At 39.4% G+C, this 60,948-nt stretch overlaps 2 protein-coding genes and 1 long non-coding RNA gene across 3 annotated transcripts; all 3 read right to left on the bottom strand.

Moving 5' to 3' along the window:
* Window positions 1–455: 455 nt before the first annotated feature.
* On the bottom strand, window positions 456–6,112 carry LOC308685706 (keratin, type I cytoskeletal 19-like; the record flags this gene model as incomplete). Its single annotated transcript, XM_081357668.1, has 9 exons — window positions 5,699–6,112; window positions 5,385–5,467; window positions 4,832–4,988; window positions 4,541–4,705; window positions 4,254–4,379; window positions 3,723–3,943; window positions 3,586–3,602; window positions 3,474–3,488; window positions 456–757 (listed from the first exon to the last, which is right to left on the bottom strand). Exons 1-9 carry the CDS (start codon window positions 5,927–5,929, stop codon window positions 456–458), a joined length of 1,317 nt encoding a protein of 438 aa, XP_081213794.1. The 5' UTR covers window positions 5,930–6,112.
* A 14,166-nt stretch (window positions 6,113–20,278) lies between these two features.
* On the bottom strand, window positions 20,279–22,659 carry LOC308686150 (keratin, type I cytoskeletal 19-like; the record flags this gene model as incomplete). The annotated part of the gene is made up of 7 exons (XM_081358551.1): window positions 20,279–20,348; window positions 20,567–20,787; window positions 21,138–21,263; window positions 21,421–21,585; window positions 21,737–21,893; window positions 22,014–22,096; window positions 22,189–22,659. The coding sequence occupies 7 exons, from the start codon at window positions 22,657–22,659 to the stop codon at window positions 20,279–20,281; spliced, it is 1,293 nt and encodes a 430-aa protein (XP_081214677.1).
* Window positions 22,660–31,621: 8,962 nt separating this feature from the next.
* On the bottom strand, window positions 31,622–33,928 carry LOC308685609. The gene is made up of 3 exons (XR_014029480.1): window positions 33,839–33,928; window positions 33,250–33,315; window positions 31,622–31,975 (listed from the first exon to the last, which is right to left on the bottom strand). It is a non-coding gene; the product is annotated as an uncharacterized lncRNA (long non-coding RNA).
* Window positions 33,929–60,948: the final 27,020 nt, after the last annotated feature.

Raw genomic sequence — 60,948 nt, 5'->3', positions numbered from 1 at the left:
TTTGGTGAAAATCAAGGTTTTAATGTTGTTTATATGTCAATGTGGTGTCTCTAATATGCTTTAAGACAAATCATGTACAAATGCGTCAAAACAATTTCTGAGTATTTTCTCCTAAAAACTGCAGTGAACCAAAGACAGTCTCAAAAACGCGGATTGAAATTGCTGGGGTTTCTGATGTCACGAGCTAATCTTGTAACCAATCATGTCAACAAGTGGATCTCTGAGCTGGTGTGAGTGAGTGGAGGCGGGGTTAATGTGTATATTCATAGAACCATACACTAAATGAGGCAAGGGTGTAGAGTTACATTCAAGTTATTTTAAGGCATGAATAAATTTTTTTTCAAGGAAAAAACGTTTAAATATGTCATTTTGGTGATCAAAGATGAGTTTTAAGGGATACAATTATTGACTTTTAGTTCACCCTGCCTAATCGTTTCCTATTGTGTTTTCATACACTAGAGGGCGCTGTGAGCCACTAGATTCAGTATCAGCGCTGATTCTCGCAGCTCTCGCCGGGTGCAGTGGCGCGCGCCTGTAATCCAAGATACTGGGAGGCTGAGGCTGGAGGATCGCTTGAGCTCAGGGGTTCTGATCTGCAGTGGACTATGTCGATCGGGTGTCCGCACTAAGTTCGGTATCGATATGGTGCTCCTGGGGGAGCCCGGGACCACCAGGTCGTCTAAGGAGGGGTGAACCGGCCCAGGTCGGAGACGGAGCAGGTCAAAGTCGCGCCTGTGAATAGACACTGCGGTGCAGCCTGAGCGATACAGTGACACTCAGTCTTTTGTGTGCACAGTTATTCTGTGGAATCTAGTAAACTGCAGCAACAAATGAACACAAAATAAAACTCATATTGACCAAATGAAATGATCCAGTCCAGTCTTCATTTATTATAATAAAGTACTCAATTGTTCTTAATGGCTACCCTGTTAGATAAATTTACACCAATGTGTTATATTTTTCATACTGTCTCACAAATGTAATTTAGATGTCAATATTTTACAAATAGCCTATAATACATGTTTAATGATCAAACAGCTGAAAATCTATAGATGGCAAATGATTAACTGGTTAAACTAGATCATTTTATTTAAAAAAAAAAAGTTAACTAGATGTATTAAAATTAACTGGAAAAGATTAAGATAAATAGGCAACTCTTATGGTAGATGGAAAACTCAGCCTAAGGCCTATATGTGGTTAAACAGCTATACATTAATTTAGTGTATTGTGCTGAATTAATTTAGCTTTTTTTTAAAAGGTATTTTTGAAGAAAATGTACCACTTACCTTAAACAATATAGCTACCAAAGAGATTGTAATTTTGACCAATTGAGATTTTGTTCACCCTGCCCAATCGTTCCCTAGTTTTGTTTCTTCATGCACTAGATGTCGCTGTGAGCCACTAGATTCAGTATCAGCGCTGATTCTCGCAGCTCTCGCCGGGTGCAGTGGCGTGCGCCTGTAATCCAAGTTAATGGGAGGCTGAGGCTGGAGGATCGCCTGAGCTCAGGGGTTCTGGGCTGCAGTGGACTATGTCGATCGGGTGTCCGCACTAAGTTCGGTATCGATATGGTGCTTCTGGGTGAGCCCGGGACCACCAGGTCGTCTAAGGAGGGGTGAACCGGCCCAGGTCGGAGACGGAGCAGGTCAAAGTCCCCGTGCCGATCAGTAGTGGGATCGCGCCTGTGAATAGACACTGCAGTGTAGCCTGTGCGATACAGTGAGACTCAGTCTTTTGTGTGCACAGTTATTCTGTGGGAATCTAATAAACAGCAGCAACAACAAATGAACACAAAATAAAGCCCTTATTTATTTATTATAATAAAGTGTTTTTTTCTATATGGCTAATCTTGTTAGATAAATGTACACCAATGCATTATATTTTATGTACTTTATCACAAATCTAATTTAGATTTCAATATAATATTTAATATTGATGGGGTAATAATTCAGCTGCAGGCCGATATGAAATCAACCTGTTAATAACAGATCAGTAATCTTATTGTCAAAATATTTGTTTAGTCTTAAAATGTTAAACATTTGTAAACCTCAAGAATAGAAAATAAATAAGAATAAATGTAGAAATATATATTTCAATGATTGTTTATGTAAATCTTATCTATCATTTAAACATGTAAAAATATTAATAGCCTAATATAAATACAAGTAATATTTAAAGGGGGGGTGAAATGCTCATTTTCACTCAATCTCCTGTTAATCTTGAGTACCTATAGAGTAGTATTGCATCCTTCATATCTCCAAAAAGTCTTTAGTTTTATTATTTTTATCAAAGAAAGATAGGGTGTACCGAGTCTTTCCGGAAAAAAACGAGCGTCTGGAGGCGGGCCGTGTGGGCGAAGCTAAAGCTGTGCTAACGCGCCGAGCTAGTAACAACACACAGAGACAATAGAAGCAGTTTTACTCACCGAACCTTTATCATTGTGACTGCTCGATCCTTAAGCATTTGCAAATCCGTCGATCTGGGCTTTGTTTATTAAACAATCATCGTCGAAATGCAGGGAACAAACAGTCTACACCTCCGTTTATGCTCAGGAAAAACAAACTCCATCCACTGGTGCCTTAACGCCAGGTTCTTTGGGAATCTGTGCAGGGTTGTCTTGCCCTGGCAACCAAAAACACACTTCTTTGGTGATATTGACTTCCCAAAAGCCGGGCAGGGCGCTTTGATGGCGAACTGCTTTCGCTCTCTTGCTCTGGTCTGCGAGTGCGCGCGCGCCCGCGATCTTACCGGAGAAGTGCCCTTAGGACCCATATAAGGAAATTCCGTTACATCTGACGTCACACATACCCATACTCGAAAAAAACTTTCCGAAACTTGTGACAAACCGGAAGGACAATTTTTGGCACAGAAATACTCCTTCAAACGTTCAATTTAATTTTTGAAACTTTGTCCATGTTTAGCATGGGAATCCAACTCTTTAACAGTGTAAAAAACTCAGTATGCATGAAATAGCATTTCACCCCCCCTTTAATAAAGTGCCTACACTATGTTATTATAACCTCTTAACTATGAAATAAGAACACTACTTCATCTAACATAATCTCAATTGATTCATACATTCCATTGAGTGAATAATCTAAATATAGAAACTAAAATATTGGGATTTAATTTTATTAAATCTTGATGCTGATGCATAATGATGACTCTTCCCAGTCAGAATATCAATACTTGAAAAAGGCTTGTTAAAATAAAATGAGAGTTTAATGGACTCTTAAACATAGTCAAAACTATTTTTCTGTATTTCCAAGCTACAGTACCTGTTTTAATATGAAATACATCAAGACAGAAAAGAAAACTGTGTTTCTCAACTGGTCTTTAATTGTGAATTGTAAGACTGTCAATACAGAATGTTTAATACAGTTGCATTACATCCTCGTTAAGTTCTTTGTTTACATTTGATGCTGTTCATATGACTTGTTTACATTTGACTACTGTTTCGACTGGCGTTGTACACACAATCACTTCACCTGAAAGGGAGAGAAAAAGAGATTAATAAATAACATACAATCTGAAGCTGACCCAAATCATCCCCAACAGCCACAAAATAAGAGAGATTTTATTTACCCTGTCCTATTTGAGTCCTATAAGTGGGAAAAAAAGATTAGTCCATTAGTGAAGTCCTTTCAGAAGAAAACACCACGCAACACCCATTTCCCCATCCTTGTGTTGTTCAGTTGTTTGAAATAAAAAGATGAACTTACTGAACGCCCTGATTTTCCAGGAGGCACCTGTAAGTGGCGATCTCCTGCTCCAGACGGCTCTTGATGTCCAGCAGTACAGCATAGTCTCTGCCCTGCTGCTCAATGCTAGAGCGCACCTGACAAAGCTCTGCCTCCAATGAGTTGATATGCTTCTGAAAGCCTGCTAGCATAGCGCTGTACCTAGCCTCCGTTTCCAACAGTGAGCACTCCAGTGTTCCTTTCTTTGTGGGTGATGAGAACAGTCAAAAAGAAAAAAGACAAATTAATCCAAAAACAGTTAACTTGAATAGAACAAAACAAAGACAGGTTTATGTTTGATAACAGCTAGCTAAAAAATGTATCTAAAGAACAAGGCTGAAAACTTTTGGCATACATTAGGATTGTAAACAACAGCTACTGCTTCACTGTCCACTTTGCCTTAATTTAGTTTTGGAAGTCATGGATTAACACGCACATATGTGAGAAAATATTATAACTCAACATTTAACATTAGTTACGCCTTTTTCGTGCCTCAGATGATGTATTATTCACCTTGCTGATTTGAGACTGTAGCTCGATCTCCAGGGTCTGCAAAGTACGTCGCAAATCTGAGATCTTTGACCTAGAGGTTTCTAGGCACTCTGTGTTGGAGGCAGCATCTTTACACAGATCTGCCATCTTAAAGAGAGTCACAAACACACATATTAAGTGAGCTATTTAACTCGTGATTCACTGAACTATTGTTTCACTGTATTAATACCACACTGCAATTTAAAATCAAAAGTCTGCCACTATTATGGCTAATTAGTGTTCACATGTAGAGGAATTAGAAGTCTCACCTTCTCTTTGAACCAGCACTCCTGTTCTCTGCAGTGTTTGTCTATGATGGTCTCATAATGACAACGGATGTCTTCCAAAACCTTGTTCAGGTCTTGCTGAGGAGCAGCATCCACTTCCACACACACTTTTGTGTTTGTTAACTGACACAGTAGTGCTGCCACATCCTGCAAGCACACATAGTTCAAGCATTATGGCTTTAAATTGTGAATTTAAGTTATTGCTTCCATCTTCATTTAAAAACATACAACATTTTCATATGATTATTTTGCTACAGGCAAACTGCTACAAACCTCCTGGTGACTTTTCTTCAAATAAACCAGCTCCTCCTGCAGAGCGCAGGTCTGCATCTCCAAGTCGGCCTTTGCCAGGCATGTCTTATCAAGTATGCAATGCAGGTTATCAGTGTCAGCCTTCACACACTGCCGTATCAACGACTCATTCTCATATCTGATTGGTGAAAAGGTCAGAGGGGAATGAAATTATCATGTCTAAACATGACCTATGATCTATGTACAAACAAAAATCTATATAGCAACACATCTTTAACTATTGTTTATATAAAAATATTGTATCTATGACTGGATCACATCTGTTCAAATTAACATCTGTATATGTATGTTTGTACGTACATTTGCTTGTATACATTTGTGTTTATATATGTGCCAGCCAGAGGTTGCTTCACTTTGAAGGACTAATTTTCCATTCTATTCTGTTTTTATTTGTCTTAAAAAAAGTAATACACCTTACTGTTTACTTATGCGAAAAAGGAACATAAATTAGAAGTTATCATTCTGTTTTTATTTGCCTTTAGAAAGAATTTGAAAATGCCTTTAGAGAACTCACTTTATCCTGAAGTCCTCAGCAGCCAATTTAGCGTTGTCGATACGCAGGAGGATTTTGCCGTTGTTGATGGTGGCATCTTTAATCTACAATGAAGAGCATTGACAATACTACCAATGTAGCTCATTTATAACTTTGAAACAAACATTATGTATTTGTCTATTTTCTTATCAATATTATTTACATTGTGTTACTATTAACTGTTTTTATATGCAGTGATATTTCAGTTCACAGGAATCTGAGCCATATTTATTAGAATCTCAGATATCAGACACAAGATTTCCACTCTTAATTGTCTCAAAACTTCCATGTTGTACCTTTTCCTGAAGGCAATCAATGGTTTTCAAGTAGCAACTGTAGTCCCTCTGGCAGATCGGCACCTTCTTCTCATAGTACTCACGGATCTGCCTCTCCAGAGTGGCATTGGCAGCCTCCAGAAAGTGCACCTTATCTAGGTAGGACGCCAGACGGTCATTCAGGTTTTGCATGGTGGCCTTCTCGGTCTTCTGGAGGTAGTCATAATCTCTTCCATAGCACCCTCCAGCCATGATTCTTGCACCAAATCTTTCACCATCACCTCCACTGTTCAGTCCGCCATGACATCTGTATGCTCCATCAATTCTGTATGGTGGACATGGGGAGCAAGTATTCGAACGAAAAGAGCAGGAAGAGATGCGTGTCCTTCCTCCAAAACCGCAGCTATAAACACTGTAGGCTTTGGGTGCAACTGTACCACAGTGACGGGGAATGATTATGGATTTGTAACTGGTCTCAGGGCACGGTTTGGGGCAGGTGTCAGAGCAGGTCTCATAGTAAGTCTTCAGACAGGTCTCGGGGCAGGTCTTGGGGAAGGTGAAGGAGCAGGGCTTGGGGCAGATCTCAGAACAGGTCTCAGGGCAAGTCTTAAGACAGGTGTCGGAACAGGTCTTTGGGAAGGTGAAGGAGCAGGGCTTGGGGCAGGTGTCAGAGCAGGTCTCAGGGCAGGTCTTCAGACAGGTCTCGGGGAAGGTGAAGGAGCAGGGCTTGGGGCAGATCTCAGAGCTGGTCTCAGGGCAGGTCTTCAGACAGGTCTTGGGGAAGGTGAAGGAGCAGGGTTTGGGGCAGGTGTCAGAGCAGGTCTCAGGGCAAGTCTTCAGACAGGTCTCGGGGAAGGTGAAGGAGCAGGGTTTGGGGCAGGTGTCAGAGCAGGTCTCAGAGCAAGTCTTCAGACAGGTCTTGGGACAGGTCTTGGGGAAGGTGAAGGAGCAGGGCTTGGGGCAGATCTCGGAGCTGGTCTCAGGGCAGGTCTTCAGACAGGTCTCGAGGAAGGTGAAGGAGCAGGGCTTGGGGCAGATCTCGGAGCTGGTCTCAGGGCAGGTCTTCAGACAGGTATCGGGGCAGGTGAAGGAGCAGGGCTTGGGGCAGGTGTCAGAGCAGGTCTCAGGGCAGGTCTTCAGACAGGTCTCGGGGAAGGTGAAGGAGCAGGGCTTGGGGCAGATCTCGGAGCTGGTCTCAGGGCAGGTCTTCAGACAGGTCTCAGGGAAGGTGAAGGAGCAGGGTTTGGGGCAGGTGTCAGAGCAGGTCTCAGGGCAAGTCTTCAGACAGTTCTCGGGGAAGGTGAAGGAGCAGGGTTTGGGGCAGGTGTCAGAGCAGGTCTCAGAGCAAGTCTTCAGACAGGTCTCGGGGCAGGTCTCAGGGATGGTGAAGGAGCAGGGCCTGGGGCAGATCTCAAAGCAGGTCTCAGGGCAAGTCTTTAGACAGGTGTCGGAACAGGTCTTGGGGAAGGTGAAGGAGCAGGGCTTGGGGCAGGTGTCAGAGTAGGTCTCAGGGTGAGTCTTCAGACAGGTCTCGGGGCAGGTGAAGGAGCAGGGCTTGGGGTAGATCTCAGAGCTGGTCTCAGGGCAGGTCTTCAGACAGGTCTCGGGGAAGGTGAAGGAGTAGGGTTTGGGGCAGATCTTGGAGCTGGTCTCAGGGCAGGTCTTCAGACAGGTCTCGGGGAAGGTGAAGGAGCAGGGTTTGGGGCAGGTGTCTAAGCATGTCTCAGAGCAAGTCTTCAAACAGGTCTCGGGGAAGGTGAAGGAGCAAGGCTTGGAGCAGATCTCGGAGCTGGTCTCAGGGCAGGTCTTCAGACAGGTATCGGGGCAGGTGAAGGAGCAGGGCTTGGGGCAGGTGTCAGAGCAGGTCTCAGGGTGAGTCTTCAGACAGGTCTTGGGGAAGGTGAAGGAGCAGGGCTTGGAGCAGATCTCATAGCAGGTCTCAGGGCAGGTCTTCAGACAGGTGTCAGGGCAGGTGATGGAGCAGGTTTCAGAGCAGGTCTTCAGAGAAGTCTCGGTGCAGGCTTTCGAGCATGACATGGTGGATAAATGCAGAAATGGGATGAATGCAAAAGGAACACGACAAAAAAAGTCTTTAGAGTTGTCCTGAAGTATATGGTGCCTTTGAACCAAGCTCTGTCCTGTTATATAGTTAGAGCTTGAGGGCGGGTTCTACACTCTGTTGATGGGTGTGTGTGTGTGTGTGTGTGTGTGTGTGTGTGTGTGTGTGTGTGTGTGTGTGTGTGTGTGTGTGTGTCAGATCGTGCAGCCAGCACCAGCAGTACTGGTACTCAATGACCAGAGAGTTGAGTTTCCACCCTAATGAGGAAACTGCAAAGGAATGTATGTGTGTTTGTGTATTTATGTCTGAATAAAAGATGGTGCCCCAAGTGGATAAAGCAGACACTTATGAGTAAGTTTCTTACTCTATGAAGACATAACAAATAGCAGAGAGTCAGTTCGGGTGTAGTTTCATTTATACACGTGACTCAAAGGTCACTGAACAGACTAATGCATTCACAACAAAGACAGTCTTAAGAACAACAAAGCTTAATCTTCATGGTAAGGTCAGAGAGGCCTATTAAAATAATTTGATGATAAAATGAGAGTTAATTTTGAAATTACTGTTATTGTTTTTACAATGTCACTGGGGTTTCTTGGACCTAAAACATAAAATCAGTCCAAAGTCTCAACAGAAAATAAGGCTTAAGTTTGTGATTTCACCAAGGATATTCAAACCTGCTCCATCTAAAACTAAAAAGTCTTTAAATCTTTTTGAGGCTTCATTTCAATACAAGAAATCAGTTTTTTCCAAAAATTTTCCCTCAGAATGTACTTTTAATATGGAGGCTTATGTGAAACTACTCAGCAAGTTGTTTGTCAGATTCAAGACTTAAGTCAGTTAATTTTATACTCATTAAAAACATCAAGCAAGAACATATCAGGTCATTGACAAGATAAGAAACATTTTATAGTGATATCACTTGTGATTTAAATTTTCACACACACACACACACACACACACACACACACACACACACACACACACACACATATAATGTATGCGTGTGTGTTAAACATTGCATTACACAAGAATGCTTGAAAAACATGCACATCACAGAACAAGAATTATAGAGAGGCAAATTAATATGAGGAATTTTGTAGCCGTAAAAACTATAGGCAGGAAAGCAGGTAAGGATTTACCTGTATTTCTTCAGGTAACTTAGATTTTAAGAGGATAAGAACCTATAGACTTTTTGATAAAGAACCTTATTCTATTTTATATCAACGGATGAAAAGAACAAACTGAAGCTGTTTGAACAGTCTCTCCAATACACGATGAACAAAAACACCCAGAAACTTCATTCTGTTTTAAACATGTTTATGTTACTATAAGACCATCACTCTTCTTCTTTCTTTTTGTTTTTTATTCTTTCAATTTTTTTTCTGTGTCAACACCAACATCATGTTTAACAATAGAAGTGTGCTGATAGCATGCTATGCAAGTTACAAGAAATCATAGCATGCTATGCAAGTTACAAGAAATCATAAGAAACCTACAGAGAACGTTGTAGTATCAGTGTTACACAAAACTATTTGTTCATAGATTTTGTGAAACTTACTGAATGTTAGTTTACTGAATGAACTAATGGTGAACTAGTGGGTGTGTGGGTGTGTTGGTGTGTGTGTGTGGGGGGGGGGGGCTGTTTGACAAAAAGACTGCAAAGTGTTTGCATGTTCAAAATGAGGGGGCCCTGTTGGATACGAGGAAAGAACCAGACAAGAAAAATACCTTGAACATGGGTGTAAATGTACATGTGACCAGCCTGACAAATCAAGCCTCATTACACTAAATGACTAATTCAATAATTTAGCTTTAGTGAAGATTTAGTGAAGGGCACACAAGGAAATGGAATGTCTATAAGTAACTTACTGTAATAGAACCATGTGTATTTTTATGTGCAATAATTATTTTAAGACTGTGTGTGGCAGTAAAATGAGATTAGGAGCTAGACTCACCTGTTAATGGTGGTGCATGCTGTTTATGGTATGTGATCACATACCACAAAAAGACATAAGACAAAGGCAAATACATTTCTGTTGAATATGTCACTGTCTCACTGGGAAGGAAAACATTTTTATTTTCTTCTTTTATTTTGAATCTTATTTTGAATATATTGATATTTAGTAATTCTCTGGCCTATAGGTCCATATATATCATATTTATGTAGGCTATGTTCAATGTAAGACACTTTTTGTAAGCTTGTGTGGCTAACTTTTTTCTTTCTTTCAAAAGAGAAGCTTGACTGGGCTGAAATTATGTTTGTTTGAATAGCTAGTTTCAAAATAGCTTTAGCCACACTGCCATGATGAATGCTGGGATCTAGTCCTGCCTCCAGGACTGCATACATTACCTTTAGGCCTATGAGGTAAATAAAGAAAAGGGTATACAGTAGCCTACACTTCATAATATTTCAATTTCACTCATTAAATTAAATTATTTCTCAAACGATCCGGAGAATTCTGGCCTCGCATCTGATAGCACAGATTTTTTTTATACTTTTACTATGGGCATGATTCGAAAAGGTTAAATGGTCCTAAAAAATATTCACACTTGTACTCCTCCTGGGCTGCGTTCCAGTCCACTTTTAGACACGCACTTGCGAACTTCCCTAAGCACTTCCCCTCGGGGGAATCCCTGCCACCATTTTGAAGTGCACGAGGGAAGTTTATGTGGACAGACCTTCGCTCCCTCGATTTTGACTGAGGGAGCGAGTCTACTTCTTATGTACACTTAAGGCAGCTCCATATACCACACTGCAACATGATTGAGAACAATATAGCTAGGCTAATTTAATAAATAAAGAATGGACTGGACTGAATAATTTCATTTGGCCAAATTCACAGGCGCAATCCCACTACTGATCGGCACGGGGACTTTGACCTGCTCCGTCTCCGACCTGGGCCGGTTCATCCCTCCTTAGGCGACCTGGTGGTCCCGGGCTCCCCCAGGAGCACCATATCGATACCGAACTTAGTGCGGACACCCGATCGACATAGTCCACTGCAGCCCAGAACCCCTGAGCTCAAGCAATCCTCCAGCCTCAGCCTCCCAGTATCTTGGATTACAGGCGCGCGCCACTGCACCCGGCGAGAGCTGCGAGAATCAGCGCTGAAACTGAATCTAGTGGCTCACAGCGACATCTAGTGTATGAAAAACACAATAGGGAGCGATTAGGCAAGGTGAACTAAAGCATTTTACAATCTCTTTGGTAGCTACATTGTTAAAGGGAAGTGGTACCTTTCTTCAAAAATACCTTTTAAAAAAAGAATTTCTAAATGAATTCAGCACAATACACAAAATTAAACTATAGCTGTCTAACCACCATATAAGCCCCAGCCTGAGTTTTCCATCTAAATGAAGCCTATTTATCCCAATCTGTTCTTGTTAGTTTGAATACATCTGGTTAATTTTGTTTAATAGAGTGATCTTAGTTTAATCAATGAATCATTTGCTATATATTTTCAGCTGTTTGATCATGTATTATAGGCTATTTGTAAAATATTGCCAAGCGAGGCCCATCATTTCTTATTTCGGCTACAGCCTACTGACGCACTTGCCTGTCAATGTCCTCGAAGCGGCCGCTTTGATAATCCATAATGGATTAGCGCTTGCCCTCCGACTAAGGAGAGTATGCTGTCCTTTCTGCGCTATGTGATCGGCCTAAGAAAAAACATTCATATCCCCCTTAGATCAGATAATCAGGTAATGCGGATCAAACACCTGTGTTTTTTGACATGCCAGCATCTGTCACTGTACATAAAAGTTGAGAAATCAGACATAGTGAAATCTACTAAATGAGAGCTTTTATGGTTAATTTTTATCATAGCTATATGCCATAAAGTGTTTATTTCTGAATGTTATTGTTGATACATTTTACCAGTAGCCTATTTACCACACTTTAAATTCAAAAAATAAATATAAAAAATAAATGCAATATGAAAATAATTGTAAAATATAGAATTTTCTTTAAAAGACAAGATTTTGTCTTCAAAAAGCCTTTTCCCAAAGGTACATCTTGACATCTTGGTCATCTTATATTCAGGGTTGTCTTATTCGGAACAATACCGTAGCCTACACAAAGCCATGCAGCACCAAAAGTCGATTTATTATCAATAATGGAAACAGTTGTGCTGCTTAATATTTTTTGGGAACCTTTGATACTTTTTTCAGGATTCATTGATGAATAAAAAGTTAAAAAGAACAGCATTTAATTAAAATAGAAATTATTTAGATCTTTACTATCACTTTTTATCAATTTAGCACATCCTTGCTTAATAAAAGTAGGCTATTAATTTATTTTAAAAAAAGGAAAAGAAAGAAAATTACAGACACTAAACTTTTGAACAGTTGTGTAGGCTATATTGATACAAAAGATTTCTATTTTAAAAAAAATACTGTTAGTTTTTAAACTTTTTATTCATCAAATATGCTAACCCTGAAGAAAAAAGCACCAAAGGTTACAATTGTGTTAAAACAGAAAACCATTTTAATTTGTAATAGCTAATATTTCACATTACTGTTTTTTCCTGTATTTTGATCAAATAAATGCAGGCTTGATGAGCATAAGAGACTTCTTTTAAAACCATAATAAAAATTGTAATGTGTCCAAATTTTTAACCGGTAGGCCTATATATATAGCCTATATATATGGCTGTTAGACAAAAAGACTGCAAAGTGTTTGCTCGTTCAAAATGAGGGGTCCCTGTTGGATACGAGGAAAGAACCAGACAAGAAAAATACCTTGAACATGGGTGTAAATGTAGGCCTACATGTGACCAGCCTGACAAATCAAGTAGCCTCATTAGGCTACACTTAATGACTAATTCAATAATTTAGCTGATTTAGTGAATGGCACACAAGGCAATGGAATGTCTATAAGTAATATCTTGACTTACTGTAGCCTAATAGAACCATGTGTATTTTTATTTGCAATAATTATTTTAAGACTGTGTGTGGCAGTAAAATGAGATTAGGAGCTAGACTCACCTGTTAATGGTGGTGCATGCTGTTTATGGTATGTGATCACATACCACAAAAAGACATAAGACAAAGGCAAATACATTTCTGTTGAATATGTCACTGTCTCACTGGGAAGGAAAACAATTTTATTTTCTTCTTTTATTTTGAATCTTATTTTGAATCTTATTTTGAATGTATTGATATTTAGTAATTCTTTGGCCTATAGGTCTATATATATATACGGCAGCGGCGGTTTCTTCAGTAGGGCGATCGGGCGACGCACCACTAAAGTGTGAAAGGGACTTTTTCAATCACTATCTCATTCAACCTCAGAGTTACGCTAGCAGTCACTCACTGTTGTTCTGCCTCTGGATATAGTCCAATCAGCGCCGAGTCACGTTCTGTGGAGTACCGCCTCTTTTTGTGCGATTTCACTCTGGCTGAGAATCGCCCAGAGTCTTCCCATAGACTTACATTCAAAGATTTTTTTTTTCGAACTGCAGGCACTGCAATCAATGCATTCTCTATGGGTTCCGGGAGGGCTCGCACTAACGTGCTTTCGTCATCATACGTAACCTTAACTTGTGCAGCGATTGGTGGAAACAAATGTACCTCTAATAGTATTTAGCCATAATCTGAAGTGACATCCAATAATTTCCTCAGTGCATAACTTACATTTCACGGACATATTCTCCATCTGTAAATGTTAGAAAGTCCAGTTTGCTGTCATGAGTGGGCGAGCTTTCTGCAAGCTATACTTCCGTGAACGAGCGCCCCCGCGTGCATGCGCGCCGAACAGACGGAGCGCAATGAATAGGAGCGCAATTATTCTGACTAAAATATACATTAGCACTAAATTATAAATATATTTAGCTAAAACATTTGTTGTTGAATATTTGTTGTTGTTGGTGAACTTAAATGTGCTAGAGAATTTCAAACCTACATGTGTATTTTTATGATATTAGTTTTTTTTTTTTTTGTTTAGTAAATTTAACTACTTTAAAAAGCATTATTTTGTTTTTAGATTGTAATGTTGCAATGTTAGAATGTAATGTGATTCGACCCCTTTTTGGATAGACTGCAGATAGACAGCAACACTATGTTTGTTTTTATAAACTTCAATATGAACATTGTTTGTAGGACAATATCGATCAGTATATTAATTTTTTTTAAAAAATTAAATACAGGTTTTTTTTATTCAAATAGAAAAATAATAATTAAATACTCAGATTATACCATACATCGCCATTTAGCCCAAAATTCAGATTTATTTGGCAATTGGCTACCCTACCGGCTGAAGTTTTAGCTAAACTTTTGGCTAATGATAGCTACATTATTATCACTGTTAAATTGTTATTTAACAATAAGCCTACATTCAGTCCTGAATTAAAAATTCAGTTTGTTGTGCCCCCCCAAAATTTTTTAGCACCAGCCGCCACTGATATACGGTATCATATTTATGTATATTTATAGGCTATATGTCCCTGCCGCCATTTTGAAGTGCGTTCCACTTCGTGAAGTGGGCGAGGGAAGTTTATATGGACAGACCCTCGCTCCCTCGATTTTGACTGAGGGAGCGAGTCTACTTTGTATGTAGCCTACACTTCAGGCAGCTCCATATACCACAATGCAACACGATTGAGAACAATATAGCTACTTTAATACAATAAATAAAGAATGGACTGGACTGAATAATTTAATTTGGCCAATGGTTTTATTTTGTGTTTATTTTTTGTTGCTGCTGTTTATTAGATATCCACAGAATAACTGCACACAAAAGACTGAGTCTCGCTGTATCGCTCAGGCTGCACTGCAGTGTCTATTCACAGGCGCGATCCCACTACTGATCGGCACGGGGACTTTGACCTGCTCCGTCTCCGACCTGGGCCGGTTCACCCCTCCTTAGACGACCTGGTGGTCCTGCTGGGCTCCCCCAGGAGCACCATATCGATACCGAACTTAGTGCGGACACCCGATCGACATAGTCCACCGCAGCCCAGAACCCCTGAGCTCAAGCGATCCTCCAGCCTCAGCCTCCCAGTATCTTGGATTACAGGCGCGCGCCACTGCACCCGGCGAGAGCTGCAAGAATCAGCGCTGATACTGAATCTAGTGGCTCACAGCGACATCTAGTGCATGAAAACAAAATAGGGGTGAGCGGGGCACAACCTAACGCGGGGCTAGTTGTAACAGTAGGCCTACACCCTTGTTTTAAATACTGCACATGCAAGGATGACAAAACTTTGTGTATTTATAGTTGCCATATCAACACTATAGAGAAAAAATTTCGCAAAAATCACTGAACATTTATTTAACCATAGCAAAAGTACATTTATTGTGTTAATTTTTCATCTCTGTTGTTGGTGTTTATTTTAAATTAGACAAATTGGATATTATTTTTAATCCCCAGCATGTTATTTAACAGTTGATATAGTTATTTAATGCTTCGCTAACTAATAGAAGCAGGGTTTAAATCCCAGTTTTGCAGGTGGGGCATGTTCTAACACTGCGTTACAATGAGCCCCTATTAGAACTACGCTATTCTGTTCTATACGTTTATGAATTCTATTGAGAAAACAATAGAAAAAGGTGAATAAAGACTGAGAGTCAATGATCAGAAATTATTAATTATTATTATGTTTTATACTATGCTGTATAGCTGTGTTTTCAGGTGTGTTTGTTGTCAAACTCAAAAATTATTTTATTTTTAATTATTAAAAAATGCCATTATTTTATATGAAAAAGTTAATAATTGTATTTTATTGAGAAAATATTTTAGTTTGTCTTGTATATATTTTTGATTAGATCAGATAGCATTTTCAGCTGTCATATGGTCATGTTACAATGTGCTCCTCACATGTTACAATGTATGGGGCATGTTGTCACATTTCACTTCCATTCTTTTGGGGTAGGCTATATATCAAGAAAAAAGTATACACTGTGTTAATAAATCAAAACCACATAATTGTACTAGACATGTATGAAATTAATCCAGGAAAAAAATAAATACTCTGAACCCTAAGTAGATTTACACAAACTGAGACAGTCAAAAAGTGTTAGGTTGTGCCCTGCTCTCCCCTACTACAGAACAATTAGACAGGATCGGATGAACTTAAACATTTTACAATCACTTTGGTAGCTATATTGTTGAAGGTATGTGGTACATTTTCTTCAAAAATAGGCTACCTTTAAAAAAAGCTAAGCTAAATTAATTCAGCATAATACACTAAATTAATGTATAGCTGTTTAACCACATGTAGTTTTCAATCTACCATAAGAGTAGCCTATTTATCTTAATCTATTCTAGTTAATTTTATGGTTAATTCTTTTTTTTTTATGATCTAGTTTAACCAATTAATCATTTGCTATAACTATAGATTTTGAGCTGTTCAATCATTAAACATGTATTATAGGCTATTTTGTAAAATATTGACATCTAAATTTGTGATAAAAAAATATAACGCATTGGTGTAAATGTATCTAACAGGGTATAGCCATTAAGAACAATTGAGTAATTTATTATAATAAATGAAGACTGGACTGAATCATTTAATTTGGTCAATATGGGTTTTATTTTGTGTTAATTTGTTGTTGCTGCTGTTTATTAGACACCCACAGACTGTGCACACAAAAGACTGAGTCTCGCTGTATCGCTCAGGCTGCACTGCAGTGTCTATTCACAGGCGCGATCCCACTACTGATTGGCACGGGGACTTTGACCTGCTCCGTCTCCGACCTGGGCCGGTTCACCCCTCCTTAGACGACCTGTGGGTCCCGGGCTCCCCCAGGAGCACCATATCGATACCGAACTTAGTGCGGACACCCGATCGACATAGTCCACTGTAGCCCAGAACCCCTGAGCTCAAGCGATCCTCCAGCCTCAGCCTCCCAGTATCTTGGATTACAGGCGCGCGCCACTGCACCCGGCAAGAGCTACGAGAATCAGCGCTGATACTGAATCTAGTGGCTCACAGCGACATCTAGTGTATGAAAACACAATAGGGAACGATTAGGCAGGGTGAACTAAAGCATTTTACAATCTCTTTGGTAGCTACATTGTTAAAGGGAAGTGGTACCTTTCTTCAAAAATACCTTTTTAAGAAAGAATTGTTAAATGAATTCAGCACAATACACAAAATTAAACTATAGCTGTCTAATCACATATAGGCCCCAGCCTGAGTTTTCCATCTAAATGAAGCCTATTTTTCTTAATCTGTTCTAGTTAGTTTGAATACATTTGGTTAATTTTGTTTAATAGAGTGATCTTAGTTTAATCAATGAATCATTTGCTATATATTTTCAGCTGTTTGATCATGTATTATAGGCTATTTGTAAAATATTGCCGAGCGAGGCCCATCATTTCTTATTTCGGCTACAGCCTACTGACGCACTTGCCTGTCAATGTCCTCGAAGCGGCCGCTTTGATAATCCATAATGGATTAGCGCTTGCCCTCCGACTAAGGAGAGTATGCTGTCCTTTCTGCGCTATGTGATTGTCCTAAGAAAAAACATTCATATCCCCCCTAGATCAGATAATCAGGTAATGCGGATCAAACACCTGTGTTTTTTGACATGCCAGCATCTGTCACTGTACATAAAAGTTGAGAAATCAGACATAGTGAAATCTACTAAATGAGAAAAGTGTTTATTTCTGAATGTGATTGTTGATACATTTTACCAGTAGCCTATTTACCACACTTTAAATACAAATAAATATAAAAAATAAATGCAATATGAAAATAATTGTGAAATATAGAATTTTCTTTAAAAGACAAGATTTTGTCTTCAAAAAGCCTTTTCCCAAAAGGTACATCTTGACATCTTGGTCATCTTATATGGAACAATACCGTAGCCTACACAAAGCCATGCAGCATCAAAAGTCGATTTATTATCAATAATGGAAACAGTTGTGCTGCTTAATATTTTTTGGGAACCTTTGATACTTTTTTCAGGATTCATTGATGAATAAAAAAAGTAAAAAAGAACAGCATTTAATTAAAATAGAAATTATTTAAATATATCCCTGGGCTACTCTTATAGTAGATGAAAACTCGGGCAAGGGCCTACATGTGGTTAAACAGCTATGATTTAATTTTGTGTATTGTGTTGATTAATTTAACAATGAAAAAAAAAGTATATTTGAAGAAATGTACCACTTACCTTTAACAACATAGCTACCAAAGAGATTGTAAAGTGCTTTAGTTCACCCTGCCTATTCGCTCCTAGTATTGTGTTTTTCATGCACTAGATGTCGCTGTGAGCCACTAGATTCAGTATCAGCGCTGATTCTCGCAGCTCTCGCCGGGTGCAGTGGCGCGCGCCTGTAATCCAAGATACTGGGAGGCTGAGGCTGGAGGATCGCTTGAGCTCAGGGGTTCTGGGCTGCAGTGGACTATGTCGATCGGGTGTCCGCACTAAGTTCGGTAGCGATATGGTGCTTCTGGGGGAGCCTGGGACCACCAGGTCGTCTAAGGAGGGGTGAACCGGCCCAGGTCGGAGACGGAGCAGGTCAAAGTCCCCGTGCCGATCAGTAGTGGGATCGCGCCTGTGAATAGACACTGCAGTGCAGCCTGAGCGATACAGCGAGACCCAGTCTTTTTTGTGTTTATGTCTATCTAGCGTCATTTTATTACTCAAATATTGATGGGTTAAGAATTCAGATGCAGGCCGATATGAAATCAACCTACAACAGGTCAGTAGTAGCCTAATGTTATTGTCAAAAATATTAGTTTTGTTTCAAAATGTTAAACATTTGTAAACCTCAAGGATATAAATTATAGAAAATAAAAATAAATGTAGAAATATATATTTCAACGATTCTGTTTAAATATACACATGTAAATATTGTCTATTATTTAAACAAATACTATTGATAGCCTAATATGAATACATAGCCTAATTCATATTTGATAAATAAAGTGCATAAATAAAGTTTAAATGCCTACACTTTGTTATTATAACCTATCAACTATGAAAAAGGAATTCTAATTCATCTAACATAATCACAAGGTGTTTAATCATTGATTCATACATTCCATTGAAATATAGTATGACTCTCCCAGTCAGAATATCAGTTGTTGAAAAGGGCCTCTTAAAATAAAATAAGAGTTTAATGGACTCTTAACCCTAAAACAGGCAACGTGAACCACGAGTTACATTGTTTTAAGGTGCTGAAGAAGAAAATGAATTCATATGTTGTTCATGTTGTTATTTAGCACGTTTTGAAAGGCTATGTGACTCCTGAGTTACGTTGCCTGTATAAAAAAGGGATTAACCCTAATTTTGACCAGCTTTGTATTTAAAAAAAAAAAAAAAAAAATTTTTAATTTTATTACAAATTATAAAATTTACAGGTTAAACTGATAATAGTATGTCTAGGTGACTATATCTTAGTATTTTTAACTGGATATTTTCTTTCAGGGCTTCCCATAGCTCATTTTATGGTAGAAGGAAAGAGAGTAGAGAAAAGAGGATGAAAGTTACAGAGCAGATACCAGAAAACTCTTCAGATTCTGAGACAAGTGATAAAACCGACAAAATTGTTTTCGAAACTTCAATGAAAAATAAAATGGAAGGCCCTCAAAGAAAAGGAGGATAATAATCTCACCAAATGAATCCAAAGACCAGCAACATCATGGCGGGTGACATTCAGAACCCATTTAATGTTTTGTTTTTTTATTCTAAATTAATTCAAAATGTTTATTTGTGTTTATTTCTGAGAATCTATGTTTATTTGTACCCTTGGAAAATGTTAGTGACAATGTTTGACTAAGAACTGTCCATGCTTTGTTAAAAATGCAAGAAAAATGGACAAATGAACAATATTTGCTGAAAAAAAAAAAAAAACAATATTAAAAAACTGTCACCCCCCTTTTTGAGAATATACATAATATTTCACTATCCACATTTAAATGGTTGTAATTCAAGAATGCTTTGGAATATAGACATACGTTTGATCTTGTTTAAAAAAAATGAAAAAGTAACTTGAAAAAATGAAAATATGAAAAAGTTATGGAAGTTTAAATTTACTGTAAATCAGATGTACTCTACTAAATATTTCATATTAAATATATATTTTACAAAATAATTTTTACTCTAAAATTACTATCAAATCAAAGCCATACAGTATGTCTAACCAATTTGTGTTCCAAATTTTAAGTTGATAACACAAAATTTAAATTTCCATGATATTAAGGCGCTGTACCAAAAATAGCCACTTTTTTATACCCTAATCAGGCAACGTGAACTGGGAGTCACAACTCATAAAATCCAAAATATATCAAATATTTTAAAAATTCTTTTGGATATGTTTTCCTTAAGTCCAGATGATATAAAAAATGCTTATCATTTTCCACTCTTGGCTGTTTAAGGGTTAAACATAGTCAAAATGTACTTTCTGCAGATTTCCAAGCTACCTGTTTTAACAAGAAATACATCAAGACAGAAAAGAAAACTGTGCTTCTCAACTTTAATTTTGAATTGTAAGACTGCCAATACAGAATGTTTAATACAGTTGCATTTATTTATACAGCTGCATTTTATGTAACCTTGTTACATTCTTTGTTTACATTTGATGTTGTTCAAATGACTTGTTTACATTTGACTGTTTCGACTGGCGTTGCACACACAAACACCTCACCTGAAAGGGAGAGAAAAAGAGATTAATAAATAACATACAATCTGAAGCTGACCCAAATCACCCCCACAGCCACAAAATAAGAGAGATTTTATTTACCCTGTCCGTACGTCCTATAAGTGGGAAAAAAGATTAGTCCATTAGTGAAGTCCTTTCAGAAGAAAACATCACGCTACACCCATTTCCCCATCCTTGTGTTGTTCAGTTGTTTGAAATAAAAAGATGAACTTACTTAATGTCCTGATTTTCCAGGAGGCACCTGTAAGTGGCGATCTCCTGCTCCAGACGGCTCTTGATGTCCAGCAGTACAGCATAGTCTCTGCCCTGCTGCTCAATGCTAGAGCGCACCTGACAAAGCTCTGCCTCCAGTGAGTTGATATGCTTCTGAAAGCCTGCTAGTATATTGCTGTACCTAGCCTCTGTTTCCAACAGTGAGCACTCCAGTGCTCCTTTCTGTGTGTGTAAAGACAAGCAGAAGGAATAAAGGATTACTAGACAATTTCTAGATAATTCCTCCTCCTATCTCACCAAAGTCTCTTTAAGGCATGCCAGCTCACTCGGGGGCCATATTCATAACAGACCCGAAATATAACAGTCTGTGAGTGTGTGATCCTCAGTGGTTTAGTGTATGATACCCAGTTTTTCTCTTTAAACATTTACAACATTGGCAAGTTTATGATGCAGTGTTTTAAAATCTGTTCAAATTTCAACAGTCATGCATGATATTCTAGCTCAAATCACATCAACAATTATATTTTTCAGGCTAGTTGAGTTAATGCACATGTAAAACATGATTTTCTCACCATGCTGATCTGAGACTGTAGCTCAATCTCCAGACACTGCAAGGTACGCCGCAAATCTGAGACCTGTGACCTAGAGGTTTCTAGGCACTCTGTGTGGCAGGCCACATCTTTGCACAGTTGTGCCGTCTTAAAGAGAGTAAGAAACACACACAACATGAGAACTATAATGCAAACTGTCATACTGTACTGTAACTGTTTCAATATCAAATGTCTGCCACTATATATGATGGCAAATTAGGATTCACCTCCAGAGGAATCAAAGAAACAGAGGCTGAAGTCTCACCTTCTCTTTGAACCAGCACTCCTGTTCTCTGCGGTGTTTATCTATGATGGTCTCGTAATGACAACGGATCTCGTCCAAAACCTTGTTCAGGTCTTGCTGAGGAGCAGCATCCACTTCCACACACACTTTTGTGTTTGTCAACTGACACAGTAGTGCTTCCACATCCTGTAACCACACATGACTCCACATGAATCTCATTTACACATGGCTCCTAAATTTTCATTTAATTGCAAGTTCTTTCTAAGCACACCTTACATTGCTCATGACTCAAGCTGTCAAGACCACTCACAGTTTAATCTGCAACAGGCAAACTGACCTCCTTATAGTTCTTCTTCAAACACACTAGATCTTGCTGCAGAGTCTCGATCTGCATCTCCAGGTCGGCCTTTGCCAGGGTCATCTGGTCCAGCAAGCGACGCATGTTGGCGATGTCAGCCTCCACAGACTGCCGCACTGCTAACTCATGCTCATATCTAATTGGTGGAGTGGCAGGATGGGGAATAAACTCACCAATCATGTTTGGCCAATACAATCTGTTAAGATGCTGAAGCTACCAAATTGGATACAGATGAATATTATTTAAGAGAACTCACTTCATCCTGAAGTCATCAGCAGCCAGTTTAGAGTTGTCGATCTGCAGGAGGATGTTGGCATTGTAGATGGTAGCATCTTTAATCTATCAATGTAGAACATTGATATAAAAATATATTAATGTAGAGCATACTTAAGTTTTTCATAATTTCATCCCTTATGAAAGTACACGTGTACCTTTTCCTTCAGGCAATTGATGGTGTTCCAGTAGGCGCTGTAGTCCCTCTGGCAGATCGGCCCCTTCTTCTCATAACACTCGCGGATCTGCCTCTCCAGAGTGGCATTGGCAGCCTCCAGGGAGCGCACCTTCTCCAGGTAGGACGCCAGACGGTCGTTCAGGCTCTGCATGGTGGCCTTCTCATTCAGCTGGATGTAGTCACAGTTCCCAAACATGATTCCCAATCCTCCATTGTTCAGTTTGCCATAACCACCAAATCCTCCACCAATTTTGCAACGCAGATCTGGGTAGCAACCAACGCTGCGATAACAGGAGGAAGAGATGCGAGGGTTTCTTCCAAAATCATAGCCACACACACTGTAGGCTTTAGGTGCACAGGCAATTACTGTACCATAGCTAATTGGAGTAACTATGGATTTTGAGGTCATGGTCCTGGGACCGCAGGATGACGAACGGAGAGAGCACGACATGGTGGATGAATGCAGAGATGAGATGAACCCGGAAAGGAAACTGAAGGAAACCGGTAGATTGTTCTGGCGAGGATGGCACCTTTGAGCCCAGCTCTGACCTCTTATAGAGATGGAAACCCAGGGCGGGTCCTGCACTTTGTCGATGGGAGGGTGTGTGTGAAAGTGGTTTGTGCCAATTTAACGCCCTTTGTCAGTTAAGAGCTGAAAAAAGAGGTCATGCAATTTAAGGTTATGCAAGGATGGTGAATTTGTGACACAAATCTTGATCTATGAAATTCTTCCACACCTGTCTTTTTCTCACAGTTTGCTTTATACTATAAGCAAATGGTTTGTCCCGCTAAAACTATAGGGCTACTGTATTGTCAAAGTTAGAATGGAAATGTTAAAATATCTGCTTTTCACTGTCACTTAGTAAATTTGTTGGTCTGTTCATGAGTGCCACCAAGTCGTAGTTTTATGTAACAGCAGCGACTCTGGGCATGTGACCAAAATTGGTTGGCCAGTTTCTTTGTAGTGTGATATAAAAGAGATTAAAACATCTCTCAGAGAAAAACGCATTGTAATTGTAACTCAGATCATTTATGTGGTTCAGATAACATAATATTTTGAGTTTCTGTTGATCAAACCAATCTCCTTTATTGTATTAACTCAAATATTAACTTAAAATTGTAAGGAAACTTTATTTTGTTAAAGTTAAACCAACAATCATTTTTTACAGTGTATGAGGTGGAAATTTCATATGAATTTGTATCAGTGAGTCGTAGGCATAAGCAAATTGTACAAAACTTGCACATGAGATGGGAGACAAATGAGACTTGAGGTTTTACCACAAATTTGCCAAAACGTAAAATAGTTATGAAATGCCATGAGATTGAAATTTCAACTACATTCTTGGATGCCGCAATAGGTTTCACTGAGAGAATCACAGATTTTGTTAAGAAATTCTCAAATGCACTTATTTCACAGCAAATACAACTGTGAACACAACTTCAGTTCCCCATGCAGCATTCTGTAGGTTTTGTTATTGCTAACCATCCATGTTGCATTTTATCCATTCTGTAAGCCATTGCAATGGTAAATATTCATTATCAAAAAATAAGACAATATTTTCATATTTTTGGAGTGGTGTGGGTGTATCATGGGAAAAGTCCAAAACTAAAGCTTTCTTTGATGTGCTCAAGTGTGGCTGGTAGGGCTAAGCAAATAAGTGGAACTCTGCCCTAGTAGTAATCTCTTTAAAGTTATACATGTGAATTAAACATGGGACCATGCCCTTCATCATCACAGACCTATCTGAATCATATATGCTGACTGAGTGTGAAGTCATGGGATTTCACCCCACCTTACGCTCTCTGATATATGATTGAGTTGATAACACTTACTAGTACGTGAACTTTTAACATGTCTGACTTGCCTAGTCAAGCACCTGCTGTTATTCGGCTATGTAATTGGCCAGTTTCCATTAGTGACATTAGAGAAAATTATAACCTCGCCCAAGTCTGGTTTTGATTTAAGCTATAACTGAGTGTACTTTCATAATAGTTTTGAACATAAGGTTGTTACCTTAGGTATAGATTAAGGAAGTATCTTTAATTTAATCTATTCTGTGCTGGTAGATTAAAATCAAAGATTAGCTAAATTTGATTGATGCTTTAACACACCCTGATAGTGAGTACACAGTTTAGTGATACATTGTATATTTCTAAACTGTAAAATCAGATAAATGTGAAAATATAAACGTTTGAGACATAGCACAAAAAACAGACCGTGTTACAGACAAAGAAACAAAATGTGCTCTAAAACATCTGCATCTCCCCAAACGGTAAATTTCTTCTGTTACACTTTCAGTTAGTTAGGTTCGTTTTAGTTTTGTTTTCATCGGACACTTGTGTTATTTGCCTTTGTTTCCCGCCACTCTGTTTCCATGGACATATCATCACAGCTGTTCATAATTTAGTTCATCACCCAACACCATGTGTATTTTAGTTCCTCACATTCACTCTTGGTCATGTAAACCCTAATGCTCAAAATAATTAATTGGTTTGAGTAGGACAAACTTAAATTAAACTAATTAGTTCAGTCAAATTAACTTTTATGAGTATTTAGCACTTTCTTTTTCTTTCAAGTTCACAGAACTGATATATTTTAAGTAAACTGAACAGTTTCATTGTTTTGAGTTTTATGAAATGATTTATTTGAATTTAAACAAACTTAAGTTTAACTTGGTTAACGGCAGGGGATGTCTATTTCCCAGCATGCTTTGCCGATGGCACTTGAATGGGAGAGTAAATGCTAAAATTAAGTGTAATATAATGTTTTTTTTTTTGTGCAAGATTAATGTTAAGTGGGAGATTGAGTATTGATTAATGTTTTGTTATGCTAATTTAGAAGAATTTCTGTTAATGTTGGTGTCACAGTGTCTGGTTGTGTTCCCCAGGTCTCCACTAGATGTCCTCCTTACCTTCACGGTGTCTTGCACTTAGAACTTCATCTCCCACAATTCTGTCTGTGAATTACACCCAGGTGTCTGTAGTTTGTAATCACCAGCTGTCTGTCGTTATCCCCTTGTCATTCATGTATTTAAAGCCCTGTTTGTCTTGTGTTCTTTGTGGATCAATGTTTTATGTCACGCCGCTTCTGTTCCCGTGTTTCCTGCCTAGCCTGTTCACTGTTTTGTATTGAGTCCTGGATATTGAACCCTGCCTGTCTTGACTTCGCTTTTGGATTACCCTAATAAAACTCATCTTACTGCACTTTGGATTTCACCTGCTTTCATCCGTGTGCGGTTCGTGATAGATTGATCCACCAAGAAAATCCAAGCAGTATGAGTTCCCGTCGCTATTTCTCCACTGCAAGAGGTGAGCGGAGACAACCACCACCAGATCCGTCTTTCAGTGAGTCCCAACCCAGGATGAACATTTTTGAGTGTTTTGCTCTGTGGGCTCAGAGAACAGACGAAAGATTCATCATCAAGCCCCCTGAGCCTCAGCCCACAGAGAGTTTTGTGTCGGATCACGCACCCCGTCATGATGAGTCCTTCAAGGGGACCCGCTTGGCCAAATTCCGTGGAACTCGGGGAGGTCGTAGAGGAGGCGGGGAGGGTCGGGAGGAGGTCCAGTCCCATTACTCGGTCTGGCCATCTTTCGATGCCGAAATTCCTCCGCCACGGGCTCCACCCAGTCAAGAGTTGTCCACTCGCCATCAGAGACGGCGGAGGAGGAGGAAGTTTCCCGATCCTGACCTCGATCTCGAGACGGTGTCCGTGACCCCGAAGCCCGTGCAACCAGACAAGGTTCCAAAGCCCGTGCACGTGCGGCCGGCTGTCATCTCTAAGACCGTGCACGTGCAGCCGGCTGTTAGTCCGGAGCCAGAGTCTGTTCCTGAGCCGGAGCCAGTGTCTGTTCCTGAGCCGGAGCCAGTGTCTGTTCCTGAGCCGGAGCCAGTGTCTGTTCCTGGGCCGGAGCCAGTGTCTGTTCCTGGGCCGGAGCCAGTGTCTGTTCCTGGGCCGGAGCCAGTGTCTGTTCCTGGGCCGGAGCCAGTGTCTGTTCCTGGGCCGGAGCCAGTGTCTGTTCCTGGGCCGGAGCCAGTGTCTGTTCCTGGGCCGGAGCCAGTGTCTGTTCCTGGGCCGGAGCCAGTGTCTGTTCCTGGGCCGGAGCCAGTGTCTGTTCCTGGGCCGGAGCCAGTGTCTGTTCCTGGGCCGGAGCCAGTGTCTGTTCCTGGGCCGGAGCCAGTGTCTGTTCCTGGGCCGGAGCCAGTGTCTGTTCCTGGGCCGGAGCCAGTGTCTGTTCCTGGGCCGGAGCCAGTGTCTGTTCCTGGGCCGGAGCCAGTGTCTGTTCCTGGGCCGGAGCCAGTGTCTGTTCCTGGGCCGGAGCCAGTGTCTGTTCCTGGGCCGGAGCCAGTGTCTGTTCCTGGGCCGGAGCCAGTGTCTGTTCCTGGGCCGGAGCCAGTGTCTGTTCCTGGGCCGGAGCCAGTGTCTGTTCCTGGGCCGGAGCCAGTGTCTGTTCCTGGGCCGGAGCCAGTGTCTGTTCCTGGGCCGGAGCCAGTGTCTGTTCCTGGGCCGGAGCCAGTGTCTGCTCCTGGGCCGGAGCCAGTGTCTGCTCCTGGGCCGGAGCCAGTGTCTGCTCCTGGGCCGGAGCCAGTGTCTGCTCCTGGGCCGGAGCCAGTGTCTGCTCCTGGGCCGGAGCCAGTGTCTGCTCCTGGGCCGGAGCCAGTGTCTGCTCCTGGGCCGGAGCCAGTGTCTGCTCCTGGGCCGGAGCCAGTGTCTGCTCCTGGGCCGGAGCCAGTGTCTGCTCCTGGGCCGGAGCCAGTGTCTGCTCCTGGGCCGGAGCCAGTGTCTGCTCCTGGGCCGGAGCCAGTGTCTGCTCCTGGGCCGGAGCCAGTGTCTGCTCCTGGGCCGGAGCCAGTGTCTGCTCCTGGGCCGGAGCCAGTGTCTGCTCCTGGGCCGGAGCCAGTGTCTGCTCCTGGGCCGGAGCCAGTGTCTGCTCCTGGGCCGGAGCCAGTGTCTGCTCCTGGGCCGGAGCCAGTGTCTGCTCCTGGGCCGGAGCCAGTGTCTGCTCCTGGGCCGGAGCCAGTGTCTGCTCCTGGGCCGGAGCCAGTGTCTGCTCCTGGGCCGGAGCCAGTGTCTGCTCCTGGGCCGGAGCCAGTGTCTGCTCCTGGGCCGGAGCCAGTGTCTGCTCCTGGGCCGGAGCCAGTGTCTGCTCCTGGGCCGGAGCCAGTGTCTGCTCCTGGGCCGGAGCCAGTGTCTGCTCCTGGGCCGGAGCCAGTGTCTGCTCCTGGGCCGGAGCCAGTGTCTGCTCCTGGGCCGGAGCCAGTGTCTGCTCCTGGGCCGGAGCCAGTGTCTGCTCCTGGGCCGGAGCCAGTGTCTGCTCCTGGGCCGGAGCCAGTGTCTGTTCCTGAGCCGGTGGTGTCTGTTCCTGAGCCGGAGCCAGTGTCTGTTCCTGAGCCTTCAGTGACCGCGACACTGGCTATTATGGCCACAGCCATGGTGTGTGTGTGGGCTTCGCACACATTTGAACCGGTGGTGCTAGTTCCAGTGCCCGAGCCAGTTCCAGTGCCCGAGCCGGTGGTGCCAGTTCCAGTGCCCGAGCCGGTGGTGCCAGTTCCAGTGCCCGAGCCGGTGGTGCCAGTTCCAGTGCCCGAGCCGGTGGTGCCAGTTCCAGTGCCCGAGCCGGTGGTGCCAGTTCCAGTGCCCGAGCCGGTGGTGCCAGTTCCAGTGCCCGAGCCGGTGGTGCCAGTTCCAGTGCCCGAGCCGGTGGTGCCAGTTCCAGTGCCCGAGCCAGTTCCAGTGCCCGAGCCGGTGGTGCCAGTTCCAGTACCCGAGCCGGTGGTGCCAGTTCCACTGCCCGAGTCGGTGGTGCCAGTTCCAGTGCCCGAGTCGGTGGTGCCAGTTCCAGTGCCCGAGTCGGTGGTGCCAGTTCCAGTGCCCGAGCCGGTGGTGCCAGTTCCAGTGCCCGAGCCAGTTCCAGTACCCGAGCCAGTGGTGCCAGTTCCAGTGCCCGAGTCGGTGGTGCGAGTTCCAGTGCCCGAGCCAGTTCCAGTGCCCGAGCCGGTGGTGCCAGTTCCAGTGCCCGAGCCGGTGGTGCCAGTTCCAGTACCCGAGCCGGTGGTGCCAGTTCCACTGCCCGAGTCGGTGGTGCCAGTTCCAGTGCCCGAGTCGGTGGTGCCAGTTCCAGTGCCCGAGTCGGTGGTGCCAGTTCCAGTGCCCGAGCCGGTGGTGCCAGTTCCAGTGCCCGAGCCAGTTCCAGTACCCGAGCCAGTGGTGCCAGTTCCAGTGCCCGAGTCGGTGGTGCGAGTTCCAGTGCCTGAGCCGGTGGTGTCTGAGCCGGTGGTGTCTGAGCCGGTGGTGTCTGAGCCGGTGGTGTCTGAGCCGGTGGTGTCTGAGCCGGTGGTGTCTGAGCCGGTGGTGTCTGAGCCGGTGGTGTCTGTTCCTGGGCCGGTGGTGTCTGTTCCTGGGCCGGTGGTGTCTGTTCCTGAGCCGGTGGTGTCTGTTCCTGAGCCGGTGGTGTCTGTTCCTGAGCCGGTGGTGTCTGAGCCGGTGGTGTCTGTTCCTGGGGCGGTGGAATCTGTTCCTGAGCCGGTGATGTCTGAGCCGGTGGTGTCTGTTCCTGAGCCGGTGCCTGTTCCCTGGACGCCCGAGGGAAAGTCTCCGCCCTGGACGCCCGAGGGAAAGTCTCCGCCTTGGCCGCCCGAGGGAGAGTCTCCGCCCTGGCCGCCCGAGGGAAAGTCTCCGCCCTGGCCGCCCGAGGGAAAGTCTCCGCCCTGGCCGCCCGATGGACTGTCTGCTCCGCCCTGGCCGCCCGATGGACTGTCTGCTCCGCCCTGGCCGCCCGAGGGAAAGTCTGCTCCGCCCTGGCCGCCCGAGGGAAAGTCTGCTCCGCCCTGGCCGCCCGATGGACTGTCTGCTCCGCCCTGGCCGCCCGATGGACTGTCTTCTCCGCCCTGGCCGCCAGATGAACTGTCACTCCCTGTCCCCGTTTCCCTTCATGGACCTGGCCCCCCGTCCCTCCCCCTGATCCTCCACCGTGTCACCTCCCTCCTGAACTTTTGTCTTGTTCCATGTTATGTCTTGGAGTGTCTGGGAGCCACTCCGTAGAAGGGGGGTCATGTCACAGTGTCTGGTTGTGTTCCCCAGGTCTCCACTAGATGTCCTCCTTACCTTCACGGTGTCTTGCACTTAGAACTTCATCTCCCACAATTCTGTCTGTGAATTACACCCAGGTGTCTGTAGTTTGTAATCACCAGCTGTCTGTCGTTATCCCCTTGTCATTCATGTATTTAAAGCCCTGTTTGTCTTGTGTTCTTTGTGGATCAATGTTTTATGTCACGCCGCTTCTGTTCCCGTGTTTCCTGCCTAGCCTGTTCACTGTTTTGTATTGAGTCCTGGATATTGAACCCTGCCTGTCTTGACTTCGCTTTTGGATTACCCTAATAAAACTCATCTTACTGCACTTTGGATTTCACCTGCTTTCATCCGTGTGCGGTTCGTGATAGTTGGTTTTAGGACCATCATGGTGACAAGTGGTGCATGCGGCTTGATTTGAGAGCAAATAAAATCTTTATATTGTTGCACTCATAGCAAGTGCTGTATAACATACTATTGTTAGTATGATAACATAATAGTATGTTAGCAAACTACTGTAGCTTGTCAAAACTATAAGTTAATACTAATGAAAGTGTTCACATTGAGATTACATGAAGGTTTTAAGTTATGTATGAAATAGTGTACTCTTATTTTAATTGTTCTTAACTTGAAATGTTTAAGTACAAACTTAAAATCTGCCAGTTCTGCTTACTTAAACTTTGAATTTCAAAATTTTAAAAAATGTAGGCAATCGATTGCCTTAATTTTTTTGAGTTCTGCTAACTTATTCGGGTTTACAGTGTATAGTGCTATGATTGAACACTGTCTGCCTTTTTGTTTAAACCTTGTTTACGTTTGTATCCTGTCTTCAGTCCATCCTCATCCTCATCTTCTTCATCTTAAAAACTCTTCAGACAGTTTTCATGCTTGACACTAAATGCATTCAATGACCAAATCTATCAAAATTCATTAATTGTTTTATCCAAATCGTTACATTTATTATATAATCCATACATTTATTATGCCTTATATGCCTAATTCTTTTTGGGGTTGAATGCTTGAATCTGATTGGTTGACGGACTTAAGTTGTGCAATTATTATTAATTTTACAAGTAATTCAAGGCAGTTCTTGGCCGCATTAGGCTACATTTGAATACAGTTTAGCGTAGATAACTGTTATAACGGAAAATAGGATACAATTCATAACAAGAAAAAACATGTAGCCGCGTGCGCTATCTGCCATTTTCTAACTTCACAATCAAAGGAAACGTGCAGTTTAATTTTAATAATTAAAGTATATAGTAAAAATAAAGTATATCTATAATCAATAGAAAAGTAAAGTTTCAAAATGCACAGAGTATCCATTTTTTTGTGTGAATTCTATGTGTTCTCTGAGTTTGCTGGTGAGTTTACTGTGATGAAAGTCAATGGAGATCATTCTGATGTAGCCTAAGTGTCTTTATTGTCCAGAGTGAACAGGCTGAAGATGACATACATGTGATATGGCATCTGCAGTGTTGAATCTAAACTGTAAGGGGTCCAGTGTGGCTGGGATAGTGGCAATGATGTTGGTCATGACAAGCTCTAAAAGCACATCAAGGTGATGGGTGTGAGTGCTACAGGGCAGTCATTAAGGTAATTGCTATGACTTTGGCGTATATGATTAACTTTTAATTTGGGTGATAATCAGACTTCTGCATAAAACATGACACAAACAAGGTGTATCAAACAGGCAATTTAAACAGACAAATCGGACCAACTGACTGACTTCCATAGTATTCTCTTTTTCATTCTATGGAAAACAATGGGGTCTATCAACTGCTTGGTTACCCATATTCTTCAAAATACCTTCCTTTGTGTTCAGCAGAAGAAAGAAATCCATACAGGTTTGAAACAACTTGAGGGTGAGTAATGATGACAGAATTTGTATTTTTTGAAAATGAAACTATCCCTTTAAGTTCATGATGTCTTAGTATACTGAGTTTATTTCAACTAGGGAACCCATAATCAAAACTGTCTGAAGTTTATTGTTTCTAAACTCACAAGATCTTCAACCAATAAGGATGCCAAGACCAACTTGACTTCAGAAGGTCAAGTTCCCTGCAGGTGTGATGTCCACAACACTGAAGAATTTAATCCACACTGTAAAAAGAATACTGTGAAATTTACAGCAACTTGCTGGCAGCAATTAGCAAGTAAGTTGCTGTAGTTCATTTCACAGTATGCTTACTGTAAACTTAATTACAGTAACTTTAAAAATACTGTAAATACTTTTTTACAGTAATAATCACAGTACTGTGTTTCATCACCTCACAAATTTTACTACTGTAATAGGGATTACTGCATTAATTTTGTGTACTGTAAAATGAAGACACTGTTTTTATCACAAAAATGCCATTTATTGACAACTTTTCACACTTTAAATTTCAAAATTCATAAAATAAATAGCAAAAAAAAAAAATTTTTTTTTCAATAGGTAAACATTTTTCTGTTAACATTTCATTTAGTTTTGTATGCAACAACACTTTTCGGAACATGCAAATCAATCCTGTTCAAATGTATTAAAATGTTTGGTTAAAATTAGAATGAATAAAAGACAAATTAAATTATTTTAAAACAGCAGGATTTCAAACAGTAGAATTTAGTCCCTGAATGTTGTTTTTCTCCCAGAACTGTATTTTCCTTCAAAACGGGGGGGCCTAAACTAGTCAACGTCCTGGGCTGGAGTCTTCTACCCTGCAGTGGAAGAAATTAATTATTAATGGAAAAGTTTATAAGCAAGACAGATGGGTTGATGACAATATATATAAAAGTTTGATTGGATCGTTTGATTTAGCCAATCAACATGTAATACAATGTCCACTTCTCTATAAACCAAAATGCTTACTTAAAACACACATTTTATATATTAGGGCTTGGAGAGAAAAATCGATTAACCTAGCTATCGTGTAGATTCTAAAATCTTTTTTTTTATTTTTTTTATTCCAGAATCGATACCAATTCAAATTCAATTGCTTTATTTTTGTCCTTGCTTGTAGATGAGGTTGAAAGAAGTTAGCCACTTTCTTAAGAGACATGAGACTGAACGCACTGAAAAGCCTTTGCACTGCTCATATGCTGAGAGAGAGATTAGACAATAGAGCGGCACGATTCATCTTCAAAGAATGTGATCTCGGTCATCAAGACCTTTCAATTCGTCTGTCTATTAAACTAAATCATAAAACAACATTCAAATCTGTGTTGGCGCTACCGTTGACCCAGAGAGAGAAACGTTAGTCATGAAACAGCTTCACAAACAGTCTTTTAAATAAATATTTAAAGTTGAATATATTTTTAAATAATTGTTAGACATAAAACTTTTATTTTAACTCACCATGCAAATGGTAGAAAAGTTAATAATAAAAAATAAAAGTTTGATGTTTAACAATTACACAACAGTCCATATAAACCCAAATAAACACTTTGAGAATTATTTTACTAGTCGGGTAGGTAGTTAAAGAATGACTACTCAAATATTTGTTCCTATTCCTAGTCAAAAATATATCAATAACAAATAAGTGCTTACCTCTGGATAAATTCTAATGTATGATATTTATTTAAAAGACTGTTTGTGAAGCTGTTTCATGACTAACATTTCTCTCTCTGGGTCAATGGTAGCGCCAACACAGATTTGAATGTTGTGATATGATTTTGTCAAAGTTTAATAGACAGACGAATGGAAAGGTCTTGATGACCGAGATCACAGTCTTTGAAGATGAATCGTGCAGCTCTATTGTCTAATCTCTCTCTTAGCATATGAGCAGTGCAAAAGCTTTTCAGTGTGTTCAGTCTCATGTCTCTTATACCCATTCTGGATATTACGCCACTTTAACACTTTGGAATCTAAGTGCAAGATGACGTAAAACTTTGTTCACACACAGTGAATCGATAAAAAAAATATACTTAACACTTAATATACTTATACACTTAAAATTGGGATCTATTGTGTATGTTTAGTGCCGGGATCTTACCGAGCATGATGAGCCTTGGAGTGCTTGGCAGGGAAATCTGGTAACATCTGCTTGGGTGGAAGTTTCCTGTAACACAAAATAAACAGGAAAAAAAAAAAACACTTTTAAAAATCACAAGTACAATAAATGGTAAATAAATGAACTAGTAAGATCTCGAAAAATCTTAATACAATGCGAGTATATTATTATGCTTCCACGAGTCATGAATAAAACTTTCGAATCGGCCCGCTTAAATGTCTGATTCTTCAGGCGGCAACGTTAGCATTAGCAAGCATGAAAAAAAAAAAAAACAACGAGTGAGATTATTCAAACGGCTACCGCGCCAACACATACATCAAATACACAATTACAAGTTAATTTTATTCAACAAGGCTACACGTTACTCTTTAATCAAATTGAAGACGTTATAAATCAAATGTAATGTTGCCAGATAAGACATATCTTTACAGTATACGCCTATGCTCCCACATGTGAAGGACATTTGAAGGAATGGCACTTCAAATTAGGCTATCAACAATCTCGTTTCTGCAGTTTGACCTGCGATGAAGTTCAGAAAAATCATGATCCTATGAAAAATGTGTTATCTTACCTCTAGCTGCGTTTTCTGTCGAGTCAGCGACTCGGCTGGCTTCACTGCTCTGGACGCGGTGTCGTCGGCGCGGCGGTGACAGTTCAGTTGACGTTAGCAGGCAAGAGAAATATCCAAGCGTATGGGGATCAAATTTCAGTCTAGCGCGCCAACAAATACATTACATACACATACACAATTCCAATTTAATTTTTATTCATTATGACGTTATCGAATGTTGCCAGATTAGAAAATCTATCGAAATTATGTGCAAATATATATACATATAAAATGCACACATACACGAGTTTAGGAAGTGTGACGCTCGTTTACTTGGTGCACTCTTAAAGTTGAACAAATAGGTAACTTTACAAGAGTAAACTGGAAATAAATCAGCAAAGTTACCTTTCTGAAGTTAAAATTCCAATAAAAGTGTGGAATCTCGTAGCTTTTCAGCTGCATGGCAAAGAAATTGCTGTATTGTGATTCACAGAAAAAATATTTTTACTGTAGAATTTACCCGCCATTGAAAATTGACCATGATGCTTTGCAGATCTACAGTAACATGCTGTATACAGGTTTTACAGTAAGCATTTGCTCATTTTACAGTAATAATGCTGTGAAAACTACAGAAATTTGTTACAGTGCAGGACACACTTTCACTTACGAGTCTTGTTTCTGATTGGTTTTTGGATGTGTGCTCTGCATAATTCTGAGCATTTGTGTAACATCTCTGAGTGTTCTATATTTTCTGAGTAGCCAAGGAGTGAATTCAGTCCTAAGTTGTAAACACAAATGGGTGCGGTGGCGTGCGCCTGTAATCAAAGATACTGGGAGGCTGAGGCTGGACTGGAGGATCGCTTGAGCTTAGGGGTTCTGGACTGCAGTGGACTATGGCGATCGGGTGTCCGCACTAAGTTCGGTATCGATGGTGCTCCTGGGGGAGCCCGGGACCACCAGGTCGTCTAAGGAGGGATGAACCGGCCCAGGTCGGAGACGGAGCAGGTCAAAGTCCCCGTGCCGATCAGTAGTGGGATCGCGCCTGTGAATAGACACTGCAGTGCAGCCTGAGCGATACAGCGAGACTCAGTCTTTTGTGTACACAGTTATAACCAATGTCAAATTAATTTAATTGCAACAATTCCTTATTTTTAATTATAGTCTTTCAAGATTGTAAATTAGATGTCAATATTTTGCAATTATAATTATATTTAACAATCTAAAAACAACATCTGTAAATCTTTAGGTAGCCTATAGCCTAGCAAATGATTAATTTATTAAACTATAAATCAGTTTGATTAAAAAAGAATCAGTTGTGTTAAAATGAATGAGAACAGATGAAGATAAATATGGTAGCATGTGCGTTATGAATGGCTAGATGAAAGTTATGTCTGGAAAATTTCGACTGTGGTCAAACTGTTATTGTTTGATTTTGTGTGTTGTGGTCTAACAACCTCAGGCATCAGTTTTAAATGCCATTTTGAAGACATTTACCTTTGACAAAAAAAGCTACAAAAGAGATTGTAAAAATCTTCAGTTCACCGTGCTTACGGTACAGTCTGCTTGCATATAGGGCGCTATGAATGAACGGTCTAATGCTAATTGCATAATGAAATGCAATAACTCTTGATGAAAGTTATGGAAAATTTAAATGTGGATAAACAGATGTTGTGTTTTTTGTGTTGTTGCTGAATCCACTTGAAGCATGAATTTGAAAACAAATAATTATTAAAGCTGCAAGCAGCATTTAGCGGGGTTCAAGCATTTAGGGTCTTTAAGCACATAAGGCAGTTTAGTGAGTTTTTGTTTAGGATTTACAGGCTTTTGAGTGTTTTTTGCCATAACCATTTTCTAAATGATCCTGTTATGGCTACCCAATGGGTAAAGTTTAAGTTTTTTATATAATTATTGATCTAGAGCTTCCAGAAAATTGTACTGCACTGGTATATTTCCGATCGGGCTAAAAACCGATGGCGGCATAGACATACATGGCACCTTGGACCAAGACACTGCATGCCAATTTTAAAGTCAATCGAACTAATGGTCAGGTGGTTATAGCCCTTTTCCTGTTTTTGTGATTATATGGCCTGATCTCCATTTTAAATAATTATTTTAAAGGTGCTGTAGAATGCATTGATATATTTTAAATTGTTCTCTGATATCTCTGAAACAGAAATGTCTTCAACAGTCAAGTAGTGGATAAAATCACTAATGTTACTTTCTGCTTGCGGTAGGGGTTGTAATGGAAATATAACATTAGTTGGAACTGCCCCCTTCTTCAGTATCAAACAATGAGCGAAACCTGCTTGATATTGTCCCACTCCCAGGTTAGAAAAACTGTCTGTGGTAAAATGGGCAGAGCAAACTAACAGCTTTGAATTAAAATGGTGAGGTATCCTGTTGTAAACATCAACCATGCCTGTTGACAGTTTTGTGGGAAGGGAATGAAAAGTTCTCAAATCTGCAGCACAGCCTCGAACATAACATTTATATCCATGATCTGCCATTTTCACTATTGTCCTTGCTTGCTTCTTCACAATACCTGCAGATCTTCTGATGATTCAGCTGTGCAGGTCCACGTTAACACTGCCTGGCCTAGAACATGGGCTGGTATATGCAAATTTGGGGGGTATAAATATTAATGATCCTGACTCCAACGTCACAGTCAGTGTTATGCTGGGATTCACTCATTTTTCAGCGGTCTTTTGCAAACAGGAGATTTACACATGAAGGAGGAAACAATGGTGTTTGAGGCTCACGGTATGTCAGTTCCATGTCCAGAACTCTTATCATTCAACTATGCCAAGATAAATACAGTTTTCAATTGTATGGCACCTTTAAAATAGATGATTAGTAATATAATGCTTACTTGTAGTCTGAAATGGCTTTAACAAAAGAAGAAAAATAGTCTTAGATTTCTGTTCACTCTAATCATGTACAAATAAAGTAGCACATTAAGATTACATTTATTTGAATGCATTAGTGAGTGTGTGATTGTGCTGTGTGTGCAGCGTATCAATACTAAAAGTGAAGGTGTAGTTGATATCTTTGGTGATAATATCTGTAGTAATCATAAAAAAATCAATTAAGAAATAAAGAATTAAAATTACAAATAATATTCTATTAAGATATGAGTTACAATAACATGATTTGCAATAGTAATAATATCAATAATATATGCACAATACACACAGATTAGACTATCAGGTCTGTGTCTTACAAAAACATTAGTATTGCAGCCAATGTGAGTCTGTGGGATTTATAAACAGACAAAATATGATTTGAAATGTTATTTTAATGATTTTATTAAGTTTAAACAATATTTCAAATGGAAAAAAAATGAAAAATAATATTTTAGTGAGCAGAATGAACCAATGAGTGGTCTTCATCTGGTGGTTAAAATGTAAATGAAAACAATAATACTTAAACAATAATACTTAATACACTAACCATGCTTGAACACACACATGCACACACATTTTGTTGTAGATGTAGATATTTAAAATAAAAGATAGGTAACAAAATGATAATTGCAAATCTCCTCTGTATAACACCATTTTCAGATTGAGGGGCAGAATTGTTCAAACTGAGAGCTCAGTACAAATGAAGTGATAAACTTTGACAAAACATGATTGTGTTATAATAGGTGATTTTCATGCAAGTAATTATATACTTTATACAAAAATTAATGCAAAAGCACAGGTGAAAATATTTTATTAAGTAGAATGTCCTGCAGAGGGCAGTAGAAGACCACTAATTGACTCACTTTCATTTGAAAGACTTTTTTATCCACCAGTAAAACAAAGCAGTTTCTCCATGTTCTTTCCATTAAGCATGCTTACACACACAGACACACACAAACACATCCACACACACATCCACACACACACACACACACACACACACACAAAAATAAATATGTTTTCCATGTTTTTAGGATGTGATATTGTGAAAATATCTTTTAATGGTCTAACCATTTCACATATTTCTTTGTGATCTGTATTACCAGTCCGTAATAATAATAATAATAATAATATTTAATTGTCTATAGGCATTTCTTTATCTAATAATATAAAACTTCATCATAATCATAATAAAAAATTAAAAAATAAAATATATACAAATATCATAATAAAATAAAAAACATCATAATAAAAAAGATTGCTTTTTAAAGCATTTGTTTGTTTCCCAATACTGACAGCGAATAAAAAGATCATGTGTAATCCTGCTGCTCCCTCCAGTGGACAACAGTGGTGTGTTTCTAGTGGTGCAACAGTTGAAGTGATTGATTGAATTAATGAATGAATGAATGGGAATTTGGTTTATCTTTTACTTTTATTAAAAGAATTTGGAATTTGGTTTCACTTTTATCTCCGGAACCAAAAGGCGAAAAATTCTGAAACTCAGAGCATAGATAGTGCTTGAGGAGTCTTGTTGAATGAGACCATCGCGGTGTTTTGGGGCGATTGGGACCGGGAGTTCTGATCGTTCAAAGGCATATATTTCAGGGCTTTTATCTCTGGAAGGCCCGAGGCCCGCGACGATACGTTTCGATCAAGAGAGGTCCTTACCATCAAAATTTGAGCGTGCAGCGTCTTTCCGTTTTCGAGTTATGAGTGAATTTGTACTGGGGGGGCGTGGCCTAAATGGCGGCCTCCGTTTTTACTTTCGTTTCAGGATTCCATTCCTTAATTTGACAGAATTGTCAATAGTAATACTTCAATAGATGAGTTTTGACAAAATGTGATTGTAAATGTTAAAATAATGATTTTATAAAGTCTAAATATAAATTATATAACAATATTAGGGAGTAGTATGATGAAATGACAGCAGGGGGCAGTACAATACCACTTATTGACTTAATATGCCATGTTATATCATTTTTACCTTTTTAACTGTTATAGAGGCAAATTTTGTCCGATCTGTCTGAAATTTTTCATGCTTCTTAAGAGCAGAACTTCTTAAGTTCTGACTTGTTTTTATTAAAGAGATATAGGCTTTCGGGGACACTTGGTAAAGGCCACATTTTGAAGTGAACCTATTATAGCTAACCAAATGAAGTAGTTCAACTTTTTCTGACAATTATTGATCTAGTGAGTACAGAGAATTGTATTGCACTAGTTTTGAACATTATGATATGAAAATTATATGATCAGAGATTTACAGACCATTTTACAGATCAGACCATTTACAGCCAATACAGGCAGTTTACCATAGGAAACATATGGTTTTAAAGCCTTTTAACTGTTATAGCGCCACATTTGGTCCGATCTCCAAAAAATTTTGCATGCTTGTTAATGATGATATGTCACATATGCTCACCAATTTTTGTGAAGTTCTGAGTTTTCATTTAGGATTTATAGGCTTTTGAGTGTATTTTGCAACGCCCATTTTATAAATGACCCTATTACAGCCACTCAAATGCAAAAGTTCAACTTTTTTTTGATAATTATTGATCTAGAGAGTCCAGAGAATTGTCCTAGACTGGTCTGGTTCAGATCGGGCGAAAAACCTAGGACTAGTTCGCAAAAGTAGGTTTTTAACATGTTTGCGAATATTTAATGAACGGTTTGATTGACAGCAATGGTTATAGAGGCAAAGTTGTTCAGCATGAGCAGATCTATCAAATGATATGCATTTTGTGACAATAAGTGTAACACCATGTGATTACAGAGCCATAAAACTCGTTAGCGCCAACTAGTGGCCGATTTCTTTCAAAATTTTTACAGACCTCTAGGGCCATGAGTCGAACATGCCCATCGAGTTTCGTTCCGATCGGCCTCCGTTAACCTTGTCTAATAGGTGCTCGACTTCATTGGCCAATGGCGGCCATGTTTTTTGAGATACGTCAATGTCCTCATAGACATACATGGCACCTTGGACCAAGACACTGCATACCAATTTTCAAGTCAATCAGACTAACGGTCAGGTGGTTATAGCCCTTTTCATGTTTTTTTCATGTTATAGCGCCACCTAGTGTTCAATCGTCGCTATTTTGTTACTGTGACCCCAGATTGAAATCCTACATATGTGTACCCAGTTTGGTGAAGCTATCTCATTTACTTTTTGAGTTATAGCCATTTTAGTAAAATAGGCTCCTCCCACAACGTTCATTTTGAGCCCCCTAGCGACTTTGAATCGAAATATCGACGTTATTTCGATAATTATTGATCTTCAGACTCCAGAGAACATTTCTGCACTGGTTTGGTTCCGATCGGACGAAAAACCACGGACTAGTTCGCAAAAGTAGATTTTTGACAAAATTCAAAATGGCGGAAAATCTATCATGACGGAAATGAAATCGGAGATATACGTTTTGTTCGTCAGGCGTCCAGCTTTCCAATGATATAAGACACTTGAGTCTACGACATACGGTCTAGGAGTTATGAGCAGTTTCGCGCTTTTGGTTGCTATAGCGCCACCTATAGGCCAATCGGGGTCATACTCTCTGAACCTTTCCTCGATTTTTGTACTACCATCTGACAAAGTTTCAAGTCTCCAGCACTTACGGTTTGGGCTGCACGATGCGTTTTAGCGGAGAAGAATAATAATAATAATTAAAGCTGCAAGCAGCATTTATCGGGGTTCAAGCAGTTAAGGCCTTTAAGGCATTTAAGCACAAAAGCATCAAAAGTTATTAAGATTTATTTAGCAAGCATGTAACCACTGACATAATAGATGGAAAAGACCATTTACAGCCAATACAGGCAATTTGCCATGGGATATATATGGTTTTAAAGCTTTTTAACAGTTATAGCGCCACCTATGGTCCGATCTCCATAAAATTGTTTACTGTGACCTCAAATTGAACCCATACACATGTGTACTGAGTTTGGTGAAGATATCTCATTTACTTCTTGAGTTATAGCCATTTGAGTAAAATAGGCTCCTCCCACAACGATTTGCCACATTCTAGAATTATTTAATATGATTCTAGCATGATTTACTATCATATACCATGTTCCAGAATGATTTATTAGGATTCTAGCATGATTTACCTTGATACACCTCATTTCAGTATTATTTACTATGATTTACAATGTTTCTAGCATGATTAACCACATTACTAGCAATTATGTGAAGTGTCAGTGCAAATGAGGTGATGAACACTGACAAAATATTATTGTGTTATAATAGTTAGTTATATACGTGATTTTTAGTGTGTGTCCAAGTATGAATGCAAAAGCACATGTAAAATATTTCATTATTAAGTAGAATGGCCAGCAGAGGGCACTAGAAGACCACTTATTGGCTCACTTTCACTTTAAACCAGTTTTCTGCACTAAAGCAAACCAGTTTTTCCATGTTAACTCAATGCATGCTTACACACACACACACACACACACACACACACACACACATACACACACAGCATAGTTAACCATGATTTACCATGATATACCACGTTCTAGTATTATTTACCAGGAGATAAACGACAATCTAGTATTATTTACTTTGATTTACCATGTTTCTAGCCTGATTTATCACATTACTAGCAATTATTTGAAGTGTCAGTGCAAATAAAGTGATTAACACTGACAAAATATGATTGTGTTATAATAGTTATTGCTATATAAGTGATTTTTTTAGTGTGTATTCAAGTATGAATGCAAGCACATGTTGAAATATTTCATTAATAAGTAGAATGGCCAGCAGAGGGCAGTAGAAGACCACTTATTGGCTCACTTTCACTTTAAACCAGTTTTCTGCACTAAAGCAAACCAGTTTATCCATGTTAACTCAATGCATGCTTACACACACACACACACACACACACACACACACACACACACACACACACACACACACACACACACACACACACACACAGCATAGTTAACCATGATTTACCATGATTTACCACATTACTAGCAATTATTTGAAGTGTCAGTGCAAATAAAGTGATTAACACTGACAAAATATGATTGTGTTATAATAGTTATTGCTATATAAGTGATATTTAGTGTGTATTCAAGTATAAATGCAAGCACATGTGGAAAAATTTAATTAATAAGTACAATGGCCAGCAGAGGGCAGTAGAAGACCACTTATTGGCTCACTTTCACTTTAAACCTCATGATTTTGACCATTTTTCTGCACTAAAGCAAACCAGTTTTTCCATGTTAACTCAATAATGCATACTTGCTACATATGCTACACACAATAATGCTACACACACACACACACACACACACACACACACACACACACACAAATGTTTCAGTGATATTGGTGTCACATTCACCTTCATCACATTCACCTTCTGTCTTCATCACATTCACCATCTGTCGTCATCACCTGCACCTGCTCCTCATCACCCTCCTCATCATCACCTGCTCCTCATCATCATAACCGTCACCTGTTGTCCTTGTCTTGATCTGTGTATTTAAGTTCCCCTCTCATCCATTATCATTGTCGGTTATTGTTTGTGCACTAGCACTCTGTTATGTTTGTTTTCATGTTGGAAAATAAAACCTTTGTTATATTTGTACCACACACACACACACACACACACACACACACACACACACACACACACACACACACACACACACCATCATTTATCATGATTTACCATGGCTGATACCAATACCAATATGAGAAAATGACTATTTTAAACAGCAGGGGGCAGTAAAATACCACTTATTGGCTTAACATGCCATTAATTCATATCATTTTCACCTTTTTAACTGTTATAGAGGCAAATTTTGTCCGATCTGTCTGAAAATTTTCATGCTTGTTCAGGGTGATATTTCACACGTTCTGACTTGTTTTTAAGAAGGTCTGAGCATTGATTAAAGAGATATAGGCTTTCGGGGACACTTGGTAAAGGCCAGATTTTGAAGTGAACCTATTATAACTATCCAAATGAAGTAGTTCAACTTTTTCTGACATTTATTGATCTAGTGAGTCCAGAGAATTGTATTGCACTAGTTTTGAACATTATGATATGAAAATTATATGATCAGAGATAGAAAAGACCATTTACAGCCAATACAGGCAGTTTACCATAGGAAATATATGATTTTAAAGCTTTTTAACAGTTATAGCGCCACCTATTGTCCGATCTCCATAGAATTTTTCATGCTTGTTAATGATGTTATGTCACATATGCTGACCAATTTTTGTGAAGTTCTGAGTTTTTATTTAGGATTTATAGGCTTTTTAATGTATTTTGACACGCCCATTTTATAAATTACCCTATTACAGCCATCCAAATGCAAAAGTTCAACTTTTTTTTGATAATTATTGATCTAGAGAGTCCAGAGAATTGTCCTAGACTGGTCTGGTTCCGATCGGGCAAAAAACCTAGGACTAGTTCGCAAAAGTAGGTTTTTAACATATTAATGAATAATTAATGAACAGTTTGATTGACAGCAATGGTTCTTGAGGCAAAGTTGTTCAGGATGAGGAGATCTATCAAATGATATGCATATTGTGTGGATATTTGTAACACCATGTGATTACAGAGCCGTAAAACTCGTTAGCGCCAACTAGTGGCCGATTTCTTTCAAAATTCTTACAGACCTTTAGGGCCATGAGCCGAACATGCCCATTGAGTTTCGTTCCGATCGGCCTCCGTTAACCTTGTCTAATAGGTGCTCAAACTTCGTTGGCCGATGGCGGCCATGTTTTTTGAGATACGCCAATGTCCTCATACACATACATGGCACCTTGGACCAAGACACTGCATACCAATTTTCAAGTCAATCGGACTAACGGTCAGGTGGTTATAGCCTGTTTTATGTTTTATTCATTTTATAGCGCCACCATGAGGCCAATCGTCGCGATTTTTTTACTGTGACCCCAGAGTAAGCTCATACACATGTGTACCAAGTTTGGTGAAGATACCTCATTTACATCGGGAGTTATAGCCATTTTAGTAAAATAGGCCCCTCCCACAACGTACGTTTTGGCGCCCCTTAGCGACCGTGAATCGAAATTTCCACTTTTTTTCGATAATTATTGATATTCAGTCTCCAGAGAACATTTCTGCACTAGTTTGGTTCCAATCGGGCAAAAAACCAGGGACTAGTTCGCAAAAGTAGATTTTTGACAAAATTCAAAATGGCGGAAAATCTATCATGGCGGAAATGAAATCGGAGATATACGTTTTGTTCGTCAGGCGTCCAGCTTTCCAATGATATAAGACACTTGAGTCTACGACATACGGTCTAGGAGTTATGAGCAGTTTCGCGCTTTTGGTTGTTATAGCGCCACCTATGGGCCAATCGGGGTCATAATCTCTGAACCTTTCCTCGATTTTTGTACTACCATCTGTCAAAGTTTCAAAGTTCCAGCTCTTACGGTTTGGGCTGCACGATGCGTTTTACGGCAGAATAATAATAATAATAATAATTAAAGCTGCAAGCAGCATTTAGCGGGGTTCAAGCATTTAGGGTCTTTAAGCACATAAGGCAGTTTAGTGAGTTGTCTGAGTTTTTGTTTAGGATTTACAGGCTTTTGAGTGTTTTTTGCCATACCCATTTTCTAAATGATCCTGTTATGGCTACCCAATGGGTAAAGTTAAAGTTTTTTATATAATTAATAATCTAGAGCTTCCAGAGAATTGTACTGCACTGGTATATTTCCGATCGGGCGAAAAACCTAGGACTAGTTTGCAAAAGTAGGTTTTTAACATAATCGCAAGTATTTAATGAACAAATTGATTGACAGCAGTAGTTCTTGAGGCAAAGTTGTTCAGTATGAGGAGATCTATCAAATGATATGCATCACGTGATTACATAGCCGTAAAACCTGTTAGCGTCAACTAGTGGCTGATTTTTCAAAATTCTTACAGACCTCTAGGGCCACGAGTCGAACATGCCCACCGAGTTTCGTTCTGATCGGCCTCCGTTAAGAGTAAACTAACAGCTTTGAATTAAAATGGTGAGTTTATCCTGTTGTAAACATCAACCATGCCTGTTGACAGTTCTCTTTTGTGGGAAGGGAATGAAAAGTTCTCAAATCCGCAGCACAGCCTCAGACATAACATTTATATCCATGATCTGCCATTTTCACTATTGTCCTTGCTTGCTTCTTCAAAATACCTGCTGATCTTCTGATGATTCGGCTGTGCAGGTCCACATTAACACTGCCTGGCCTAGAACATGGACTGGAAAATGCAAATTTGGGGGGTATAAATATTAATGATCCTGACTCCAACGTCACAGTCGGTGTTATGGTGGGATTCACTCATTTTTCAGCGGTCTTTTGCAAACAAGAGATTTACACATGAAGGAGGAAACAATGGTGTTTGAGGCTCACGGTATGTCAGTTCCATGTCCAGAACTCTTATCATTCAACTATGCCAAGATAAATACAGTTTTCAATTGTATGGCACCTTTAAAATAGATGATTAGTAATATAATGCTTACTTGGAGTCTGAAATGGCTTTAACAAAAGAAGAAAAATATTCTTAGATTTCTGTTCATTCTAATCATGTACAAATAAAGTAGCACAATAAGATTACATTTATTTGAATGCATTAGTGAGTGTGTGATTGTGCTGTGTGTGCAGCGTGTCAATACTAAAAGTGAAGGTGTAGTTGATATCTTTGGTGATAATATCTGTAGTAATCATAAAAAAAACAATTAAGAAATAAAGAATTAAAATTACAAATAATATTCTATTAAGATATGAGTTACAATAACATGATTTGCAATAGTAATAATATCAATAATATATGCACAATACACACAGATTAGACTATCAGGTCTGTGTTTTACAAAAACATTAGTATTGCAGCCAATGTGAGTCTGTGGGATTTATAAACAGACAAAATATGATTTGAAATGTTATTTTAATGATTTTATTAAGTTTAAACAATATTTCAAATGGAAAAAAAATGAAAAATAATATTTTAGTGAGCAGAATGAACCAATGAGTGTTCTTCTTCTGGTGGTTAAAATGTAAATGAAAACAATAATACTTAAACAATAATACTTAATACACTAACCATGCTTGAACACACACATGCACACACATTTTGTTGTAGATGTAGATATTTAAAATAAAAGATAGGTAACAAAATGATAATTGCAAATCTCCTCTGTATAACACCATTTTCAGATTTCAAATTAATCACAGAGAGGCAGAATTGTTCAAACTGAGAGCTCAGTAAAAATGAAGTGATAAACTTTGACAAAACATGACTGTGTTATAATAGGTGATTTTCATGCAAGTAATTTTATATAGTCCAAAAACTAATGCAAAAGCACAGATGAAAATATTTTATTAAGTAGAATGTCCTGCAGAGGGCAGTAGAAGACCACTAATTGACTCACTTTCATTTGAAAGACTTTTTTTATCCACCAGTAAAACAAAGCAGTTTCTCCATGTTCTTTCCATTAAGCATGCTTACACACACAGACACACACACAAACACAAACACATCCACACACACACACACAAAGACAAATATGTTTTCAATGTTTTTAGGATGTGATATTGTGAAAATATCTTCATCTCCTCATCTTGAACAACTTTGCCTCAAGAATCACTAATGTCAATCAAACCGTTCATAATCATAATAAAAAATAAAATGTATAAAAAATATCATAATAAAAAAAAAAAACATCATAATAAAAAAGATTGCTTCTTAAAGCATTTGTTTATTTCCCAATACTGAAGCGAATTAAAAGATCATGCGTAATCCTGCTGCTCCCTCTAGTGGACAACAGTGGTATTATAGCTTACATTTTACAGTTGAAGTGTTTGAATGAATGAATGGGAATTTGTTTTTTTACTTATATCTCAGGAACCAAAAGGCGAAAAATTCTGAAACTCAGAGCATAGATAGTGCTTGAGGAGCCCTGTTGAATGAGACCATCAACGTGTTTTTGGGCGATTGGGGCTGGGAGTTATGATTGTTATAAGGCATATCTGTTCGGGCTATTATCTCTGGAATGCCCAGGGCAAATAACACCACATTTGAATCGAAGCTAGCCAAGGACGCGCCCTTTCCAACGAGCTCTCACACAATGTTCGGGGTGGTCTGGGTCGGGAGTAATGGCCGTTCAAAATCGGGGGTCCCGCGGATTCGCGATGCGCGGGGGGCGCGCTCCCGAGGCCCGCGACGACACGTTTCGATCAAGAGCCCGGAGAGGTCCTCACCATCAAAATTTGAGCGCGCAACGACTTTCCGTTTTCGAGTTATGAATGAATTTGTATTCGGGGGCGTGGCTTAAATGCCGTTACTTTCGTTTCATTTCATTCATTTACTTTCGTCCATTTCCATATCTCAGTGTAACACAATTGTCAATAGTAATACTCAATAGATGAGTTTTGACAAAATGTGATTGTAAATGTTAAAATAATGATTTTATAAAGTCTAAATATGAATTTTATAACAATATTAGGGAGTAGTATGATGAAATGACAGCAGGGGGCAGTAAAATACCACTTATTGGCTTAATATGTCATTATATTCATATAAAATCACCTTTTGAAGAAGTTAAACTTTTTTTCTGATAATTATTGATCTAGAGAGTTCAGAGAATTGTGCTGCACTGGTTTTGAACATTATGATATGAACATTATATGATGATAGAAGACACCATTTACAGCAAATACAAGCAATTTACCATAGGAAATATATGGTTTTAAAGCGTTTTAACAGTTATAGCGCCAACTATGGTCCGATCTTCATAAAATTTTTCATGCTTCTTTAGCAGGTTATGACACATATGCTCATCAATTTTTGTGAAGTTCTGAGTTTTCGTTTAGGATTTATAAGCTTTTGAGTGCATTTTGCCACGCCCATTTTCTTTATGACCCAATTATAGCCATACGAAAAATTCAAAAGTTCAACTTTTTTTCGATAATTATTGATCTAGAGAGTCCAGAGAATTGTCCTAGACTGGTCTGGTTCCGATCGGGCGAAAAACCAGGGACTAGTTCGCAAAAGTAGGTTTTTAACATATTCGCGAATAATTAATGAACGATTTGATTGACAGCTATGGTTCTTGAGGCAATGTTGTTCAGCATGAGCAGATCTATCAAATGATATGCATTTTGTGACAATAAGTGTAACACCACGTGATTACAGAGCCGTAAAACTCGTTAGCGCCAACTAGTGGCCGATTTCTTTCAAAATTCTTACAGACCTCTAGGGCTATGAGTTGAACATGCCCATCGAGTTTCGTTCCGATCGGCCTCCGTTAACCTTGTCTAATAGGTGCTCAAACTTCATTGGCCGATGGCGGCCATGTTTTTTGAGATACACCAATGTCCTCATAGACATACATGACACCTTGGGCCAAGACACTGCATACCAATTTTCAAGTCAATCGGACTAACGGTCAGGTGGTTAAAGCCTGTTTTATGTTTTTTTCAAGTTATAGCGCCACCATGTGGCCAATCGCCGCGATTTTTTTACTGTGACCTCAGATTGACCTCTTACACATGTGTACCGAGTTTGGTGAAGATACCTCATTTACTTCTGGAGTTATAGCCATTTTAGTAAAATAGGCCCCTCCCACAACGTACGTTTTGGCGCCCCTTAGCGTCCGTGAATCGAAATTTCAACTTTTTTTCGATAATTATTGATATTCAGACTCCAGAGAACATTTCTGTACTGGTTTGGTTCCGATCGGGCGAAAAACCTAGGACTAGTTCGCAAAAGTAGGTTTTTGGCAAAATTCAAAATGGCGGAAAATCTATCATGGCGGAAATGAAATCGGAGATATACGTTTTGTTCGTCAGGCATCCAGCTTCCCAATGATATAAGACACTTGAGTCTACGACATACGGTCTAGGAGTTCTGAGCAGTTTTGCGCTTTTGGTTGCTGTAGCGCCACCTATGGGCCGATTTGGCTAAGTCCGTGTATCTGAGTAGCGAGCAATACTACTACCATTTGACCAAGTATCACGTCTCTAGGCCTTACGGTTTTGGCTGCACGATGCGTTTTAGGGAAGAATAATAATAATTAAAGCTGCAAGCAGCATTTATCGGGGTTCAAGCATTTAAGGCCTTTAAGCACATAAGCATTTAAGACATTAAGTTTTATTTGTAAAGCTTTTAACCACTGAAATAATAGATGGAAAAGACCATTTACAGCCAAAACAGGCAATTTACCATAGGAAATATATGGTTTTCAAAGCTTTTTAACAGTTATAGCGCCACCTATCGTACGATCTTCATGAAATTTTACATGCTTGTTTAGACTGTTATGGTACATATGCTCACCAATTTTTGTGAAGTTCTGAGTTTTCGTTTAGGATTTATAGGCTTTTAAATGCATTTTGCCACGCCCATTTTCATTATGACCCAATATACCCATGCGAAAAATGCTAAAGTTGAACTTTTTTTTGATAATTATTGATCTAGAGAGTCCAGAGAATTACCCTAGACTGGTTTTGTTCCGATCGGGCAAAAAACCTAGGACTAGTTCGCAAAAGTAGGTTTTTAACATAATTGCGAATATTTAATGAACGGTTTGATTGACAGCAATGGTTCTTGAGGCAAAGTTGTTCAGCATGAGCAGATCTATCAAATGATATGCATTTTGTGACAATAAGTGTAACACCACGTGATTACAGAGCCATAAAACTCGTTAGCGCCAACTAGTGGCCGATTTCTTTCAAAATTCTTACAGACCTCTAGGGCCATGAGTTGAACATGCCCATCGAGTATCGTTCCGATCGGCCTCCGTTAACCTTGTCTAATAGGTGCTCAAATTTCATTGGTCGATGGCTGTCATGTTTTTCGAGGTACGCCAATGTCCTCATAGACATACATGGCACCTTGGACCAAGACACTGCATACCAATTTTCAAGTCAATCGGACAAACGGTCACGTGGTCATAGCCCTTTTCATGTTTTTTTCATGTTATAGCGCCACCATGTGATCAATCGTCGAAATTTTTTTACTATGACCCCAAATTGAACTCATACACATGTGTACCAAGTTTGGTGAAGATATCTCATTTCCTTTTCGAGTTATAGCCATTTTAGTAAAATAGGCTCCTCCCACAACATTAATTTATCACCCGCTAGCGACCAGGAATCGAAATTTCGACTTTTTTTCGATAATTATTGATCTTCAGACTCCAAAGAACATTTCTGCACTGGTTTGGTTCCGATCGGGCGAAAAACCAGGGACTAGTTCGCAAAAGTAGGTTTTTGACAAAATTCAAAATGGCGGAAAAATTTGCATACCTGAAATAAAATCGGAGATATACGTTTTGACCTTCAGGCGTCCAGCTTTCCAATGATATAGGACACTTGAGTCTACGACATACGGTCTAGGAGTTATGAGCAGTTTCGCGCTTTTGGTCGCTATAGCGCCACCTATGGGCCAATCTGGGTCATACTTTGATAGGTTCTCCCCAAATTGAGGACTACCATTTGGCCAAGTTTCAAGGTTCCAGCTCTTACGGTTTGGGCTGCACGATGCGTTTTAGGGGAGAATAATAATAATAATAATAATAATTAAAGCTGCAAGCAGCATTTATCGGGGTTCAAGCATTTAAGGCCTTTAGGCACATAAGCATTTAAGACATTAAGATTTATTTAGAAAGCTTTTAACCACTGAAATAATAGATGGAAAAGTCCATTTACAGCCAATACAGGCAATTTACCATAGGAAATATGTGTTTTTTAAAGCTTTTTAACAGTTATAGCACCATCTATAGTCCGATCTCCATGAAATTTTGCATGCTTGTTAATGATGTTATGGCACATAAGCTCACCAATTTTCGTGAAGTTCTGAGTTTTTGTTTAGGATTTATAGGCTTTTGAGTGCATTTTGCCACGCCCATTTTCTTTATGACCCAATATACCCATGCGAAAAATGCAAAAGTTCAACTTTTTTTTGATAATTATTGATCTTGAGAGTCCATAGAATTGTCCTAGACTCGTTTGGTTCTGATCGGGCGAAAAACCTAGGACTAGTTCGCAAAAGTAGGTTTTTAACATAATTACGAATATTTAATGAACGGTTTGATTGACAGCAATGGTTCTTGAGGCAAAGTTGTTCAACAAGAGGAGATCTATCAAATGGTATGCATTTTGTGACAATAAGTGTAACACCACGTGATTACAGAGCCATAAAACTCGTTAGCGCCAACTAGTGGCCGATTTCTTTTAAAATTCTTACAGACCTCTAGGGCCATGAGTCGAACATGCCCACCGAGTTTCGTTCCGATAGGCCTCCGTTAACCTTGTCTAATAGGTGCTCAAACTTCATTGGCCGATGGCGGCCATGTTTTTTGAGATACACCAATGTCCTCATAGACATACATGGCACCTTGGACCAAGACACTGCATACCAATTTTCAAGTCAATCGGACTAACGGTCAGGTGGTTATAGCCTGTTTTATGTTTTTTTCATGTTATAGCGCCACCATGTGACCAATCGCCGCGATTTTTTTACCGTGACCTCATATTGACGTCTTACACATGTGTACCAGGTTTGGTTAAAATACCTCTTTTACTTCTGGAGTTATAGCCATTTTAGTAAAATAGGCTCCTCCCACAACGTTAATTTTGCACCCCCTAGCGACCGTGAATCGAAATTTCAACTTTTTTTTGATAATTATTGATATTCAGACTCCAGAGAACAATTCTGCACTGGTTTGGTTCCGATCGGGCAAAAAACCAGGGACTAGTTCGCAAAAGTAGATTTTCGACAAAATTCAAAATGGCGGAAAATCTATCATGGCGGAAATAAAATCGGAGATATACGTTTTGTTCGTCAGGCGTCCAGCTTTCCAATGATATAAGACACTTGAGTCTATGACTTACGGTCTAGGAGTTATGAGCAGTTTCGCGCTTTTGGTTGCTATAGCGCCACCTATGGGCCAATCGGGGTCATAATTTGATAACCTCTCCTCGATTTTTGTACTACCATATGGCAAAGTTTCAAAGCTCTAGCCCTTACGGTTTGGGCTGCACGATGCGTTTTACGGCAGAATAATAATAATAATAATAATAATAAAAATCAGCACAATTACAATAGGGTTTCAGCACTTCGTGCTTGAACCCCTAAAAATCAGTACAATTACAATAGGGTTTCAGCACTTCGTGCTTGAACCCCTAATTAAAGCTGCAAGCAGCATTTATCGGGGTTCAAGCAGTTAAGGCCTTTAAGGCCTTTAAGCACAAAAACATCAAAAGACATCAAGTTTTATTTAGCAAGCATGTAACCACTGACATCATAGATGGAAAATACCATGTTTTAGCATGATTTACCATGATTTACCATGATTTACCCTGTTCTAGCATAGTTGACCATGAATTTATCTTAGTTTACCTTGATTTACCATGTTCTAGCATGATTTACCATGATATACCACATTGTAGCATGATTTACTATAGTTTATCATGATTTACCATGGTTTCCCATGATTTACCATGGTTTACCATGATTTACCCTGTTCTAGCATAGTTTACCATGATTTACCATGGTTTACCATTATTTACCCTGTTCTAGCATGATTTACCATAATATACCACGTTCTAGAATGATTTATCAGGATTCTAGCATGATTTACCTTGATACACCACATTTTAGATTTATTTACTATGATTTACCATGCTTCTAGCGTGATTTACCATGATTTACAACACGTGAAGTGTCAGTGCAAATGAAGTGATAAACACTGACAAAATATGATTTTGTTATAATAGTTATTGTTATATAAGTGATTTTATAAGTGTCTAGAGTGACGCAAAATCACCTGTGAAAAGACTTCATTAATAAGTAGAATGGCCAGCAGAGGGCACTAGAAGACCACTTATTGGCTCAGGTTCACTTTAAATTTCATTATTTTCACCAGTTTTCTCCACTAAAGCTAAACACGGAATGGTTGCAGGAAGGCACGCGGAGACAAGGATGAACATACAAGATGCAGGTTTAATAGGAATTAAACTCAGGATATCGGAACAGGCAGCAACACACTCTAATTACAGCATAGAACTGACAAAGAACAAGGCAAAACTCAGGGCTTAAATACATGGGAGAACTGATCAGGGAAACAAGACACAGCTGACAAGACTAACGAGGAAACAGGTGTGACAGATGCACTAAATGACAGTTACCGTGGAAACCAAGGAGTGGCGGGAAAACAGAACAAAGGAAGACATGTGATCAGAGACAACAATACTCAGACAGAACACAACTGTGACAAAAGCAAACCAGTTTTACCATTTTAACTTAATGCATGCTTACACACACACACACACACACACACACACACAAAGACAAATGTTGTTGTTGTTGTTTTTTCAATGCTATTGGGATATGTCATTATGAAAATATATTTGAATGGTCAATTAACATTTCACAAAGTCTTTGTAAGCTATTAATCAGACGATTCAGAATTTATTCAGAAACCTAAGACTACACACACATTATGTTGTAGATACAGACAGTTGAACTATATGATGTGATCAAACTGTCAGTACTAATACTTTAACAGATAGATTTTGACTAAATGTAATTGTAAATGTTAAAATAGGGATTTTATAAAGTCTAAATATAAATTATAGAACAATATGACAAAATTCCTATTTTAAACAGCAGGGGGCAGTAAAATATCACTTATTGGCTTAACATGCCATTATATTCATATCATTTTCACCTTTTTAACTGTTATAGAGGCAAATTTTGTCCGATCTGTCTGAAAATTTTCATGCATGTTTAGAGTGATATTTCACATGTTCTGACTTGTTTTTAAGAAGGTCTGAGTAATTCATTAAAGAGATATAGGCTTTCGGGGACACTTGGTAAAGGCTACATTATGAAGTGAACCTATTATAGCTATCCAAATGAAGTAGTTCAACTTTTTCTGACAATTATTGATCTAGTGAGTCCAGAGAATTGTATTGCACTAGTTTTGAACATTATGATATGAAAATTATATGATCAGAGATGGAAAAGACCATTTACAGCCAATACAGGCAGTTTACCATAGGAAATATATGGTTTTAAAGCTTTTTAACAGTTATAGCGCCACCTATCGTCCGATCTCCATAAAATTTTGCATGCTTGTTAATGATGTTATGTCACATATGCTGACCAATTTTTGTGAAGTTCTGCATTTTCATTTATGATTTATAGGCTTTTGACTGTATTTTGCCACGCCCATTTTATAAATGACCCTATTACAGCCATCCAAATGCAAAAGTTCAACTTTTTTTGATAATTATTGATCTAGAGAGTCCAGAGAATTGTCCTAGACTGGTCTGGTTCCGATCGGGCGAAAAACCTAGGACTAGTTCGCAAAAGTAGGTTTTAGACATATTCGTGAATATTTAATGAACGGTTTGATTGACAGCAATGGTTCTTGAGGCAAAGTTGTTCAGCATGAGCAGATCTATCAAATGATATGCATATTGTGTGGATGAGTGTAACACCACGTGATTACAGAGCCATAAAACTCGTTAGCGCCAACTAGTGGCTGATTTCTTTCAAAATTCTTACAGACCTCTAGGGCCATAAGACGAACATGCCCATCGAGTTTCGTTCCGATCGGCCTCCGTTAACCTTGTCTAATCGGTGCTCAAACTTCATTGGCCGATGGCGGCCATGTTTTTTGAGATACGCCAATGTCCTCATAGACATACATGGCACCTTGGACCAAGACACTGCATACCAATTTTCAAGTCAATCGGACTAACGGTCAGGTGGTTATAGCCTGTTTTATGTTTTTTTCATGTTATAGCGCCACCATGTGGCCAATCGCCGCGATTTTTTTACTGTGACCTCAGATTGACCTCTTACACATGTGTACCAAGTTTGGTTAAAATACCTCTTTTACTTCTGGAGTTATAGCCATTTTAGTAAAATAGGCTCCTCCCACAACGTTAATTTTGCACCCCCTAGCAACCATGAATCGAAATTTCAACTTTTTTTCGATAATTATTGATCTTCAGACTCCATAGAACAATTCTGCACTGGTTTGTTTCCGATCGGGCGAAAAACCAGGGACTAGTTCGCAAAAGTAGATTTTCGACAAAATTCAAAATGGCGGAAAATCTATCATGGCGGAAATAAAATCGGAGATATACGTTTTGTTCGTCAGGCGTCCAGCTTTCCAATGATATAAGACACTTGAGTCTATGACTTACGGTCTAGGAGTTATGAGCAGTTTCGCGCTTTTGGTTGCTATAGCGCCACCTATGGGCCAATTGGGGTCATAATTTGATAACCTCTCCTCGATTTTTGTACTACCATATGGCAAAGTTTCAAAGCTCTAGCCCTTACGGTTTGGGCTGCACGATGCGTTTTACGGCAGAATAATAATAATAATAATAATTAAAGCTGCAAGCAGCATTTATCGGGGTTCAAGCATTTAAGGCCTTTAAGCACATAAGCATTTAAGACATTAAGATTTATTTAGAAAGCTTTTAACCACTGAAATAATAGATGGAAAAGTCCATTTACAGCCAATACAGGCAATTTACCATAGGAAATATGTGTTTTTTAAAGCTTTTTAACAGTTATAGCACCATCTATAGTCCGATCTCCATGAAATTTTGCATGCTTGTTAATGATGTTATGGCACATAAGCTCACCAATTTTCGTGAAGTTCTGAGTTTTCGTTTAGGATTTATAGGCTTTTGAGTGCATTTTGCCACGCCCATTTTCTTTATGACCCAATATACCCATGCGAAAAATGCAAAAGTTCAACTTTTTTTTGATAATTATTGATCTTGAGAGTCCATAGAATTGTCCTAGACTCGTTTGGTTCTGATCGGGCGAAAAACCTAGGACTAGTTCGCAAAAGTAGGTTTTTAACATAATTACGAATATTTAATGAACGGTTTGATTGACAGCAATGGTTCTTGAGGCAAAGTTGTTCAACAAGAGGAGATCTATCAAATGGTATGCATTTTGTGACAATAAGTGTAACACCACGTGATTACAGAGCCATAAAACTCGTTAGCGCCAACTAGTGGCCGATTTCTTTTAAAATTCTTACAGACCTCTAGGGCCATGAGTCGAACATGCCCACCGAGTTTCGTTCCGATAGGCCTCCGTTAACCTTGTCTAATAGGTGCTCAAACTTCATTGGCCGATGGCGGCCATGTTTTTTGAGATACACCAATGTCCTCATAGACATACATGGCACCTTGGACCAAGACACTGCATACCAATTTTCAAGTCAATCGGACTAATGGTCAGGTGGTTATAGCCTGTTTTATGTTTTTTTCATGTTATAGCGCCACCATGTGGCCAATCGCCGCGATTTTTTTACCGTGACCTCATATTGACGTCTTACACATGTGTACCAGGTTTGGTTAAAATACCTCTTTTACTTCTGGAGTTATAGCCATTTTAGTAAAATAGGCTCCTCCCACAACGTTAATTTTGCACCCCCTAGCGACCGTGAATCGAAATTTCAACTTTTTTTTGATAATTATTGATATTCAGACTCCAGAGAACAATTCTGCACTGGTTTGGTTCCGATCGGGCAAAAAACCAGGGACTAGTTCGCAAAAGTAGATTTTCAACAAAATTCAAAATGGCGGAAAATCTATCATGGCGGAAATAAAATCGGAGATATACGTTTTGTTCGTCAGGCGTCCAGCTTTCCAATGATATAAGACACTTGAGTCTATGACTTACGGTCTAGGAGTTATGAGCAGTTTCGCGCTTTTGGTTGCTATAGCGCCACCTATGGGCCAATCGGGGTCATAATTTGATAACCTCTCCTCGATTTTTGTACTACCATATGGCAAAGTTTCAAAGCTCTAGCCCTTACGGTTTGGGCTGCACGATGCGTTTTACGGCAGAATAATAATAATAATAATAATAATTAAAGCTGCAAGCAGCATTTATCGGGGTTCAAGCAATTAAGGCCTTTAAGGCGAGACACGGCAGGCAAAAACATCGTTTTTTTTTTACTGGTCAATTTTGAGATTTTTGGATATTTGTCTTCAATAACATGTCTTCTTTTAGACTTGTGTTGAAAAAAAGTCCGAAATACACATTTAGGTCTTTATTTTATTACACTTTGCCTGTTTGCGTCTGTAGATTTCTCATAAATTCAACAAAAGTTTGCGTTCTTAATCAACATGCTGCTTCGCAATCTCTGCCGGCACCCTTTCATCACAAGCACCGTTAGGAAGCTCTCTCCCTTGTGTACAATCCTGTCGGATCCAAATATGGTCATTTCCTTTTTATCAGCAACCAATCGCGAAAGTAAAAGGGCTGAATGCGCAATCTCATTGGCTGATGATAAATCTTTAAAGCCTGTTTTCTCAAAATGAGTTTTCTGTCATACTCTAAGTTCGAAATCTCCACTTCAGTAGCACCTATATACACCAAACTTTCCAGTCTTGTACCTAGTTATATTATGAAGACATTTACAGAGGGATTTGTAAATATATTATTCCTAGCCTGATTTATATAACATTTTATTCCAAAAAACATGGCGAAAATCTTTTTTTTAAGGCTATTGACAGTATTTTCTGATTTACAGGATAACAAAAGTAGATATCCATAAATCCCTCTGTAATTTTTTTCCCATCTAATATGTGAACACAATGAAAAAATAATTTTTAACCTGGCTTTATCCAATACTCAGATTTCGTTTTTTAAAATATATGCAAATTAGTGCATATTTGATTAGATATTGCCTAATTTGCATATTTAAACATCAAATTACAGAAAACTTGTAATACATTTTTTTCTCATCTTAATGTAGGTAATCAACTGGAAAAGTTTCATGGTGATATCTGCTAGTTAAAATTTTTACCCTATTCACCTGTAGTGTCTCGCCTTAAGGCCTTAAAGCACAAAAGCATCAAAAGTTATTAAGTTTTATTTAGCAAGCCAAAAAACTCGCTAGCGCCAACTAGTGGCTGATTTCTTTCAAAATTCTTACAGACCTCTAGGCCATGATTCGAACATGCCCATCGAGTTTTGTTCCGATTGGCCTCCATTGACCTTGTCTAATAGGTGCTCAAATTTTATTGGTCGATGGCGGCCATGTTTTTTGAGATACGCCAATGTCCTCATAGACATACATGGCACCTTTGACCAAGACACTGCATACCAATTTTCAAGTCAATCAGACTAACGGTCAGGTAGTCATAGCCCTTTTCATGTTTTTTTTCATGTTATAGCGCCACCTAGTGTTCAATTGTCGTGATGTCTTTACTGTGACCCCAGACTGAACTCATACACATGTGTACCAAGTTTGGTGAAGATATCTCATTTACTTCTCGAGTTATAGCCATTTTAGTAAAATAGGCTCCTCCCACAACAAAAAATTATCAACCCCTAGCAACCAGGAATAGAAATTTCAACTTTTCTTCGATAATTATTGATATTCAGACACCAGAGAACATTTCTGCACTGGTTTGGTTCCGATCGGACACAAAACCAGGGACTAGTTCGCAAAAGTAGGTTTTTGATATAATTCAAAATGGCGGAAAATTTGCATACCGTAAAGGAAATCGGAGATATACATTTTGACCTTCAGCGACCAGCTTTCCAATGATATAAGAAACTTGAGTCTACGACATACGGTCTAGGAGTTATGAGCAGTTTTGCGCTTTTGGTTGCTATAGCGCCACCTATGGTCCGATCTACATGAAATTGTGCATGCTTGTTTAGAATATTACGGCACATATGCTCACCAATTTTCGTGAAGTTCTGAGTTTTCATTTAGGATTTATAGGCTTTTTTAGTGTTTTTTTGCCACTCCCCTTTTCTAAATGACCCTATTACAGCCATCTACATGCAAAAGTTCAACTTTTTTTTTGATAATTATTGATCTAGAGTGTCCAAAGAATTGTCCTAGACTGGTCTGGTTTCGATTGGACGAAAAACCTAGGACTAGTTTGCAAAAGTAGGTTTTTAACATAATTACAAATATTTAATAAACGGTTTAATTGACAGCAATAGTTCTTGAGGCAAAGTTGTTCAACTTGAGCAGGTCTATCAGATGATATGCATTTTGTGACGATAAGTGTAACACCACGTGATTACAGAGCCATAAAACTCGTTAGCGCCAACTAGTGGCCGATTTCTTTCAAAACTCTTACAGACCTCTAGGACCATGAGTCGAACATGCCCATCGAGTTTCGTTCCGATCAGCCTCCATTAACTTTGTCTAATAGGTGCTCAAATTTCATTGGTCGATGGCGGCCATGTTTTTCAAGATAAGCCAATGTCCTCATAGACATACATGCCACCTTGGACCAAGACACTGCATACCAATTTTCAAGTCAATCGGACTAACGGTCAGGTGGTTATAGCCCTTTTCATGTTTTTTTCATGTTATAGCGCCACCTAGTGATCAATTGTCACGATTTTTTTACTGTGACCCCAGATTGAACTCATACACATGTGCACCAAGATTGGTGAAGATATCTCATTTCCTTTTCGAGTTATAGCCATTTTAGTAAAATAGGCTCCTCCCACAACATTAATTTATCACCCCCTAGCAACCAGGAATCGAAATTTCGACTTTTTTTCGATAATTATTGATATTCAAACTCCAGAGAACATTTCTGCACTGGTTTGGATCCGATCGGGCAAAAAACCAGGGACTAGTTCGCAAAAGTAGGTTTTTGACAAAATTCAAAATGGCGGAAAATTTGCATATCAAAAATGAAATCGGAGATATACGTTTTGACCTTCAGGAGTCCAGCTTTCCAATGATATAAGACACTTGAGTCTACGACATACCGTCTAGGAGTTATGAGCAGTTTCGCGCTTTTGGTTGCTATAGCGCCACCTACTGGCCAATCGGGGTCATACTTTGATAGGTTCTCCCCAAATTGAGTACTACCATTTGGCCAAGTTTCAAGGTTCCAGCATTTACGGTTTGGGCTGCACGATGCGTTTTAGGGGAGAATAATAATAATAATAATAATAAAAATCAGTACAATTACAATAGGGTTTCAGCACTTCGTGCTTGAACCCCTAATAAAAATCAGCACAATTACAATAGGGTTTCAGCACTTCGTGCTTGAACCCCTAATAATAAAAATCAGCACAATTACAATAGGGTTTCAGCACTTCGTGCTTGAACCCCTAAAAATCAGGACAATTACAATAGGGTTTCAGCACTTCGTGCTTGAACCCCTAATAATTAAAGCTGCAAGCAGCATTTATCGGGGTTCAAGCAGTTAAAGCCTTTTAAGCATTTAAGCACAAAAGCATCAAAAGTTAAGATTTATTTAGCAAGCATGTAACCACGGACATAATAGATGGAAAAGACCATTTACAGCCAATACAGGCAGTTTACCATGGGATATATATGGTTTTAAAGCTTTTTAACAGTTATAGCGCCACCTATGGTCCGATCTCCATAGAATTGTTTACTGTGACCTCAAATTGAACCCATACACATGTGTACTGAGTTTGGTGAAGATATCTCATTTACTTCTTGAGTTATAGCCATTTTAGTAAAATAGGCTCCTCCCACAACAATTTAGCACATTCTAGTATTATTTACTATGATTCTAGCATGATTTGCCATATTCTAGCATAATTTACCATGATATACTACATTCTAGTATGATTTACCATTGTTTACTGTGATTCTAGCATGGATTACCATAGTTTATCATGATTTATCATAGTTTACCATGATTTACCCTGTTCTAGCATAGTTTACCATGATTTACCATGTTCTAGCATGATTTACCATGATATACCACATTCTAACATGATTTACCATAGTTTATTATGATTTATCATGGCTTACCATGATTTACCCTGTTCTAGCATAGTTTACCATGACTTACCATGTTCTAGCATGATGTACCATGATATACTATGTTCTAGAATGATGTACCAGGATTGTAGTATGATTTACCTTGATACACCACATTCTAGTATCATTTATTGATTTACCATGTTTTTAGTGTGATTTAACCATGATTTACCACATTGCTAGCAATTATGTGAAGTATCAGTAAAAATGAAGTGATAAACTCTGACAAAATATGATTGTGCTACAATAGTAATTGTTATATAAGTGATTTTTTAGTGTTTTATTGTTATATAAGTGATTTTTAGTGTCTAATGAATGCAAAAGCATATGTGGGTAGACATTAATAAGTAGAATGGCCAGCAGAGGGCAGTAGAAGACCACATATTGGCTCACTTTCACTTTAAACTTCTTGATTTTCACCATTTTTCTGCACTAAAGCAAACCAGTTTT

Source organism: Scardinius erythrophthalmus (assembly GCF_964197995.2).
Source record: "Scardinius erythrophthalmus genome assembly, chromosome: 25".
Taxonomy (NCBI): Eukaryota; Metazoa; Chordata; class Actinopteri; order Cypriniformes; family Leuciscidae; genus Scardinius; species Scardinius erythrophthalmus.
This window is presented reverse-complemented; position numbering and strand designations above follow the sequence as displayed.